The sequence below is a fragment of the Ahaetulla prasina genome, chromosome 3, assembly GCF_028640845.1.
Source record: "Ahaetulla prasina isolate Xishuangbanna chromosome 3, ASM2864084v1, whole genome shotgun sequence".
Taxonomy (NCBI): domain Eukaryota; kingdom Metazoa; phylum Chordata; class Lepidosauria; order Squamata; family Colubridae; genus Ahaetulla; species Ahaetulla prasina.
Window position 1 is genome coordinate 229,727,532 of NC_080541.1, and position 70,663 is coordinate 229,798,194.

General features: G+C 45.6%; 2 protein-coding genes across 2 annotated transcripts in view; both read left to right on the forward strand.

Annotated features, from left to right (window-relative positions):
* Window positions 1–10,003: 10,003 nt before the first annotated feature.
* On the forward strand, window positions 10,004–40,570 carry LOC131195467 (BPI fold-containing family B member 3-like). Its single transcript, XM_058177407.1, has 16 exons — window positions 10,004–10,046; window positions 14,840–14,965; window positions 17,886–18,240; window positions 19,970–20,071; window positions 21,227–21,367; window positions 22,953–23,016; window positions 25,864–25,924; window positions 27,721–27,812; window positions 29,520–29,702; window positions 31,596–31,649; window positions 33,958–34,125; window positions 35,935–36,002; window positions 38,055–38,091; window positions 39,065–39,128; window positions 39,377–39,453; window positions 40,363–40,570. The coding sequence occupies exons 2-16, from the start codon at window positions 14,854–14,856 to the stop codon at window positions 40,393–40,395; spliced, it is 1,611 nt and encodes a 536-aa protein (XP_058033390.1). The 5' UTR covers window positions 10,004–10,046; window positions 14,840–14,853; the 3' UTR covers window positions 40,396–40,570.
* Window positions 40,571–46,556: 5,986 nt separating this feature from the next.
* LOC131195097 (BPI fold-containing family B member 4-like) overlaps window positions 46,557–70,663 on the forward strand; it is a 30,980-nt gene continuing 6,873 nt past the window's right edge. Inside the window, exons 1-16 of the mRNA XM_058176725.1 lie at window positions 46,557–46,668; window positions 48,609–48,661; window positions 48,705–48,905; window positions 49,014–49,551; window positions 49,605–49,800; window positions 50,527–50,631; window positions 51,739–51,882; window positions 52,995–53,055; window positions 54,968–55,028; window positions 55,802–55,893; window positions 57,778–57,990; window positions 59,837–59,890; window positions 61,168–61,338; window positions 63,909–63,976; window positions 66,699–66,741; window positions 67,956–68,019. Of these exons, the coding sequence (XP_058032708.1) occupies window positions 46,557–46,668; window positions 48,609–48,661; window positions 48,705–48,905; window positions 49,014–49,551; window positions 49,605–49,800; window positions 50,527–50,631; window positions 51,739–51,882; window positions 52,995–53,055; window positions 54,968–55,028; window positions 55,802–55,893; window positions 57,778–57,990; window positions 59,837–59,890; window positions 61,168–61,338; window positions 63,909–63,976; window positions 66,699–66,741; window positions 67,956–68,019 (2,176 nt within the window). The remainder of the gene's footprint in view (window positions 46,669–48,608; window positions 48,662–48,704; window positions 48,906–49,013; window positions 49,552–49,604; window positions 49,801–50,526; window positions 50,632–51,738; window positions 51,883–52,994; window positions 53,056–54,967; window positions 55,029–55,801; window positions 55,894–57,777; window positions 57,991–59,836; window positions 59,891–61,167; window positions 61,339–63,908; window positions 63,977–66,698; window positions 66,742–67,955; window positions 68,020–70,663) is intronic.

The window sequence follows — 70,663 nt, forward strand, 5'->3', positions numbered from 1 at the left end:
CATACATATAAATACAGAATAAAACATCAATTAAAAAACTTATTAAATAAGACCGAATATTTAAAATAGCAATAAAAGTAATAAAACCCCAATTAAAACCAAATTCAAAATGTAAAATTCTAGTCCAGTCCTGCGCAAATAAACAGATGTGTCTTAAGCTCGCGGCGAAAGGTTCGAAGGTTAGGAAGTTGGCGAAGTCCTGGGGGAAGTTCGTTCCAGAGGGTGGGAGCCCCCACAGAAAAGGCCCTTCCCCTGGGTGTCGCCAGTCGGCACTGCCTGGCTGACAGCACCCTGAGGAGTCCTTCCCTGTGAGAGCGCACGGGTCGGTGAGAGGCAATCGGTGGCAGCAGACGGTCCCGTAAGTAACCTGGCCCTATGCCATGGAGCACTTTGAAGATAGTTACCAAAACCTTGAAGCGCACCCGGAAGGCCACAGGTAGCCAGTGCAGTCTGCGCAGGAGTGGTATCACATGGGAGCCACGAGGGGTTCCCTCTATCACCCGCGCAGCCGCATTCTGGACCAACTGGAGCCTCTGGGTGCTCCTCAAGGGGAGCCCCATGTAGAGAGCATTGCAATAATCCAGACGAGATGTCACGAGAGCGTGAGTGACCGTGCATAGGGCATCCCAGTCTAGAAAGGGGCGCAACTGGCGAACCAGGCGCACCTGGTAAAAAGCTCTCCTGGAGACGGCCGTCAAATGGTCTTCGAAGGACAGTCATCCATCCAGGAGAACACCCAGGTTGCGCACCTGATGATTTTGAAATTTCTAGTGCTGTGATGGGCACGCAGAGCTCTCTCTGTGAGCACGCACACTGTCACCAGTTGCTCTTCTGGTTTCCAGCATGCGTGTGCACGCCCGCTAGCTGGTCTTTGGGGGTGCTGGAGCTCCAGAAAATGTCCTGAAAACCAGCCTGAAAACAGCCTGAAAAACTGACTGAAAATGGCTCAAAAAACAGCCCAAAAACAGGCATGCACATGCCGGCCAGCTGGTCTTTGGGGTTCCGGTGCTCCGGCGCAAGTGAAGACCAGCTGGCGGGCGTGGATGCGTGTACCAGAAACCCAAAGACCAGCTGGCCAGCGCATGCATGTGCACCGGCCAGCTGGTCTTTGGGTTTCCAGCACTCCAATGGGCGTACATCCACGCACATCCACGCACATTCCAGTTTGGGTGCTCGGTGCCGAAAAAGATTTGCCATCACTGTTCTAGGGAGATGTTTTCAAAATGATGAAGCCAGAACAGAGTGGATTTATGAGATCATTTCTGCAATGGCATCAACATGAGCCTGTGGTGGGCTTTCACAACTCGCTTAACTAGGACAGGTAAACCCTGGTGGACGAATACACTAGATACATGCGGCCTGTTGGTTAGTTCAGGGTTTAATGTATCTTAAGAGCTGAGCTCATGAGTTAATTCAGAATTCAGGTTATCCTAAAAGTGGTTTTTTTCAAGAAGCAAATGAAGTTTCTGGCTTTTCTTTGAAGATGTTTCTCTTCTCATCCAAGAAGCTTCTTCAGCTCTGACCGGATGGTGGGGAATGGAATGTTAGGCTCTGCGCATGCGCGAGGATGGCGGTTTACTAGAGGAGCTCGGATCGGCGTGGGGTGCTTTTCCTGAAATGGGGGACTCCTGATGACTTACCAGGCTGCTCCTGTCCCTCGGTGTGCTGCATCATCTACTTGGCAGCCGCAGGAGAGGTCTTTTGGCCCTCTCGGATGTGCGGTAGCCAAGAACGGGCCGAGGGAAGAGCGGCGGACCGGTTGGTGGTGGCCATTTTTGGGGACGCGAGGGAGGCGAGGGAGGCCTGCTGCTGCCTGTGCTGATTGCAGGCCTCGATTTCGGCCCGGCTCCAGCCGATTCCAGCGGCGATGAGAATTCGGCCCGATTCCAGCTGGGGCATGGATTCCGGCCCGTTCGCCTGGTCGTGGGCCCGCCAGCTCCATCGGCGCTTTGTTGCGCCTGGCGAGGCCTTGTGGGCCGCGAGGCGCCCGTCCAGCGGCGTCCAGTGTTCCGCGGCCCCATCGGTTCCATCGGCGGGCGTGGTGAGGCCGTGGTCGGAGATGAGGCGGAGGCAAGGCTATGGTTTGGCTCCCTCTTCTGGCACTTTGGCACATTACATCGTGCTTTGTTCATCTGCCTTTGCTGTATGGCCTGCCTTCCTCCCCGGACTTTTGACCATCAAAGCTGGGTCGTCAGGTATTTATACCCACGGGTTCCTGGACTGGACTGGACTGGACTGGATTGGACTATGGACTATGAACAGACTGACGGCCATTTCTACCTTATTAAGACCTTCTGTAGAAACATTTTCCATAGGTTTACCATGGAGGCTGCCGGCCTGTTTACCTGGGCTTATCATCTTCATCTGGTTCCAGCTTTATTTGTCCTCTTTGACATCTGGACATCCGTTGGAGGATCCATCTTTTAACGTCTTACCATCTGGGATGTTACCATCTTAGCACCCTCACCGATTCGTACTTTTCTATGCGTTACGCTGCACATGAACTCTTGCGCCTGCGAGGTGCCCCCGCCTCGCAGGAATGGCCCGTCTCACTACCAAGGGCCGGCCTCAATGACGGGTCTTGGGACCCACAGAGGTGGCATGCGAAGAGGAAGAGCCTTTGGGGTTTTTTAGATAGGGCATTTTTAAGGGGTGGGAGGGTTAGGGCGGGTGTTGGGGGTAGCCCGTCGGGAGGGAAACCAGTCCCTGCGCGCGCTCGTGGCGATTATTTAGTGGGTTCGGAGGTTATGGGGGGGGAATGTGTTCCTTTTGTGAGGTGGTTCCATTTGCACGGTAAGTGGGAGGGGCAGATATGGCGGAAGGGGATCGATCGGTCTAGGGGGTCACGCGTTCGATGTCTGCAAGCGATCGCGTGCCCGATCCTCTGACTTTCCCGTTCCCGGATGGTCAAGACCCTCAGAGCCTGGGCCTTCGTCTTATGTTATGCAACGCACGGTCCGTGGCCAATAAGGCCCCTAATACGATCTTATCCAGGGGGCGCGGATCTTATAGGCGTTACGGAGACCTGGTTGGGCACTGAAGGGGCGTGCCCTGGTCGAAATGTGCCCACCGGGTTTCCGTGCATTCCATCAGCCGAGGCCCAGGGTAGGGGTGGGGGTGGCGGTTGCTATTAAAGAGAGTCTAGAGCCGAGGGAGACCACTGTACCTCAGATTGCGGGTGTGAATCCTCTTTGTGAGATGGGGTCATAGGTGTCAGATGGGCTTGCTGGTCACGTACCTGGCTCCTTGCTGCGTGACAGCTGCCCTGCCTGAGCTCCTGGAGGTGCTTGCGGGGTGGCAGTGGAGACCCCCAAACTTTTAGTCATGGGGGACTTTAACTTGCCATCTGCCGGCTCGTCATCGACAGTGGCTCGGGAGTTCATGGCTTCCATGACGGCCTTGGACCTGACTCAAGTAGTTGATGGCCCCACTCACATCGGGGGTGGCACTCTGGATCTTATTTTTATCTCTGGTCAGTGGTTGAAGGATCTGGATTTGAGAGATGTAGTCATAGAACCTTTGTCATGGTCAGATCACTCTCTCCTTCGCCTGGACTTTCTGACCGCCACTCAACACCGCAGGGAGACGGAACCACAACGTTGGTTCCGTCCCAGGCGCCTGATGGACCCGGAGAGGTTCCGGACGGAGCTTGGGCCACTTCCTGAGGGTCTGGCTCACGGCACGGCAGAGGAACTAGCCGCAGCCTGGCAGCGGGCTGCGGCTGGGGCTTTAGACCGTGTCGTGCCTCTGCGGCCTCTGACCCGGCGCAGATCCCAACCGGCTCCTTGGTTCTCCGAGGAGCTGAGGGGGATGAAACGCCGGAGAAGACGCCTAGAGAGCTCCTGGAGGTCTAGCCGTTTAGAAGCTGATCGGACACTAGTTAGGTCCTATACTAGGACCTACCTAGTGGCACTGAGGGAAGCGAGGCGTTGCTACGCCTCCTCCCTCATTGCGCCGGCAGATAACCGCCCAGCCGCCCTTTTTCGGGTGACCCGTTCCCTCCTTCACCAGGGGGAGCGGGATGACCCGTTGCAGGGACGTGCTGAGGAGTTTAACGGTTATCTATACGATAAAATCGTTCAGCTCCGAGACGGTCTAGACCAAAATTGCGGCGATTCAGATGAGGCGTCTGAGGGTGGTCTTGGTGACATTTGTTGGGATGAGTTTGACCCTGTGGCTCCCGAGGACATGGACAGGTTGTTGGGTAGGCTGAATGCCACCACGTGTTTACTGGACCCGTGCCCCTCCTGGCTGGTGCTGGCCACTCAGGAGGTGACACGAGGCTGGCTCTAGGCGATTACGAGTGCCTCCTTGTTGGAGGGAGTCTTTCCGACCGCCTTGAAAGAGGCGGTGGTGAGGCCCCTCCTCAAGAAGCCCTCCCTGGACCCGGCTGTCTTAGGTAATTATCGTCCGGTCTCCAACCTTCGCTTCGCGGCGAAGGTTGTAGAGAGTATGGTGGCATATCAGTTTCCTCTGCACCTGGATGAAACTGTCTATCTAGACCCGTTCCAGTCCGGTTTCCGGCCCGGTTACAGCACGAGGCGGCTTTGGTCGCGTTGGTGGATGATCTCTGGAGGGCCAGGGATAGGGGTTGTTCCTCTGCCCTGGTCCTATTAGACCTCTCAGCGGCTTTCGATACCATCGACCATGGTATCTTGCTGCGCGGTTGGGGGATTGGGAGTGGGAGGCACCGTTTATCGGTGGTTCTCCTCCTATCTCTCCGACCGGTCGCAGACGGTGTTGACAGGGGCAGAGGTCGGCCCCGAGGCGCCTCACTTGTGGGTGCCGCAGGGTCGATTCTCTCGCCTTCTGTTCAACATCTATATGAAGCCGCTGGGTGAGATCATCAGTGGCTTCGTGTGAGGTACCAGCTGTACGCTGATGACACCCAGCTGTACTTTTCCACACCGGCCACCCCAATGAAGCTATCGAAGTGCTGTCCCGGTGTTTGGAGGCCGACGGGTCTGGATGGGGAGAAACAGGCTCAAGCTCAATCCTCCAAGACTGAGTGGCTGTGGATGCCGGCATCCCGGTACAGTCAGCTGAGTCCTCGGCTGACTGTTGGGGCGAGTCATTGGCCCCGATGGAGAGGGTGCGCAATCTGGGCGTTCTCCTGGATGAGCGGCTGTCTTTTGAAGACCATTTGACGGCCGTCTCCAGGAGAGCTTTTCACCAGGTTCGCCTGGTGCGCCAGTTGCGCCTTTCTAGACCGGGATGCCTTATGCACGGTCACCACGCCTCGTGACGTCTCGCCTGGATTACTGCAATGCTCTCTACATGGGGCTCCCTTGAGGGGCATCCGGAGGCTTCAGTTGGTCCAGAACGCGCTGCGCTGGTGATAGAGGAGCCTCGGGCTCCCGTGTTACACCTATCCTGCGCAGACTGCACTGGCTACCTGTGGCCTTCCGGTGCGCTTCAAGGTGTTGGTGACAATCTTTAAAGCGCTCCATGGTATAGGGCCGGGCTATTTACGGGACCGCCTACTGCTTCCAAATACCTCTCACCGACCCGTGCGCTCCCACAGAGAGGGACTCCTCAGGGTGCCGTCAGCTAGGCAGTGCCGTCTGGCGACACCCAGGAAGGGCCTTCTGTGGGGGCTCCACCTCTGGAACGAACTCCCCAGGACTTCGTCAACTTCCGGACCTCCGAACCTTTCGTCATGAGCTTAAACGCACTTATTCATCTGCTGGACTGGATTAGATTTTAAAGTTATTGGTTTTAAGGGTTTTTATTATTTATATTGTTTTTAAATTAGGCAATAGAATAAGTTTTTTAATTGTTGTTTTTTAATTTGTATTTATATGTATTTTAACTGCCTGTGAACCGCCCTGAGTCCTTAGGGAGATAGGGCGGTATATAAATTTGAAAAAATAAATAAATAAATAAATAAATAAAATAAATAAGCTTCCTGGACGAGAAGAAAAACAGAAAGTCCCGTTACCTTCTGCAAAAAGCACCTTTGGGACAACCATGACCTGGATGACGGAGAATCTCCATAAAAATAGGGTGAAGTTAGATTTCTGACCTTTTTTTCTGGATACTTGATGGGCTTCACCATCTAGGATGGAGAAGACCTGGACCTCTCTTGGCCAAAAGGCCCCCCAAAATCTGCATGAGCCTCTTTCTTGCACACAATTGCAGTCTTGCATGACTGAGAATCTCCATAGACATAAACCCAGCTTAGGTTTCATGTGGATGGAGTCCAAGTACTATAAGCAAGATCCATACAGTATCATTAACTATCAAAGGACCCAAAGAAACACGTTTTCTTGAGATATCCATAATCATGTCCGCTTCCATGATGGGGAAAGCAAAGAGGATGACCCGGATTACCTTAACAAAAAAGGTGAAATTAAACTCTGTTATTTATTCTCTGCAGAAGTTCTTTCTCAGAGCCGGGTTTGTTGACTTGGGCTTCCTTCTGGTTACTTGAACTTGGCTCAGAGCAGATCCCAGATCCTGATAACACGATACAGCCTTGTGTTCGCTGTCCCTATTGGGTGTCAGAAGGCACACTGTTTGCGCACTTGCTCCCTCTGGCACCCACACCGGCCCAGCTGGTGTTGTGTGGCAGGTTGCCTTACACAGCAGGGACGAAGGCCAGGTGGAGAAGAAGACCCTGCTCAGCTGGGCACCACCTGGAAGCTTTGGTGGGTTGTCTGCAGGGGGACAGGAGGGGGTCTTCCACCCACCCTTGTGGGATCAGGCTGCTCTCAGTGCTGAGGGCACTGCGACTCGTAAGAAAAGCTTGCTGGTGAGAAAGTGGGAGCAGGACAAGAAACAATGGTTGGAAAGTAATCAAGGAGAGAAGCAACCTGGAATTTTATTTATTTATTTATTTTTCGCATTTTTATACCGCCCTATCTCCCTAGGGACTCAGGGCGGTTTACAGCCAGATAAAACATACGTATAAATACAAAATAAAACATCCGTTAAAAAACTTATTACATAAGGCCGAATATTTAAAAATAGCAATACAAATAATAAAACCCCATTAAAACCAAATTCAAAATTTAAAATTCTAGTCCAGTCCTGCGCAGATAAATAGATGTGTCTTAAGCTTGCGGCGAAAGGTTCGAAGGTCAGGAAGTTGGCGGAGTCCAATTGAGGAGAATTAAGGAGAAACTTCCTATCAGTGAGGACAATTAACCAGTGGAACAGCTTGCCACTAGAAATTGTGGGTGCTTCATCGCTGGAAGTTTTTAAGAAGAGACTGGATAGTCACTTGTCTGAAATGGTATAGGATCTCCTGCTTAAGCAGGGGGCTGGACTAGAAGACCTCCAAGGTCCCTTCCAGCTCTATTTTGATGAAAGAAGGTTACTCCCCTCCAGATGTCTGCATCTCAACTCCTAAATTGACACGTGAAGGGACTAAAGCATTTCCCTTTGTTGTCTTTTAATAATTCGCATTTTTATTGTGAAACCATATTGAGATATGACCAATATTGATTCATTCAATCATCAATATTTCAAGAAATTGCTGTTTCCAATAACCTGGGTGGCTGGTAGCAGATTTTTTTCCCTGTCTGTCTGAGAAAACTCTGAAAACAATAATTTTGAAAGGGACCTTAGAGATCTTATAGTCCAACCCCCTGCTCAAGCAGGAGACCCTCTACTCTTCCAGACAAATGGCTGTCCAGTTTCTTTTTAAAAACTTCCAGTGATGGAGCATTCACAACTTCTGAAGACAAGAATAATTGTTCTAACTGTCAGGAACTTTCTCCTTAGTCCCAGGTGGCTTCTCTCTTTGATTAGATTGGTAGATTTCAGGAGAAACCCTTCCATATTCCACCTCTCACAATAGTAGACAACACAGTATCAACAGTAGAAACCTTCAAATTTTTAGGTTCTACCATATCGCAAGATCTAAAATGGACACCCAACATCAAAAACTCATCAAAAAAGTACAACAAAGAATGTTCTTTCTGTGCCAACTCAGTAAGCTCAAACTGCCCGAGGAGCTGCTGATCCAGTTCTACAGAGGAATGATTGAGTCTGTCATCTGCACCTCTATAACTGTCCGGTTTGGTTCTGCAACCCAACAAGACAGACACAGACTTCAGAGGATCATTAGAACTGCAGAAAAAAAACAATGGCTACCAACCCGCCTTCCATTGAGGACCTGTATACTGCATGAGTCAAAAAGAGGGCTGGGAAAATATCTACAGACCCCTCACATCCAGGACATAAACTGTTTCAACTCCTACCCTCAAAAGGACACTATAGAGCACTGCACACCAGAACAACTAGACACAAGGACAGTTTTCCCCCGAACACCATCACTCTGCTAAACAACTAATTCCCTCAACACTGTCAAACTAGTTACTAAATCTGCACTACTATTAATCTTCTCATCGTTCCCATCACCCATCTCCTTCCACTTATGACTGTAACTTTGTTGCTTGTATCCTTACGATTTATACTGATATTGTTTCCTGATTGCTTATTTGTAGCCTATAACTATCATTAAGTGTTATATCATTAAGTTTTAAATTTGTACCCTATGTCTATCTTTAAGTGTTGTAAGTGTTGTACCTTGTTGAAGGTATCTTTTCTTTTATGTACACTGAGAGCATATGCACCAAGACAAATTCCTTGTGTGTCCAATCACACTTGGCCAATAAAAAATTCTATTCTATTCTATATTCTATATATGATTGCTTATTTGTACCCTATGACTATCATTAACTATTGCACCTTAGAATTCTTGATGAAGGTATCTTTTCTTTTATGTACGCTGAGAGCAGATGCACCAAGACAAATTCCTTGTGTGTCCAATCACACTTGGCCAATAGAAAAATTCATTACCCAACTATTCTATTGTAGTTGGGTAATGACACATCTGCAAGAAAATAACTAAACCAGAGAGCACCAAATACCCCATAGTCCTCCTCTCCATAAAGCCAGTCCCTTCTAACACTGATGATGTTACCTAATTTGGGTAATGAAACATCTTTCATTACCCAAATTAGTTCAGAGACCACCAAGGACCCTATACTTCTTCTTCTTCTCATTCTCCTGCTCCTCCTCCTCCTCCTCTCTAGCAAGCCCCACTAGATTCTAGCACTGATAATGTTACTTAGTTGAGTAATGAAATATTTGCAAGAAAACAACAAAGCTCAGAGAGCACTAAAGACCCCAGAGTTTTCCTCCTCCTCCTCCTCCTCCTCCTCCTCCTCCTCCTCCTCCTTCTCCTCCTCCTCCTCCTCCTCCTCCTCCTCCTCCTCCTCCTCCTCCTCCTCTTCTTCTCCACAAACCCCACTCCCTTCTAGCATTGATGCTGTTCTCTAGTTGGGTCATGTCATATCTGCAAAAAAAATAAAAATAAAAATAAAAAAATAACCAAGCTCGGAGAGACCAAGGACCCCACAGTCATACTATTTGTCCTCCTCCTCCTCCTCCACCTCCTCCTCCTCCTCCTCCTCCTCCTCCTCCTCCTCCTCCTCCTCCTCCTCCTCCTCGCAAACCCCACCACCTTCTAGCACTGATGATGTTACCCAGTTGGGTAATGAAAGAAAATAACCAAGCCCAAAAACCACTAAGGACCTCACAATACAAGCTTGTTCATATCCCTCTACACTACAACCAGAGACTGAAGCAAAATCTCCCTTCCGTGAACTTCCAGAGACAAGAGCCAAAATCTCCCCCAGGATATCTGGAGGTCACCGGCTGTGAAAGAGGATCTTGGCTTTCCTGGTTAGGTTTGGGGTGTGTGTGTGTATATGTGTGTGTGTCAAAATTGGAAATCGGCATCCCCATTCAAGTTGGATCAAATGCAGCCGCTGGGTGTGTGTGTGTGTGTTCCACACACATTGCTCAACTGACCCATTTTAAAGATTTCTAAAGGTATATTTGCCTTGGAAATAATCGCTTGCTATTTTACACCAAAGCAAATATCACCACGGCCTTTCCCCAAAGAGACTGTTTTCCTCGTTCCTGACACAGATATTTGCTATAAAAGGACCATCGTTTTTGGGTCCCCGACATTCTCCTTGGTGACGGGCAGGAACCGGGGAACATCTTGTAAACCCTCTAGTTGACATAAGGTAAGGTTTGCTCTTTCTGGATTGGCACTAAATCGAGAAGGTAAGGACGATTCTTGAGGCTCATTGTTACTTCATCTTTGAAGAGATGGTCTAGGGTCTCCTGCTTGAGCAGTGGGTTGGACTAGAACAGGGGTCTCCAACCTTGGCAACTTTAAGACTTGTGGACTTCAACTCCCAGAGTTCCTCAGCCAAGTCCACAAGTCTTAAAGTTGCCAAGGTTGGAGAGCCCTGGACTAGAAGACCTCCAAGGTCCCTTCCAGCCATATTCTGATTGATTGGTTGAAACTAGTTTTTTGATGGTTAGAACCCATAGAATTCTAGGGCTGGAAGGGACCTTGGAGATCTTCTAGTCCAACCCTTTGTCCAAGGCAGGAGTCTTTCTAGACAAATGGTTGTCCCATCTTTTCTTGAAGACCTCCAGCGATGGCATACCTACAACTTTCGGAGGTAACCATTGATTAATTGATCTCACCCTCAGGAAGTTCCTCCTTAGTTCCAGGCTGGGTCTCCTTCGGAGGAGATTCCACCCCTTCATTGAACACTTGTACAGGTAGTCCTCCCTCAATGACCAGTTGCTTAGCAACCAATTGAAGTTGCAACAGATCACCCCCAACCCCAAAATGTATTTACTACTCGATTCTGGAGTTCTGATGACAGTACACATACAAACACCATAGTCACATGACTGTAGAAGACCATAGAATCCTAGAATCCCTGAATCCTAGAAGCGTAAGGCTGGAAGACCTTGGAGGTCTTCTAGTCCTACCACCTGCTCAGGACAGGAATCCTCAGGCCATCCCAGACAGATGGTTGTCCAATCTGATCTTAAAAACCTCCAGTGATGGAGCACCCACAATTCCAGGAGGCAACTTCTGTTCCCTTGATTCATTGTTCTCACCATCAGGAAATTCCTCCTTATTTCTAGGTTGAATCACCCTCTGACCAGCCTCCACCCACTGGTTCTTCTATCCCACTGCTTTCAAAGTAGCAGAGGAATTCAGCTGACCAATCAACTTGGAGTCCTCTCTGATATGATGGATGATAACTCTAAGGCAATCCTGTTGCTTCCTAGATAGGGCCTCCACCCTACATCTACCATCTGGCCATGTTTGAGTCACACGGTTCACCAGATTCCTGTGGTGGGATTCTTGGATTAAGATTAGAGATAAAGATTAATAAGAGTGGGAAGGGATCTTGTAGGTCATCTAGTCCAACCCCCTGCCCAAGCAGGAGACCTTACATCATTTGTGACAGATGGCAGTCCAGTCTCTTCTTGAAAGCCTCCAGTGGTGAAGCTGCTACAACTTCCGAAAACAACTTTTGTTCCTTTGGTTGGTTGTTCTCACTGTCAGAAAATTTCTCCTTATTAGGTTGAATCTCTCCTTGTTCAGTTTAGATCCGTTATTCCGTGTCTGGCCTTTGGGTGCTTTGGAAAATAGCTTGACCCCCTCCTCTCTGTGGCAGCCCCTCAAATATTGGAAGATGCTCTCCTGTCTCCCCTGGTCCTTCTCTTCACCAGACTAGCCAGGCCCAGTTCCTGCAACGGTTCATCGTATGGTTTACTCTCCAGTCCCCTCATCATCCTGGTTGCTCTTCTCTGTACTCTTTCTAGAGCCTCAGCATCTTTTTTTATTTATTTATTTATTTTATTTATTTATTTTATTTGTCATAACAGCATACATAAGCATAAGCATGAAGCAACTATATAACATATAAGCATATATATGAGTATAAGCATATAATAACTATATTAATTGGTATAATGAAAGGAAAAGTAGGACAGAAACGGTAGGCACGTTTGTGCCCTTATGCATGCCCCTTATAGTCCTCTTAGGAAGGGGTGAGGTCAATAGAAGACAGTTTTTGATTAAAGATTTGGGGATTTTGAGAAGAGACCACAGACTCAGGTAGTGTGTTCCAAGCATTAACAAATCTGTTACTGAAGTCATATTTTCTGCAATCAAGATTGAAGCAGTTAACATTAAGTTTGAATCTATTGTTTGCTCTTGTATTGTTGTGATTGAAGCTGAAGTAGTCTTTAACAGGAAGGATATTGCAATAGATGATTCTGTGAGTTAAACACAGGTCCTGTCAAAAGCGGCGGAGTTCTACGTTTTCTAAACCCAGGATTTCAAGTCTGGTGGCATAAGGTATTTTGTTGTATTCAGAGGAGTGGAGAACTCTTCTTATAAAATATTTCTGGACACATTCAATTGTATTGATGTCTGAAATGTGGTATGGGTTCCAGACAGGCGAGCTGTATTCAAGAATTGGTCTAGCAAATGTTTTGTAAACTCTGGTTAGCAGTGTAGTGTTTCTGGAGAAGAAGCTACGTAAGATTAGGTTTACAACTCTTAAAGCCTTTTTTGCGATGTAGTTGCAGTGGGCTTTGGCACTTAGATCATTGGATATGAAGGTCTTTGACAGGGTGGGGGTCATCTGTAAGATAATGTCCGTCGAGTTTGTTTTTAGTGTTTAGATTCTTTTTTCCAATGTGTAAGACAGAGCATTTGTTGGTTGAGATTTGGAGTTGCCAAGTTTTTGACCATTCTGACACAAAATCAAGGTCTTTTTGAAGACTAACTGTATTGTTGGTAGTGTTAAATAGTTTGACATCGTCAGCGAAGAGAACACAATTACTTTTAATATGGTCGCAGAGATCATTAATGTATAATATGAAGAGTGTTGGTCCAAGAACTTTGCCTTGGGGAACGTCGCTATTGACAGGAACAGGATTTGATAGGGCACTGCCTACTTTGACCTATTTTTTTATTTTTTTTTATTTTGTCATAACAGTACATACAATCATCAACATAAACAATAATTCATCATGAGAGAAAAAGAATATATAAGTAAAAGTAAAAGTATGCATATAATACTATAATGAAAAGAACAATAGGACAGGAACGGTAGGCACTTTTGTGCTCTTATGCACGCCCCTTATAGTCCTCTTAGGAATGGGGTGAGGTCAATAGTAGACAGTTTTTAATTGAAGATTTTGGGATTTAGAGTAGAGACTATAGAGTCAGGTAGTGAGTTCCAAGCGTTAACAACTCTGTTACAAAAGTCATATTTTCTGCAATCAAGTTTGAAGTGGTTGACATTAAGTTTAAATCTATTGTTTGCTCTTGTATTGTTGCGATTGAAGTTGAAGTAGTCTTTTACAGGAAGGATATTACAATAGATGATTTTTATAATGTGGTGACCAAAAGTGGAGGCAGTACTCTAGGTGTGGTCTGACTAAGGCTTTATAGAGTGTTATTAGTACTTCCCTTGACCTTGGCTGTATCTCTCTGTTAATGCAGTTTAGGATTGCATTGGCTTTTTTGGCTGCCGCTGCACACTGTTAGCTCTCATATTTAACTGGTTGTCCACTAAGACTCCAAGATCCCTCTCACCGTTACTGCTATTAAGCCTGGTTTCACCCAGTCTATACGTGTGTTTTGGGTTTTTCTTTCCAGGGCAAATTTTTTTATTTTTCCATAATAATTCCCACAATTTGACCAGTGTACAATACAATCACTTATCCAACAATCGATCCTATACTCAGATTATGCTCAATCAGGGCTGCTCGACCGCCACTCCCTCCCTTAATCCTTTCTACCCTTCTCATCCTTCTTCGACTTTCCCCACCATCCTTCTCCTCGCTTTCCTACTTCCCCGCCTCTTTCCCACTTCTCACTACCATCTTTTCTAACCCTCTATCTTCTCCTCCTTCTCCTCCTCCTATCCTTTCTTCTCCCTCCCTTCTTTCCTACCTACCTACCTGCCTACCTACTTTCTTCCTTCTTTACTCCTCTTTCCTTACCCTTTCCCTTCGGGAGTGGTTACCGAGCAGTCCCGACTTTACACCATTCCAACTTGTTTATTTCTACCATTATTCTGGTACAATGGCAATCAATCAATTTATAAGCTTCCCCTTCTCTCCCCCCCCATTCCCCTCCCCGAGACTTCCCAGAACAGAATACAGGGTATTGTAACTAACAAACATAATCTAAAATATAACATAAAACATATTCCATTTCACACCATCACACTATCAATTCCCTTCTTTCTTAAACTCTAATACATGTCAATTCCTAACTTCAATCAAAAACTAATTGATATTTTTTAATCTGATACTTATTTTGAATATAATCAATCCACTTTCTCCATTCCAAAATATATTTTTCTTGTGTTTTGGGTTTTTCTTGACCCCGTTCACTATGAGGAAGAAATGAAGAGAGCCAACCAAGGTGGCAGAGGCTGTGGAGAGCAGAGACCTCCTCTCTACCTCCATTGCCAGTTCCTCTTTGTTGGTATTGCTGAAGATGGACTTCCATGGTTCAAGCAGGACTCAAAAGCATGTTGCTAAGGTTGAAAAAAAACCTGATCTAGTCCGATTTCCCCACCTGCCCACTACAAGAATTTTATTAGTATGTCATAATTAGCCCCGGGCCTTTGAGGAAACAATCCATGCTTCAGAAAGACATCTCATGGTCCTTCAATGTTCTGCTCTCTGAAGACCTGTTGATGATTTTGCATTCCTATCAGAGGTGGGTTTCAGCAGGTTCTGACCAGTTCTGGAGAACCGGTAGCAGAAATTTTGAGTAGTGTGGAGAACCGGTAGTAAAAATTCTGACTGGCCCCACCTCCATCTATTCTCTGCCAGTCCCAGCTGATTGGGAGGAAATGGAGATTTTGCAGTAACTTTCTCCTGCCACGTCCACCAACCCAACCCCACAGAACCGGTAGTAAAAAAAAAAAAGAATCCCACCACGGATTCCTATGTTATCCTGTTTTTTTTTCCCCAGGCACCAGAATCAACATGCTGAAGGCTTCGGCCCTTCTCCTCCTTTGTGGCCTCCTGCCCATCTGCCAAGGTGGAGCAGAAAACTTACTATCTGTGGCCCAGGTGGACAAGACTGTTCTGGAGAACTGTGAGTCTTATTTTCCTTCTGTGTTTGCAAACCAAAACTTTGGAAAGGAGATTCCATGGCCGTGTTCGGAAACGTTTTAACTCCTGAATGATTATTATGGAGTCCCAAAGGTGATTTTTCCAAAAGGTATGTGGACTTTCTTGGGGTTTTTTCTTCTTTGAAAACGTTTCACTTCTCATCCAAGAAGCTTCTTTAGTCCAGAACTGAAGAAACGTCTTGGGTGAGAAGTGAAACGTTTTCAAAGGGAAAAAAAAACCAAACCCAAGGAAGACCAGTTGCCTTTTGGAAAAAATGTCCTTTTGGACAACCATGACCTAGATGATTGAGAATCTCCATAGATGACTGTTGTGGAGATGTTCTGTGGGAGATGTCAGAAAATGGAAGAGTCTATTGTGTGGGGAAATCCAATTATAAGTTTGCCTCAGATTTTTATGGTAGAGCCTTCTCCAGATTGAGTGTCTTCCAGTAATGTGGATCTATGGTCCCAAGATCCACTTCAGGCAAGTGTCCAAAAACTCAAGATGATAGGGTCCTTGTTCATTTTGAACTTAATAACAGCAGCAAGACTGTTGATTGGACAATATTGGAAGAAAAAAGAATTACCCACAATAGAAGAATGGATATTGAAAGTTTCCAATTTGGCTGAGATGGCTAAAAACTCAGCCTTCTTGAAAGACAGTTCTCAAGAAAAGTATCTAAACGAATGGAAGAATTGGATTGATTATATTCAAAATAGATATCAGATTAAGAAATTTTGGATTGCCTTTGAATGAAGGACGTTGTTTTTGATTTTAATGGAAGAAGTCAGGTTATGTGCGAGAGAAGGATTATAATTGTGTTAGATTTTAGAAATTTAATGTAGGACTGTTTGTTTATTAAACTATACCTTGTGTTTGCTCCGGGAAGTCGGGGGAAGGGGTTTTGGAGGAGGGGGAGGGGGGAGGGGAGGGAAAAAATTTAATTGTTGTTGTAAAACTTTTTCAATTAAAAAAAAAAGATGATAGGGTCTTTGGTGCTCTCTGAGCTTGGTGGTTTTCTTGCAGACATCTCATTACCCAACTAGGTAACATCATCAGTGCTAGAAGGTTGGGTTGAATCTAGTTGCATAATAAAATGTCTGTAAGAAATCAGCCAAGCTCAGAGAGCACCAAGGACTACACAGTTCATCCCTGAGCTACTAATATTGTCTTCTGTAAGTCAAGATAGTGCCTAAAACAGCATGATTGAACTCCCTTCTCCTTTTTATGTGCACTCAATGTGCACTCAAAAGCACTCCAAGGTGCTTTTTCGGGAGGCAACTGGACTTTCTTTGTTTTTCCTTTTGCTTTTCATCCAAGAAACGTCTTCAGTCCAGCTCAGTTCTCAGAACTGAAGAAGCTTCTTGGAGGAGAAGTGAAATGTCTTCAAGGAAAAACAAAGAAACTCCAGTGGTGGACCGTGGTGGCTCAAGGCTATAAGAAGCCTGTTATTAAAACCAGCTGCCTGCAATTACTGCAGGTTCAAGCCCCACCAGGTCCAAGGTTGACTCAGCCTTCCATCCTTTATAAGGTAGGTAAAATGAGGACCCAGATTGTTGGGGGGGGGCAATAAGTTGACTTTGTAAATATACAAATAGAATGAGACTATTGCCTTACACACTGTAAGCCGCCCTGAGTCTTCGGAGAAGGGCGGGATATAAATGTAAACAAACAAACAAACAAAAAAAGTTGCCTCCCGAAAAAGCACCTTTGGGACAACCATGACCAGGATGGCAGAGAATCTCTAAAGACTCAACTGTCATCTTGACTATCTTGCCCCTCCATCTTCTACAACAGGGGTCTCCAACCTTGGTCCCTTTAGGACTTGTGGACTTCAACTCCCAGAGTTTGCTGGCTGAGGGACTCTGGGAGTTGAAGTCCACAAGTCTTAAAGGGACCAAGGTTGGAGACCCCTGTTCTACAACATTCTAGTCTGTTCCAAAAATTTCACAGGCAGAAGGACCTCTGCTGATTATTCAAGGTCTTCCTAATGGAGGGTCTGGGAAAGTCTACCGGGTCTCAGTGGTCAGTCGTGGTAATCTGGTTCTAAGACTAAACTGTAGGTCCATCTCTGCCCCTGTGCTGAAGAGCAGAGCAATTGGGTGGCTTTCTTTTCCTGAACTTCTCCAGAACTTCTTTCTTCATCGAAGCTGAGTTGGAAAGAGAGCATATGTACCAAGAGCATATGCACCAAGACAAATTCCTTGTGTGTCCAATCACACTAGATTCTATTGTATTCTATTCTAAAGATCTTTCGCAGGAGACCGTGCTGGTATGGGCTACCCTCAGCTATGTACCTGAGGAACATTATCTCAGAATTTAGGGGGATTCAATGTGTTTCCCCAACACATTTTCAAACTTACCTCTACATCCGTGAAGACTGATACCATTTTTAAAAGAAGTAAATGTTAACCTTTTGGGAATTATAGCAACATACATATGCTATACGGGATAGCTCAGGCAGTAGAGAAGCCTGTTATTAGAACACAGAGCCTGCAATTACTGCAGGTTCGAGCCCGGCCCAAGGTTGACTCAGCCTTCCACCCTTTATAAGGTAGGTAAAATGAGGAGCCAGATTGTTGGGGGGGGGCAATAAGTTGACTTTGTAAAAAAAATATACAAATAGAATGAGACTATTGCCTTATACATTGTAAGCCGCCCTGAGTCTTCGGAGAAGGGCGGGGTATAAATGTAAACAAAAAAAAAAATGTTCTGGCTTTGCTAATTAATAAAGGTGAGTTTGGCCAAAGACAGAGACAGGCATACAGGATGGAAGTCTAAGAAAAATCAAGAATAACTTTAATAACTCAGCTAAACTGTGCTTCAGCTGCTAATAACAACAGCCTGGAAACTGAGTTTAATTTAATTAATCTCCTGTAATAATTGCTTTCAACCCTCAACAGTACTCTCAAATGTCCTGGCCAAAGATGACCTGCTTCATGGACTTACTGGAGGAGGGAGTCAAAATGTCCTAGGAGGGTTGAATGGAGGCCAAAATGGAGGACCCCTTGATGGTGTTCTTGGAGGGCAAGATGGAGGTCTTCTTGGCGATGTCCTTGGAGGCCAAGATGGAGGTCCGTTTGGTGGTGTCCTTGGAGGCCAAGATGGAGGTCTTCTTGGTGGTGTCCTTGGAGGCCAAGATGGAGGTCTTCTTGGAGGTGTCCTTGGAGGCCAAGATGGAGGTCTTCTTGGAGGTGTCCTTGGAGGCCAAGATGGAGGTCCGCTTGGTGGTGTCCTTGGACAAGAAGGTCTCCTGGGGTGAGTTACCTACTGTCAGACTTTCTACCTAAACTTGATGTTAAGTAATAGATCTCCAGTTCTTGACTTGACTCAACGGAAGACTCCAACATGATAGAAACTTGCAGACATGTTGTAGACATGACTTAAGCCTCTAAGGCAACACCTGGTTGTCTTCTGCAGAACAATCACTTTAGATAATTACATTTCTGAGTTCTTACATCTAAATTCTGGGTTTCTTTCTTCTTCCTTCTGAATGGGTTAGCCTTGGAAAACTTCACCTGGTCATTTAAGGCTTGTTTTCATGCTTTTTTTTTTTGGTACTGCCTGCTTTACTTTGAGTAGATAGAGATGAAGGTCATTCTCCTGTCCCACACTTTGTACGCAGACACACACACAGACAGCCCATTACATACATAGTCCCCAAATGTTGATCAGCAAAACTTAAGTCCCGTGGAAAAAGTTAGATTTAACATGTCTAGGGTGATGACATTGAATCATCATCTCTTCTTAACAACCCCATAATCCCTTGCGGGGTGGAGTCTGGGCAACTGAATGGAGCTACCAGAGTGTTTTAATGGCCGGATGCCCTTCCTGTCGCCAATGCGGAGTTTTGTTCCTGTTGTGTCCTCCTCGCCTCCGTCTGAACGATGGCTTAATTAGCCGGCTCTTATTAGCTCTGGCAGCAAAAGAATCAGCGTCTGCTGAGAGCCCTCGATAGCTGCCAAGATGCTGGTGAGTCACAACCTTCAGCTCTAGTCAATCCGTGGATTTGCCTGATACAAAGAGACACACCAGCTCTCACTGCCTTTTATATCCTATGGGGTGTGGCTCCATGACTCAGCACTTCCTAGGCCTGTCCCTCCCCTGCTTCTGTTGTTCTCTCCTCTCCTGCCTATGAAACCTGGGATTGAGCCAAGCCTGATTGCTGTCAGCTGGGTCTGCAGGTGTGGCGGGGGGGGGGGGAAGAGTCAAGAGAAGGAGGCCTCGTTATCTCTTTCGCCTGGCCTGCTTCTGGCTCCTGGAGCTGATCCGTCCGAACGATGGCTTAATTAGCCGGCTCTTATCAGCTCTGGCAGCAAAAGAATCAGCGTCTGCCAAGAGCCCTCGATAGCTGCCAAGACGCTGGTGAGTCACAACCTTCAGCTCTAGTCAATCCGTGGATTTGCCTGATACAAAGAGACACACCAGCTCTCGCTGCCTTTTATATCCTATGGGGTGTGGCTCCATGACTCAGCACTTCCTAGGCCTGCCCCTCCCCTGCTTCTGTTGTTCTCTCCTCTCCTGGCTATGAAACCTGGGATTGAGCCAAGCCTGATTGCTGTCAGCTGGGTCTGCAGGCGTGGCCTGGGGGGGGAAAGAGTCAGGAGAAGGAGGCCTCGTTATCTCTTTTGCTTGGCCTGCTTCTGGCTCCTGGAGCTGATCCAGGGAGGCCAGTGCTTCCGAGGTAAGTCCTGATGGCCCTTCCCCCTCACTGTCCAAATCACTTTCTGGCAGCAGGCCCGGCTCCAAGGCACTTTCGGGCATGGGGCCAGGTTCGGGGGCGGGAGCCACAACAGTTCCGCGGATAAATTCTCATTGTGCCCAGAGAAAGAAATATCTGCCTCTACCTAGGATTGAACTCACAGCCTCCTGATTGTGAGGCGAGAGCTCCACCTCTATGCCACCACACCATTCAGGGTTATGACGCTGAATGTCCTTCATAATTTTAGCTTCTCTTCTTAACCATGAAGCTCACTTTTATCTCCAGGTTGAAGCTTGTGGATATCATCCTTCCTAAAGTCACCCTGAAGCTTTTTCCAGTTGGACTTGGATTGAACATTTACACCAAAATAGTCCTCAGGGGCAACACGTGAGTTGAGTTCCTTGGGAAATAGCAAATCTTGCTACCTTTCTTGGCTGAAATTTCCACAGGTAGCATTTCCTAGTCTCCTTCTTCCTTCCAGCTTTAGTTTTGACCATAGTCAGAGACAGAGTAGAGTAAAGTAGAATAGAGTAGAGTAGAGTAGAGTAGAGTAGAGTAGAGTAGAGTACAGTACAGTACAGTACAGTACAGTACAGTACAGTACAGTAGAGTTAGCCATTATGTAGAGAAAGAGAAACCACTGAGTTGTGGTTAGTTAAAACAATTGAGATGGCCATCACAATCCAATACCTGCCTCTTTTGTAAGTGCCTTGTTGTTGCACACAGAAAGAGACAAGACTTGGATGACAATGCTGCCGCCGCCATCTTGCCTGGTGTAGTCCCCAGGAACTGCTGCTGTCATGAGAAGCTTCCTACCATGGTTGATTCAAAAGTAAGATCTGTAGGACGTGGGACTTTCAGGAAAGGGAGGCCTTCTGGCTGTGGTGGCGCAGTGGTTAGAGTGCAGTACTGCAGGCTCCTTCTGCTGATCACCAACTGCCAGCAGTTTGGCAGATCGAATCTCACCAGGCTCAAGGTCGACTCAGCCTTCCATTTTTCCGAGGTGGGTAAAATGAGGACCCAGATTGTTGGGGGCAAGAGGCTGACTCTGTAAACTGCTTAGAGAGGGCTGTAAAACACTATGAAGAGGTATATAAGTGCTATTGCTATTCTGATTATCTGTCCTCGATTAGAAAAAACGTACTACCTTCAAATAGTAGATCAGGATTTGGTTTTGTAGGAAGAATAGTTAGGAGATATGCCTTTAAGAAGCCATAAGACATCTGTCAAGGTCCGGAAACCAAAGAAGGAAAATTACTGGTGTCATATGGGAAGAGTTGATCAGTGATCAGCGAGTTTCACCTTCAAATCCACTCTTCATTTTGGATTTTGTCACACTTTCTCTGGAGCTAGAATTGAAGAAGGAACCCTTAGTTGAATGTCCTTGAGCTCCTAGACTAAATGTTTGAGTTATTGACCTAATAAATAAATATTTGTGATGGATGGAAAAAGCCAGCACTTTCTCCATACTTGAAGATTTCTTAGGAAACTAGAGTTGATCCAATAATCAGCCTCATCTTTATTTCTTTGGGAATCTTTCAGGATTCTGGGGGGGGCATTGACTCTCCTGGTAGAAGTGAACATCACAGCCAATGCCCAGCTGGTCCAGGACAGGAGGGGATCTCCCAAGCTTCTCCTTGAGAATTGCAGAACCAATCTTGGTGGCATTCGGATTTTGTCTGGGTGAGTCCTTGAACATCACAAATAGACACTTAACGTTTGTGTGTGTGTGGGGGGGGACAACAGCTTTTGAATGGATGGGTCAGGGATGCTAAACTGTCCAATGAGGTCAGTCTATGGAGTAACCTGGGTAAAGAGGGTAAATGGGTAAAGAGACTACAAATCCTAGGCTTCCCAGCCACAGCGCCAAGATGGAAAAAACTGAATTTGGCGAATTCATAATTTCCTCTGTTGAATCAAAACGAAAGGTTCTCTTATCAAGGAAATCGTTTTCCCAGTCAAGGCTGGTCTTCAGAGAGAGATGGGGGAAAAATTCAAGATGGCAGCCTCAACGGTGTGATCCAAGCCTTGTCCCACTTTAACAGGTGTTGCAAAAAGTGGTAGGACTTGGGTCACACAGTTGTTGGAAGAAATATCCATCTGGTTCAATCCCAAGCCGGAAGAAAGGCACTGGAGACAAAATGGAGGCTGGAGGCTGATTGGAGAGAAAGGTCCATTTATTGATGAAGGAGAAGCACCCAGCACATGGGTTCTGGGGCAGCTGGCCAATTGGTTTGTTGAGTACATGGATTTGTCTGAATGCAATGTCTGAAACGCCCTTACGAGATTGTGCAATGTAGACACTTCTGTGCCTTCTGCTAAATGGTAGTGGGTTAATCCTATTGTATCCTGAAGGGTGATTCATTCAACTGTTGAAAAAATGGTCGTAAAATGAGGGTTAAAACTCACTTAACAACCAACAACAATTTTGGGCTCAGTTGTGATCATAAGTTGAGGACTGTGAGATTGGAGGTAAGAAACTCCGCCACCTTTGACATGACCCTAGTTTCACTCATAGAATCATCTGTTACAACGTCCTTCCTGTTGAAGACTACTTCAGCTTCAGTTGCAACAATACACGAGCACACAATAGATTTAAATGTGAACCGCTCCAATCTGGATTGCAGAAAATATGACTTTTGTAACAGAGTTGTTAATGCCTGGAATGTGCTACCTGACTCTGTGGTCTCTTCTCAAACTCCCCAAAGCTTTAACCAAAGACTATCTACTATTGACCTCACCCCATTCCTAAGAGGTCTGTAAGGGGCGTGCATAAGAGCACTAGTGTTCCTACCATTCCTGTCCTAATGTTCCCTTTGGTTGTATCCAATTCATATAGTTATTTCATGCTTATGCTTATATATATATGCTTATAAATTGTATAGTTATTTCTTGCTTATACTTATATATACTGTTGTGACATAAATAAACAAACAAACAAACAAACAAACAAACAAACAAATAAATAAATAAATAAATAAAATAAAGCTGTGAGATTGGTCCTACTGTTGTCCTAGGTCAGAGGTCTGCAAACTTGGCTCCTTTAAGACTTGTGGACTACAACTCCTAGAGTTCCTCAGCCAGCTTTGCTGGCTGAGGAACTCTGGGAGTTGAAGTCCACAAGTCTTAAAAGAGCCAAGTTTGCAGACCTCTGACCTAGGATGAAGCTTGATTGTAGACCAACAGAATTTATGTGTCAAAGAATGATAGAGCGGAAAGATTATTAACTTTTTCATAATTTTTAATAATTCCACTCATTTTTTTTCAGGCTCCTTCCATTGTCCTTGGACAACGTTCTGAGTGTTCTTTTGAATGAAGTTGTCCCTGGTCTGGTGAGTCTTCTTACTTCCTAATTATAGCCTGTCCCCCCCCCACCCCTCCTCCCCCCACCCCGTAGCTTCAATGAACAGAAATTCACAATCTGGGCCACACCACAGTAGCCTTGCAGGGTCAAGAAATGCGTTAGATTCTGCTGGACCCAGGGGAGCCCACCAGATCAACTGACTGGAGTGAGATGAGATGATTCCAGGGCCTGACTGGATAGAAAGAATAACAAGAATAGTGAATAACTAGGTTGGAAGGGACCTTGGAGGTCCTCCAGTCCAGCCCCTAGCTCAAACAGGAGAACTTATATCATTTGAGACAGATAGCTATCCAGTCTCTTCTTAAAAACCTCCAGTGATGGAGCATCCCGCAATGTCTGAAGGCAAGCTGTTCCACTGACTAACAGAATAACAGATTTGGAAGGGACCTTGGAGGTCTTCCAGTCCACCCCCTTGCTCAAGCAGGAGACCCTATACCCAGGGGCGGGTTTCAAAACCCGTTGCTACCAGTTCACTCGTGGGTGCTCGCACGCTCGCATGACGCTTCTGCACGTGTGCAGAAGCTTCTGCGCATGTGCAGAAGCTTCTGCGCATGTGCAGAAACATCCAGGTGGGTGGGCAGAGCCTTCCGCTGCTGCTATCAGTTCACCTGATCCCGGGTGAACCGATAGCAACCCACCACTGCTTATACCATTTCAGACAAGTGGTTGTCCAATCTCTTCTTAAATACTTCCGGTGATGGAGTGTCCACAATTTCTAGTGGCAAGCTGTTCCACTGGTTAATTGTCCTCACTGTTAGGAAGTTTCTCCTTAAATCCAGATTGCTTCTCTCCTTGATAAGATTCTATCCGTTGTTTATTTTTCTTGCTTTCTGGTGCTTTGGAGAATAATTTGATCCCCCCCTTCTTTGTGGCAGCCCCTCAAATTTTGGAATACTGCTAGAATCCAACAATCATACTACGAACCTTTGGAAGGTGTCGATAAGGGAGGGAGGGAGGGAGGGATATCAGTAAGAGAACTTCCAATGTAATTTGAGTCCTAACCGAGATATCTTGGTGTTCCCAAGCAACGTTGGTGATGCCATCAGGGAAATATGCAGTCTGTTATTAACAGCAGCTACTTGCAATTACTTCAGGTTCTAGTCCCACCAGGCCCCAGGTTGACTCAGCCTTCCATCCTTTATATAAGGTAGGTAAAATGAGGACCCAGATTGTTGGGGGCAATAAAAGTTGACTTTGTATATAATATACAAAATGGATGAAGACTATTGCTAACATAGTATAAGCCGCCCTGAGTCTTCGGAGAAGGGCGGGATATAAATGCAAATATATATATATATATATATATGTAGGTCTTTGGTTGTTCGGGTTTTCTCCCGTGTAAAATTGGAAATGTCTTGGCAACGTTTCGACGAAGTCTCATTCGTCATCTTCAGGCTTCAGCTTCGTGCTTCTGGGAGCAATGTGTGATCGCAGCTGTTTCTTCCTTTTAACTGCTAGTGGGGGTTTGAACTGATTGGGTGGGAGCTTGGCTGTGCTCTTGACATTGGCTCGTTGCCAAGACATTTCCAATTTTACACGGGAGAAAACCCGAACAACCAAAGACTACATATAACACTCAGAAAACCTCAGAAAACATATATATATATATATATATTTTCTGAGGTTTATATATATATGTAGGTCTTTGGTTGTTCGGGTTTTCTCCCGTGTAAAATTGGAAATGTCTTGGCAACGTTTCGACGAAGTCTCATTCGTCATCTTCAGGCTTCAGCTTCGTGCTTCTGGGAGCAATGTGTGATCGCAAAAGGAAGAAACAGCTGCGATCACACATTGCTCCCAGAAGCACGGTTGAAGCCTGAAGATGACGAATGAGACTTCGTCAAACGCCGCCAAGACACTTCCAATTTTACACGGAGAAAACCCGAACAACCAAAGACCTATATATATATATATATATATATATATATATATATATTTGTTTTCTGAGGTTTATATATATTTTCTGAGGTTTATATATATATACCTGAGGTTCAGCTTTGAAATGGATTTTGAAGATTCAGAAGAAGGTTCAATGGCCTCTTCAGGCGTATTCTGAAGCCATGAAGCATCAACAGTAGTCCTCTTGGAGAAGACTATAATCAGTGGAACAGCCTTCCTCCAGACCTTCTCCTCATGTACTGGAATTCTGCTATCATGTTGCCCCTCATTCTTCTTTTCTCGATGATGGGATTCAACCGGTTCGCACCATTTCGGCAGAACCAGTTGTTAAATTACTGGCTGGCCCCTCCCCTCCCCTGGGGCCCGTTTTTGCTCCCAGGGGGGTGCAGGAGGCCAAGTGCTGCCTGTCACACCCCCTGGCCACGCCCACCATGGCCACGCCCACCCCAGCTGGTCATTAGGGCAGAGAACTGGTTGTTAAATGATTTGAATCCCACCACTGAGACTGGCCAAACCCATTCTTCATATGTTTTAGTCTCCACCGCTTTCATCATCTTAGTTGGTCTTCTCTGTACTTTTTCCAAAGTCTCAACATCTTTTTTTGCACTATAGAATAGAATAGAATAGAATATAATTTTTTATTGGCCAAGTGTGATTGGACACACAAGGAATTTGTCTTGGTGCATATGCTCTCAGTGTACATAAAAGAAAAGATACGTTCATCAAGGTACAACATTTACAACACAATTGATGATCAATATATCAATATAAATCATAAGGATTGCCAGCAACAAGTTATAGTGACCAAAGCTGGATGCAGGATTCCAGGTGTGGCCTTACTAGGGCTTTACAAAGCGGTACTAACACTTCACCTGATTTTGATTCTATGTCTCTGCTTTCTTCTCTGAATCTACAGCTGTGTCCAGTTGTTGATGTTGTCCTGAACCTTCTCAACGCTCTTCTTGGCACAGTCAACAGTAAGGATTTTTCTTGTGGTCGGGATGTATTCTGCCTTGGTTATTTATTTATTTTTATTTTTTCAGGAGCCACCTACCTGATGTTCGACCATCAGGGAAGTAGCTTAGATGCCTCCATTAAATTCGTCATCTTTTCAGTGTGCAAACTTGCTCTGGTACTGTACAGTACTGTAATTGCAAAGCTTTACACACACCCCAAAAAAATCCCTTGAACACAGAACATCGTAGAAAACAGAGTTGGAAGGGACCTTGGAAGTCTCTTAGTCCAGGGGTCTCCAACCTGGGCAACTTTAAGCCTGGAGGACTTCAACTCCCAGAATCGTCCACAACCACAACTCCCATCATCCTTAAAGAGCCAAAAGGCGGGCTGCCCAGCCCAGCTGGAGGGCACCTGCTTTGGAGAGGAGAGCCTCCTGCCCCAAAGGCTCTTCACACCAGGGTTCTCCAACCTTGGCCACTTTAAGCTTAAACCCCTGGAGTAGTCCAACCTCCCACCCAATCACGAGACCCTACACCATTTCAGACGAACAGTACAGGGTCTCCAAAGTTGAGGTGCACCAACATCAGGGAAAGAACATGAGGAAGTAAAAACTTACAGATAGTCCCCCTGTATCGATAACCTTGTCTTTCAGAAACATAACCATATGCTAATTAACATCTTTAAGTCTGGTGGCCCTTGTGGCAGACAGTGTCATTGAGAAGTTTTTCCCTTCTGAATCTCCATCGAATGAATGCATCGGGTTCTAACTTTGAGCAGCCATTAATAGAATTAATAGCCATTAATAGAATGGCTGCTCAAAGTACCTTGATGAACGTATCTTTTCTTTTATGTACACTGAGAGCATATGCACCAAGACAAATTCCTTGTGTGTCCAATCACACTTGGCCAATAAAATAGAATAGAATTTATTGGCCAAATCTGATTGGACACACAAGGAACTTGTCCTTGGTGCCTATGCTCTCAGTGTACATAAAGAAAAATGCATTCATCAAGAATTGTAAGATACAACACTTAGTGATAGTCATAGGATACCAAATAAGGAATCAAATCATACTAGGAAACTAAATAAAACAATATAATCATAAAGATACAAGCAACAGGGTTATAGTCATAAGTGGCAGAAGATAGGTAATAGGAAGGATGAGAAGAAGAATAGTACTACAGTCTTAGTAAATAGTTTGACAATGTTGAGGGAATTAGTTGTTTAGCAGAGTGATGGATGGGTGGAAAAACTTATAATGTCTAGTTGTTCTGGTGTGCAGTGCTCTGTAGCGTCGTTTTGAGGGTAGGAGTTGAAACAGTTTATGTCCTGGATGTGAGGGATCTGTAAATATTTTCACGGCCCTCTTCTTGATTCGTGCAGTATACAGGTCCTCAATGGAAGGCAGGTTGGTAGCCATTGTTTTTTCTGCAGTTCTAATGATCCTCTGAAGTCTGTGTCTTTCTTGTTGGGTTGCAGAACTGAACCAGACAGTTATAGAGGTGCAAATGACAGACTCAATAATTCCTCTGTAGAATTGGATCAGCAGCTCCTTGGGCAGTTTGAGCTTCCTGAGTTGGCGCAGAAAGAACATTCTTTGCTGTCCTTTTTTGATGATGTTTTTGATGTTAGCTGTCCATTTTAGGTTATAAGATATGGTAGAACCTAGAAACTTAAAGATTGGTCGGACTTTGAGGACTAGCCGTATCCTCATAGTTGGTGCATGTGCAGCACTGGCCCATTAAGAGACTTCCTACAGCCCTGGCGGGTGTGGTTTTTTCCCCTCTCAGTCCCTTTTTGCTTCACCCCTGACAGGTGTGTGTCCGTTTGGCATTCTTGGACGTCTGCATTACACTCTGGCTGGCTTGCCGCTGTTCAAGGGTCAACACATCATTCTGAATCTCAATGTAAGGCCTGTTTCCACTTATCTCTAACGTCTGAGCTGCTTCTTCTTCTTCTTCTCCTCCTCCTCCTCTTCCTCCTCTTCCTTCTCTTTCTCTCCCACCATCCTCCTCCTCCTCCTTTATTTTGAAAATATTTATTTGAACTTATTTAACTCATCAATTACCCCATAATCCTCCTCCTCCTCTCCATAAACCTATTCCCTTCTAGCACTGATGATGTTCCTTAGTTGGGTCTTGAGACATTGACAGCTCAGAAAGCACCAGGACAATCCTCCTCCTCCACCACCTCCTCCTCCTCCTCCTCCTCTTCTTCCTTTATTTTGCAAATAAATAAGTTTAAATTAACTCATTTATTTCCAAACTGTCTATGTCCAGGAATCTTCTCAACAAACAGTTGGCCTTTGTTCGGAATTAGATAAGGGTCCATGGAACTCAAGGAAGAGATTTAGATTTGGCTTTAGATTGCTTGTGACTACGGAGGGATTCTAGCCTGATGCCTCTTTTGATGCCGCCTGCAATCTCTGCCACTCCTTCTCCGACAATTTTCCTGAAAATAAAAATCCCTCCCTTTTTGGTGGACATGTTTAAGATTGCACTGTTGAGCATGCCTTAACCCATGTAATTAAGCCCAGACAGTCAGTTCATTGGGGGTTAATTAATCCAACAGCCCTGGAGTTAATGGAACCAATCTAACTTCCCCAGTCAATCATGTTTTGTGAGCTACTTGCAAGTAGGATTATTTGTCTCTTCCCAGCTTGGAGATGGAGACGAATTTATAGAGGGAATAATAAACATGTTAAAAATGGGTGTGTGTACTTTCCTCCTTTTGCCTCTGGGATACAGAAGGAGCTTTTCAGGTAGACCAGGCAGGAAAGACAACCAGATATAGGTAGCTTTGACATACAACCATAATTGAGCTTGCCCATTACGGTCGTATGTTGTGACAGATCTAATTTGAGTTGGTCATATGACTGTCCTGATTTTACAATATTTTTAGGAGCTCATTAAGTGAATGCGGTGTTCTTCAAACAAAAGTGACAGTCATTAAATGAAATCCACGGTTGTTAAGTGAATCCACTGATCATTAAGCAGCGGTTTTACTGAAAACCAGAAGTAACTTCCGGTTTGTTGTCTTAAACATACAGTCACCTGACCAGGGGACACTGCAAACAGCCGTAACTGCAGCCGTGTTGCTGATGTGTGAGGTGCAGCCACGTGACCAGGGAGTGACCATTGGAACTGGGTCACAACTTCCTTTTTCCAGTGGGCCGTAACTTTGAATAGCTGCTACACAACCCAGTTCTAAGTCAAGGACTACCTGTAAATGAATTATCCCTTGACTGTAAAGCTACAATAACAGGATTTTGAAAACCTGAAAGTATAAATCTCTCACCGTCTCCTTTACAGCCTGAGAAACTAGGGAGGGTCCCTTCTGAGCCTCCTCCCCACCCCCCTGACCCACCATTGTGCAACTATGGGCTGTGACCTTTTTTTCTGACTGTTCCCTAAAGCTCCATTACCAGAATCTTGCATCTCTGAAAGAACAAATCTCCCACGGTCTCCTTTACAGCCTGAGAAACTAGGGAGGGTCCCTTCTGAGCCTCTTTTTCCACCCACCCGTTATGCATGTATGCGCTGTGCAGTCTCTTATCTGACGGTCGGTTTTGTGCTCTCCAATAAATTCTCTCTTGACCTTTGATCCTTTTCCAGCTTATGATGACCAACCACAACGGCCAACCTGTGGATTTTCCTGGAGCCCAAAACACCTCTTTGCCTCTGCCTCCCGCGATGGACCACACGTCTCAGCTGATGCTTCCCCGCGACCTCCTTTCCTCGGTGTTCCAGATGCTCGTATCAAAAGGAGGGTTCAACGCGGACCTCACCGAACTGGCGGTGAGCCATCTTGACACGAAATTAAGCTATTTCTGACCTCTATTTGTGGACCATAGATATGATCGGAATGGTAGCTCGTGGGGAAGACTCTCGCCTCCCACCTGGAAGTTGAGAATTCAATCCTTGGTAGAGGCAGATGTTTCTCTATCAGGGTACAAAGAGAATATATCTGCTGTGAACCCTGTGTGGGCATCAGGAAGGGCATCCGGCCAGTAAATGCTCAGCTCCATCCAGTTGCCCCAACTCTACCCTAAATTGAGGGATTACAGGGTCATAAAAAGGGAATTTATTCGCGGGGCAGAGATCTCTGGGTTATTCTATTTTGTCAGCTCCTTTGCTTTCACCAAGAAAAAAAAATCCTTGGAAACATCTCAATTGCATCATTGCATCATTCTCTCTCTCTCTCTCTTTCCTTCCTTCCTTCCTCCCTTTCCCTTCCTTCCTTCTTCCTTCTTCCTTTCTCTTTCTTTCTTTCTTTCCTTCCTTCCTTTCTTTTCTTTCCTTCCTTCCTTCCTCCCTCCCTCCCTCCCTTTCCCTTCCTTCCTTTCTCTTTCTTTCTCTTTCTCTCTCCTTCCTTCCTTCCTTCCTTCCTTCCTTCCTTCCTTCCTTCCTTCCTTCCTTCCTTTCTTTTCCTTCCTTCCTTCCTTCCTCCCTCCCTCCCACCCTCCCTCCCTTCCTTCCTTCCTTTCTCTTTCTTTCTTCCTTCCTCTTCCTTCCTTCCTTCCTTCGTTCCTTCCTTCCTTCCTTCCTTCCTTCCTTCCTTCCTCCCTTCCTTCCTTCCTTCTTCTTCTTCCTTTCTCTTTCTTTCTTCTTTCTTTCCTTCCTTCCTTTCTTTCTTCCTTCCTTCCTTCCTCCTCCCTCCTCCTTCCTTCCTTCCTTCTTCTCTTTCTTCTCTCTCCTTCCTTCCTTCCTTCCTTCCTTCCTTCCTTCCTTCCTTCCTTCCCTTCCTTCCTTCCTTCCTTCTTTCCCTTCCTTCCTTCCTCCCTCCCTCCCTCCCTCCCTCCCTTTCCTTCCTTCCTTTCTCTTCCTTTCTCTCTCTCTCTCCTCCTCCTTCTCTTTCTTCCTTCTTCCTTCTTCCTTTCTTTCCTTCCTTCCTTCCTTCCTTCCTTCCTTCCTTCCTTCCTTCCTTCCTTCCTCTCTCTCTCTCTTTCTTTCTCTCTCTCCTCCCTCCCTCCCTCCCTCCCTCTTTCTTTCTTTTTTCTTTCTTTCTCTCTCTCTCTCTCTCTCTCTCTCTTTCTCTCTCCCTCTCCCTCTCTCTCTCTCCCCCCCCTCTCTCTTTCTTTCTTTTTCTGGAGGCAACTTCTGTTTCACTGGTTAGTTGTCCTCACTGTTAGGACAACAGTGTTAATTCTCCTTAATTCTAGGTTGTTTCTCTCCTTGTTTAGTTTCCAACCATTGTTTCTTGTCCTGCCTTCAGGTGCTTTGGAGAATAATTTGACCCCCCTCTTCTCTGTGGCAGCCCCTCAAATACTGGAATTCTGCTATCAGGTCCCTCCTAGTCCTTCTTTTCTCTAGACTAGTCAGAGCCAAATCCTACAACTTGTTCTTCATATGTTTTAATCTCCAGGCCTTTGATCCTCTTAGTTGCTCTCCTCTGCACTTTTTCCAAAGTCTAAACCTCTTTTTTGCAGTATGGCGACCAAAATTGGTTGCAGTATTCCAGATACGGTCTTCTGTTCATGCGTTTGTTTTGTGCCTCTGTTTTCTTGCTTAACATGTAATTTCTTCCTGTGGAAATGAATGAAAATGATTAGTCCTTTGTGGCGACAGTCGGAAGCCAATGCAATCCAAAGAAATCACCACACCGGCTAGAAAAAACTTGGCTCAGCTGCAAATGAGACATTTCGGGAGTTGTGTTGTCTGACTAGCCTGTGTCGTTGTTGTTCCTTCTAGCTTCGTGGCTCTGTTCCAATGACAACATCGGCTCTGCAGTCTGTGCTACCTGAGGTAAAATCTTTCTACAACAGGTCTCATCATCATAACTGGCTTTTTCCCCCTCTAAGCTCTGGGATAAGATCAGGTGACGGGTATCAAAAGTTTGACTTGGTGCCAGGTTTTTTTTGCTGCTTATACAAGTATTCCTCGACTTACGACCACAATTGAGCCCAAACTTTCTGTTGCTGAGCGAGTCAGTTGTTAAGTGAGTATTGCACCATTTTACGGCCTTTCTTGCCCCACTTGTAAAGTGAATCACTGCAAATGTTAAGTCACTAAGTTACATGGTTTTTAAGTAAATTTGGCTTCCTTATTAACTTTGCTCGTCAGAAAGTCACATGACTCCAGGACACTTTGACCTCGTCGTAAATACGAGTCAGTTGCCAAGTCTCTGAATTTTGATCACATGATCGTGGAGATGCTGCAACGGTCATAAGTGTGAAAAATGGTCATAAGTCACATGTGTTTTGGTTTACAGTTATGGTTTTAATGCTTTTTTAACTTTTGGTTAGGAGCTGCCCAGGGCTAGTTAGAAAATGGGCACCTATATAAATGTTTTAAATAAATAAATTTTATTTAAATAAATCAATAAATCAATAAATAATTCACCAAGAATAGAATTCACAAATAGAATTCACTTTCTATGGAAAGTCTCCACCATGGCTGTCTCAAAGGAGCTTTTTCCAAAAGGCAACTGGACTTTCTTGGTTATTATTTTATTTATTTTATTTATTTATTTTATTTGATTTTTATACCGCCCTTCTCCCGAAGGACTCAGGGCGGTGTACAGGCATAATAAAACCGACAATACAATATACAGGTTTAAAATACGATTTAAAAAACTTATTAAATTAGCCCAGCAATTAAAATTTACCATACTAAAAAACCCCGTTTAAAATTAATAAATTCAACATTTAAAAACCCAATTTAAGCCAGCCCCGCGCGAATAAAAAGATGAGTCTTGAGTTCGCGACGAAATGTCCGAAGGTCAGGTATTTGGCGTAAACCCGGGGGAAGCTCGTTCCAGAGTGTGGGGGCCCCCACAGAGAAGGACCTTCCCCTGGGGGCCGCCAGCCGACATTGTTTGGCGGACGGCACCCTGAGAAGTCCCTCTCTATGGGAGCGTACGGGTCGGTGGGAGGCGTGTGGTAACAGCAGGCGGTCCCGTAAGTACCCAGGTCCTAAGCCATGGAGCGCTTTAAAGGTCATAACCAACACCTTAAAGTGCACCCGGAAGGCCACAGGCAGCCAGTGCAGTCTGCGCAGGAGCGGTGTTACATGGGAGCTACGCGTAGCTCCCTCTATAACCCGCGCAGCTGCATTCTGGACTAACTGAAGCCTCCGAGCGCACTTCAAGGGGAGCCCCATGTAGAGAGCATTACAGTAATCCAAGCGAGAGGTAACGAGCGCATGTGTGACATTTTGAAAATGTTTTGCTCCAAGAACTGAAGAAGCTTCTTGGATGAGGGGGGAAAAAATTGTGTTCAAGGAAAAAAAATATTTTTATTTTTTATTTATTTATTTTGTCATACTGTATATTGAAGATGATTAGGGGACTGGGGGCTAAAACATATGAGGAACGGTTGCTGGAACTGGGTATGTCTAGTTTGATGAAAAGAAGGACTTGGGGAGACATGATAGCAGTGCTCCAATATCTCAGGGGCTGCCACAAAGAAGAGGGAGTCAAACTATTCTCCAAAGCACCTGAGGGTAGAACAAGAAGCAATGGGTGGAAACTGATCAAGGAAAGAAGCAACTTAGAACTAAGGAGGAATTTCCTGGCAGAACAATTAATAAGTGGAACGACTTGCCTCCAGAAGTTGTGAATGCTCCAACACTGGAAATTTTTAAGAAAATGTTGGATAACCATCTGTCTGAGATGGTGTAGGGTTTCCTGCCTGGGCAGGGGGTTGGACTAGAAGGCCTCCAAGGTCCCTTCCAACTCTGATATTATTATTATTATTATATAAGCATAAGCATGAAATAACTATACAATATATAAGCATATATATATATAAGTATGAGTATGCAATAACTATATTAATTGGATATAACGAAAGGAAACAATAGGACAGGAATGGTAGGCACTCTTGTGCTCTTATGCATTCCCCTTACAGTCCTCTTAGGAATGGGGTGATGTCAATAGTAGATAGTTTTTGGTTGAAGCTTTGGGGATTTTGGGAAGAAAATCCAGTTGCCCTTTGTGGGGTGGGGGAATGGGGTGGGGGATGGAGAAGCAGCTTTGGGATAATGGCCGGGGAAGTTTTCTGCCCCTCCTGCTGAGTCCTCCTAAGCACTTCTTCTGCCTGATTGTCCACAGTTGTCTCAGCTTGGGGCAGAAGATCTGCCCTTGGTGGTCAAGATCGGAGTCCGTGCCCTTCCGGTGGTATCTTTACAAAACGGGAAGGTCCAGATCCTGCTGGGTGCTGACCTCCAAGTGCTCTCCCATTCAAATTCTAGTCTCACCCCGCTCTTTACTGTGAACATGGTGAGTAAGAAGAGAAGTACCAAAGTTCTTGACGCTAGTTGGGTGATCCTTGACCTGGAAGGGCCACCAGATGAATCTGCAAGTCTCAACCCCTGAAACTCCTGTTTCTAATCTCTCAACTTCCTTGTCCCTAATTACTACCAGCTTTAATTCGGTTGATCCCTGATAAGAGTAGCTGTTGCAGCCAGTGGGTCTTGGAGGCTTCTAAACCCTGCCACCTTATCAGAAGTAGGTCTTCTGGTCCTTGGCAAGCTCTCTCCAAGCACAATGGGGCTTTCACAGAGTGCCAGCATGGAAGGCCCTGCTCAGGTGTTCCGTCTCCAAGGGGAACCATTCACTGGAGCAGCAAAGATGCGGTTTTCTCTATTACCCCAATGGCTTCCTTCCTGTTGAGCTGGGTTGTGGATGGCAGAGAAATGAAGCTTTCTACTCTCTGAGTAGATGACGTTGGGGAGTTAGTGAGCTGGGTAGGCACTAATTGAGTAGATATTGGAAGGGATCGCCAAATACAAAGGGGTAAGCCAAGGTCTCTGAATAAGGGCGTGGGATCTACAAAAGGCAGACAGTGGCGGCAGTAAGTTTTAGGGACAAGGAAGTTGTACGGAAGAGAAACAGTTTGGTCTACTGGTGAGAGCACCAGGCTAGAAAGAAAGAGACTGAGAGTTCTAGTCCTGCCTTAGGCATGAAAGCCGGTTGGTGAATTTGGATCAATCCCCAGGAGATGGTGAGTTCTAGTCTTGGCTTAGGCACAAAACCCAGCTAGGTGACTTTGGGCCAATCACCAGGAGACGGTGAGTTCTAGTCAGCTGGATATTTATTCTTAGCACGATCTTATCCATGACAAATTAAGTATTCAGGAGGTGTGGCTTTTACATTTTAATGAGTTTACAATTGATTAAACTTCAACGTCCTTGTCTCTAGCGAGTCTGAGCTGGGTCTTCTCAGAATTTCACATTCTTGAATGTTGCTTCAAAGAAACTAGAAACATTAACCAAAAGTTCTCCTTGTTACTAAAGACATTACTCAGAGAGGCCATATTCTCTTCCTCTAATCAAAACCTGGAGTTAATATACAGAATAGAATAGAATAGAATAGAATAGAATAGAATAGAATAGAATAGAATAGAATAGAATAGAATAGAATAGAATAGAATTCAATTCTTTATTGGCCAAGTGTGATTGGACACACAAGGAATTTGTCTTTGGTGCATAGGCTCTCAGTGTACATAAAAGAAAAGATACCTTCATTAAGGTACAACACTTACAACACTTAATGATAGTCATAGGCAATAAGCAATCAATAAGCAATCAATAGTCAATAAGCAATCAGGAAACAATATCAGTATAAATCGTAAGGATACAAGCAACAAAGTTACAGTCATAAGTGGAAGGAGATGGGTGATGGGAACGATGAGAAGATTAATAGTAGTGCAGATTTAGTAAATAGTTTGATAGTGTTGAGGGAATTATTTGTTTAGCAGAGTGATGGCCTTCGGGGAAAAACTGTTCTTGTGTCTAGTTGTTCTGGTGTGCAGTGCTCTATAGCGTCCTTTTGAGGGTAGGAGTTGAAACAGTTTATGTCCAGGATGTGAGGGGTCTGTAAATATTTTCACAGCCCGCTTTTTGACTCGTGTAGTATACAGGTCCTCCATGGAAGGCAGGTTGGTAGCCATTGGTTTTTTCTGCAGTTCTAATTATCCTCTGAAGTCTTTGTATCTACTATCTACTTTGTAGCTACTATCAGCCTTATCCTTTATGATGTTAGTTACTACTAGGGACCAAAGTCATGCAGATGATGTTATGATTACAGAATATCAACCTGAGTGGAAGTTTCAGTGTTACACGAACCAAACTGGGCATCTCTCTGGCCTTAGAAAGGTAAGCAAACTCCCAATCACCTATGGGATTGTAACCTTTGGACTAACAGGGCCTCTTGTTTATAGTTGTGTGTTGCTCATTTGAGGATGATGTGCCCTTCATCCCAATTCAGAACAACAGAAGTTGGAAGGGACCTCGGAGGTCTTCTAGTCCGCTCAGGCAGGAGACCCTATTTTTCAGCCTGCCCCAGATCAGTGTTTGAGAAAATAAAGACCCAACTCCATCATGTTGAAGAAATTGGTAATTTATACCAAACAAGTCTGGATGCAGTACAAGCTAAGCTGGAACTGGAAGTAAATCAAAACCACACATTCTCTCCTGAACCCTCCCCCTACTAGAGGTCATACAGTAATAATCCAATGTCTTCTTCCTCCTCGGCCACGTGTAGTTTCACTTCTGATATTCTCCCTCTGTCAATCTTCTGGATGGAATGTGGAGCCAGCAACTGCCGTTACATTCACACGCCAAAACAATTCAAACATCTATTTTAAAAAGGCTATTTCCCTCTCCCACACATGCAATGTCAGCCGAACGCTGGAAACAGTGAAAACCTCCCCCCTCCTCCATAAATCATGTAAGACACTCAGTCGAGCAAACTTTTTTTTTAAGGCAAATTTTTTTTATTTTCCATAATAGTTCCCACAATTTAACCAGTGTACAATACAATCACTTATACAGCAATCGATCCTATACTCAAATTATGCTCAATCCGGGCTGCTCGACCGCCACTCCCTCCCTTAATCCTTTCTACCCTTCTCATCCTTCTTCAATTTTCCCCATCATCCTTCTCCTCACTTTCCTTCTTCCCCTCCTCTTCCCCACTTCTCACTACCATCCTTTCTAACCCTCTAACTTCTCCTCCTTCTTCTCCTCCTATCCTTTCTTCTCCCTCCCTTCTTTCCTACCTACCTACCTACCTTCCTACCTACTTTCTTCCTTCTTTACTCTTCTTTCCTTACCCTTTCCCTTCGAGCAAACTTTTAACAAGGTAATAAAACAGTCAGATAATCTAGTAGGAGTAATACACTTAACTAAAGCGGAGGCTGACACTATTACCATTTCAGACAAATGGTTGTCCAATCTCTTCTTAAGAACCTCCAGTGTTGGAGCACCTACAACTTATTCAGCTTGGATAGGAGAATTTACAACTGGTAGTGCCCTGTTCCTAGCATAACCATCCTGGAAGGATACCTGATCTTGCTTTTGAGACCTCCTTGGACTAAATTGAGAAGATGCACCAGCTAGTTAGGGAAATGGAGATGAAATTTATGAAGAACGGTTGCAGGAATTGGGTATGTCTATAAGGAAAATGAGAACTATGGATGACATGATAGCATCTTCCAATATTTGAGGGGCTGCCATCCAGTTTTGGTCACCACAGTATAAAAAAGAGGTTGAGACTCTAGAAAGAGTGCAGAGAAGAACAACCAAGAGGATTAGGGGACTGGAGGCTCAAACATATGATGAACGGTTGCAGGAACTAGGTCTGGCTAGTCTGGGGAAGAGATGGACCAGGGGAGATATGATAGCAGCCTTCTAATATTTGAGGGGCTGCCACAGAAAGGAGGGGGTCAAACTATTTTTCCAAGGCATCCAAAAGCCAGACAAGGAATAATGGATGGAAACTGGACAAGGAGAGATTCAACCTGGAAATGAGGAATTTTTTGACAGTGAGAACAATCAACCAATGGAACAGAAATTGCCTTTGGAAGTTGTGGGAGCTTCATCACCTGAGACTTTCAAGAAGAGACCTGACTGCCATCTGTCAGAAATGGTGTAGGGTCTCCTCCTTGGGCAGGCGGTTGGACTAGATGACCTCCAATGTCCCTTCTAACTCGGTTAATCTGTTAATCTGTCACAAAGAAGAGTGGCCTGGAGTCCAAATGTCTTAAATTTGTCATGTTTGGAGACCCCTGACCAGGATATAGCAGACAGAAGAGGCCTGAAATGTTCTGGTCAAATGCTTCTGATCCCCATATTGGACCTCTGTGGCCTGTTCAGACATATCAGATGTTTCTACAAATGTCTTCATTTTCATATTTCTTTTCACAGCGTCTCACTCAGTGTCTCCAACGTGGGTTCCTTTGATGTAAGTCTATGTCCTAGTTTGCATCTGCAACACATGCAGAAGATAAAATTTCATTGATCAGGTGAATTAGAAATTGCTGGGAGGATGCTTCAGGCTCTTATTAGAGAGAGTGAGTTCGAGTCCTGCCTTAGGCATGAAGGCCACCCGGGTGACTTTGGGCCAATCCCTCCCTCTCAGCCCAACCCACCTCACAGGGTTGTTGTTCTGGAGAAAATAGGATGAGGAAAGTGTGTTTGTGCCTTGAGTTATTTATAAAGTAATAAAGACAGAATATAAAATAACTCACTTTTTTCAGTGCTGCTGTGACTTCAAACAGTCACTAATTGAATGGTCGTAAGTCGAGGACTCCCTCTATGTGAATTAATAAGTTTCCCTTGCAGGGAATCGGACCATTTCATTGGCTAATTATGACTTTCCAGGATCTGCAGAGATGGGGCAGCTCTCTACGGGGGTTTTATTTTATTTTATTTTATTTTATTTTATTTTATTTTATTTTATTTTATTTTATTTTATTTTATTTTATTTTATTATTTTATTTTATTTTATTTTATTTTATTATTTTATTTTATTTTATTTTATTAAAATTTTATTTTATTTTATTTTTTCTTTTGTTTTCTTTTATATTTTATTGTTTTATTTTATTTTCTATATTCTATTCTTTTATTTTTTTTATTCTATTCCATTTTATTATTTTATTATTCTAGTCTATTCTACTCTATTTTATGTTATATTTTATTTTATGTGTGCATGCATTAAATGTACTGGCTGTCCATCCTGCCACAGGGTAACTGTGCCACTTACAATATTAAAAAGATAAAACTATGCAAATAAAATACTTACTATGCGAGTAAAATACCCAGCCCTGGCTGTGGGTCAGCAGCTAAAAAACGTGAAATGCGGCATATGTGCTACTAATTGCAAAAGCCTGTTGCAAAGGATAGGAATAATTCTTTCTCACCTTTTTTGTTTGCAGGAAAATGCCCTTAAGACTTGGATCACAAACATCCTTCAGATCGGATACCTGCCTCTGATTAACGGTAGGGTCTCCTGGTTGCTGTTCCTGTAGAGAAGCTGAATTGCATTGCGACAAACTTTGTGTCATGAGCAGGGCCTTTGTCAGGGAAGGCGGCCACATACGTGATGCACTTGATACAGCAGTGGCATTGTGCAAATGACACACACATGAAGTAGTTTGCAAAAAAGTACAGTAAGTGACATCAAGTTCGCTTTGAACAAACACCTGTGATTTGGGACCTAATTCTGTGGTTTCATTGCTTTTCTTTAGTTCGCCTGGACATCGGAATTCCACTCCCGAATATTTTCAACCTGAATTTTGCTGACGGTGTGGTGAAAACCTTTGATGTAAGAGCCTGATTGTACATTTCCTAAACAAAACATTCCTTCAAAGCTGCTGGCCACTGCATTCAAGACATTAGTCAGAAGTTGCTGGGAACTCCTAAGGAAGGAATTCAATGTTTTTATCTCCACATCCAAGAGGAAACTCATCTTCTCTTTACAAAGTCCAGGATTGCAAGGAAGGAAGGAAGGAAGGAAGGAAGGAAGGAAGGAAGGAAGGAAGGAAGGAAGGAAGGAAGGAAGGAAGGAAGGAGGGAGGGAAGGAAGGAAGGAAGATGTTAAAAAGAAGGCAGGGAGGGAGGGAGGGAGGGAAAGAAGGTAGGAAGGAAGATGGATGGCGGAAGGAAGGAAGGAAGGAAGGAAGATGGATGGTGAAGGAAGGAAGGAAAGAAAGAAGGAAGAAGGAAGGGAAAGGAAAGGAGGGAGGGAGGGAGGGAAGGAAGGAAGGAAGGAAGGAAGGAAGGAAGGAAGGAAGGAAGGAAGGAAGGAAGGAAGGAAGGAAGGAAGATGGCTGGTAAAAAGAAGGAAGGAAGGAAGGAAGGAACAGGAAAGGAGGGAGGGAGGGAAGGAAGATGGATGGTGAAAGGAAAGAAGGAAAGAAGGAAGGAAAGGAAAGGAAAGGAAAGGGAAAGAAAGAAAGAAAGAAAGAAAGAAAGAAAGAAGAGTATTATTTGACTCAGATCAAGGCCCATGCTAGCCAGACCTGTCTTCACCCTGTGGTCCATCCAATATTCTAGATTCAGAATGAAGTCATGGAGGTGGACCATAGGATCCCCCTACTTGAAGTCCTGGAGATCACAATAATCCCACAAAAGTTGCCATCATAGCTAGTCGCTGTCGCCCTCCATGAATCTGTAGTTTAGGCCCCTTTGTCTGGCTGACCACTTCTGAGGGCACCTCTTTTCTGCTTTCCAGGAGATGGTGGTGATCAATAAGACCCCTAAATAAGACCCCGAAGGAAGAAGACTACATGGCAGAAGAATGACCTCCCTTCCCTCGACCCCTTGCCCTAACTTCCTCCTCCGCTGCTTCAGTACCATTCAGATTCCACTTTCCTTTGTCCGCCATGGACAACCTTATTACCTAAAATTGTAGACCTCTACCGTCTTCTCTGAGAATTCATGATTTTCTTGCCCAATAAAGGTGTTTATAATGTATATGCCTGCCTGTGGTTTCCTCTCTCGTACCGAGTACTTTAAATAGGGGGCTGAAACATTTATTTTATTTTATTTTATTTATTTAGTTTGTCAAGCATGTATGAGAAACATACATGAACCAGGGGTGAAATCCAGCAGGTTCTGACCGGTTCTGGAGAACCGGTAGCGGAAATTTTGAGTAGTTCGGAGAACCGGCAAATACCACCTCTGGTTGGCCCCTGAGTGGAGTGGGATTGGGGATTTTGCAGTATCCTTCCCCTGCCACGCCCACCAAGCCACGCCTACCAAGCCAGGCCACGCCCACCAAGCCACACCCACAGAACCGGTAGTAAAAAAATTTGGAAACCCACCACTGGGATGGTGGCTATCTTGAAAGACGTCACGATGACAAGAAGTTGCATTTGGATTCCTGCCTAAATTTTAAGACTTTCAGGCTCAGAACTGAGGCCAATGTCGCTGATTATTCCCCCAGTGTTATACACAGAGTCCTCTACTTATAACGGTTCATTTAGTGACCGTTTGAAGTTACAACAGCAAATGAAGAAAATGACTTCTGACCAGTTTTCACACGACCGTCGCTGCCTCCCCAGGGTTACGTGATCAAAACTCACTTACTTGGCAATGGGGGCCTCTGTGGCTCAGACTGCTAAGACAGTCTGTTATTAACAGCAGCTGCTTGCAATTACTGCAGGTTCAAGCCCCACCAGGCCCAAGGTTGACTCAGCCTTCCATCCTTTATAAGGTAGGTAAAATGAGGACCCAGATTGTTGGGGGCAATAAGTTGACTTTGTATATAATATACAAATGGATGAAGACTATTGCTTGACATAGTGTAAGCCGCCCTGAGTCTTCGGAGAAGGGCGGGATATAAATGCAAATAAAATTTTTTTTTTAAAAGAAAAGGACTCATATTTATGACGGTTGCCGTGTCCCGGGGTCATGTGATCCCCTTTTGCGACCTCCATAAAAGCAAAGCGCACAGGGAAGCCGGATTCAACTTAACCACCGCATGACCATCTGAACCATTCAGTGATTCACTCAACAACTGCGGCTAGAAAGGTTATAAAAGGGGTCAAAACTTACTTAACAGCTTAGCAACGGAAATGTTGGGGCGTTAGTTGTGGTCGTGAGTCGAGGACTACCTCAACCTAATGCGATTTTGCGGGAAAGAGATTACATGTTTTTCGGGGTTTAATCTGGAAAGTGAGCTAATGAGCTTTGAGATTGCTTTTGGTTTTAATCCCCCTTCTTACGCAAAGACGGAAGCATTCAGAAGTTTTATCTCGCCCGAGGTCTTAACTGTTCGGTTTAGAAGGACAAAGATGCCTTTTGTGGCACCGAGTGATTTGAATGAGAAACTGACGTGAATCCCAAGAGTCTGGCATCTCTAGGAGAAACCCAACGGTGTCCAAAACCAGCCCTCCATTAACTCAGTATCACCTGGGAGGGCCACCAACGCATTTCTCAAAATAATGCTTACATTAAGCGATAGGAAATCTGGGCTAAATCAGACTTTGTGGTGCCTAGAATGGACCGCCCTTTCTAAAGAAAACTTCGATTGACTTCAGATCGAGACCATATTTTGAAATCCACAAGTCACCTCAATCGATCAGTGGAGCAGAAGTTGGCTCCAGAAGGTCGGGGTGCTCCATCGCTGGAGGTTTTTAAGAAGATCCTGGACAGCCATTTGTCTGAAAAGATATAGGGGGTTGGATTAAAACAGGGGTCTCCAACCTTAGTAACTTTAAGGTTTGTGGATTTCAACTCCCAGAGCTTTGCTGGCTGAGGAACTCTGGGAGTTGAAGTCCAGAAGCCTTAAAGTTACTAAGGTTGGAGACCCCTGGACTAGAAGACTCCCAAGGTCCCTTCCAATTCTGTTATTCTGTTATTCAGTGGAATGACTTGCCTCCAGAAGTTGTGGGTTCTCCATCGCTGGAGGTTATTAAGAAGAGAATGGCGAACCATAATGGTATAGAATCTTCTGCTTGAGCAGCGGGTTGGACTAGAAGACCTTCAAGGTCACTTCAGAATAACGCTGTTATTCTGTTATAACCAGAAATGGACACAGTATTATACATATGAAGAACGGTTACAGGAATTGGGTATGCTTGGTCTAATGAAAAGAAGGACTAAGGGAGACATGATAGCCCTGTTCCAATATTTGAGGGGCTTCTACAAAGATGAGAGGGTCAAACTATTTTCCAAAGCACCAAAAGCCAAGATGTGAAACGATGGATGGAAACTAACCAAGGAGAAAAGCAATCCTGAACTAAGGACAAATTTCCTAGCGGTGAGAGCAATCCACCAATGGAACAACTTGCCTTCAGAGGTTGTGGGAGCTCCATCGCTGGAGGCTTTCAAGAAGAGAGTGGACAATCATTTATCCGAAATGGTATAGGATCTCCTGCTCAAGCAGGGGATTGAATTAGAAGACCTCCAAGGTCCCTTCCTATTCTATCATTCTGTGTTCTATGTTCCAAGTGTGGTCTCACCAACGTAGTATAATGCAGTACTAGAACTTCACATGATCTTGAGTCTATCCCTCTGTTGTTGCAGCCTAGGATTGCATTGGCTTTTTTGGCAGCTGCAACACACGGCTGGCTCATGTTTAAGTGATTGTCCACTAGGACTCCTGCATAGCTACGTAGCTACACGGCATAGCTGCAGGGGTGAAATCCAGCAGGTTCTGAAAGGTTCTGGAGAACCGGTAGCGGAAATTTTGAGCAGTTCAGAGCACCGGCAAATACCACCTCTGGCTGGCCCCAGAGTGGGGAAGGAATGGAGATTTTGCAAAATCCTTCCCCCAGGAATAGGGAGGGAATGGAGATTTTGCGGTATCCTTCCCCTGCCTTAGTAAGACCACACCTAGAACACTGCATCCAGTTTTGGTATAGAAAAAATGTCGAGACTCTAGAAAGAGTGCAGAGAAGAGCAACCAGGATGATGAGGGGACTGGAGGCTAAAACATACCATGAACAGTTGCAGGAATTGGGCCTGGCTGGTCTAGTGAAGAGAAGGACCAGGGGAGACAGGATAGCATCTTCCAATATTTGAGGGGCTGCCACAGAGAGGAAGAGGGGGTCAAGCTATTTTCCAACTGAAGACCAGACAATGAATAATGGATGGAAACTGACCAAGGAGAGATTCAACCTGGAAATAAGGAGGACTTTTCTGACAGTGAGAACAATCAATCAATGGAACAGAAGTTGCCTTTGGAAGTTGTGGGAGCTTCATCCCTGGAAGCTTTCAAGAAGAGACTGGACTGCCATCTGTCAGAAATGCTGTAGGGTCTCCTGCTTGGGTGGGGGGTTGGACTAGATGACCTAAAAGGTCCCTTCCAACTCTCTTAATTTTTATCTTCCAAATTTTTGTAAGTGTGAAAAAACCAACCCTTCCTTCCCTCCTGTTAGAGACAATGCATTTCCGATTGTGGAACCGGCTGGGCATTTGATACCTCTGGCTTAATACTCCGTTCCAGAATTACAACTCATTACAAAGACTGAACTTTGAGAAATCAGATAAAAAGAGAAGGCTGAGCTTATTATCAACATATCCCTGGCACCCGCCCATCACCACTCACCGCCTGCCATTGATATAAATGGTGGTGCCACTTCTATAGTTCTAGAACCTGGAGGAGGAGGAGGAGGAGGAGGTGAGGTGGCTATGAACAGCCTAGAAACCGACTGAAAATTAGCAGGTCAAAAGCCAAGAATCTCCATTCTCATTTAGTCTGAGTAGTAAAAACCAAGGTAAAGGAGGGCAGGGTGGCTGGTTGGGTGAAGTTCTTTGGTTTTATTTCTTTGAATTGTTAATTACATTTTTCTACTGCCCTTCTAAAGGGACGCGGTGGCTCAGGGGCTAGGACGCTGAGCTTGTTGATCGAAAGGTCGGCAGCTCAGCGGTTCGAATCCCTAGTGCTGCCGTGTAACGGGGTGAGCTCCCATTACTTGTCCCAGCTTCTGCCAACCTAGCAGTTTCGAAAGCACGTAAAAATGAAAGTAGAAAAAATAGGGACCACCTTTGGTGGAAAGGAAACAGTGTTCCGTGAGCCTTTGGCGTTGAGTCATGCTGGCCACATGATCACGGAGACGTCTTCGGACAGCGCTGGCTCTTCGGCTTTGAAACGGAGATGAGCACCGCCCCCTAGAGTCGGCAACGACTAGCACGTATGTGCGAGGGGAACCTTTACCTTTAGCTTTTACTGCCCTTCTCCTTGGTAAATTGACTTTGAGCAGCTCCTGGATCAATCAATCAGAATAGAGCTGGAAGGGACCTCAGAGGTCTTCTAGTCCAACCCCCTGCTATACCATTCCAGACAAGTGGCTGTCCATAAATTCCACTTCATCATAAAAAGATGAAGAGAAAAAGAGTAGAAACTTTTAAACTATGTAAGTTAAAACGTTTTTAAACTATGCAGACAAATCAGGAACCAAGAGACGGACAGTAACAGATTTAATAGGTTAACCGAGTTGGAAGGGACCTTGGAGATCATCTAGTCCAACAGGAGACTCTACACCATTTCTGACAAATGGATGAGGTCTTTTTACCCTGTCAATCACCATTTCATCAAATTATAATTTCCTATTCGAGCGAAGGAATTATTGCACCCACGTGCAGAAATCTTAATAACACAATGTACTTAGCTCAGGGATCATCCGGGACCCAGAGTTCAGAATTATAGAGTAACAGACTTGGAAAGTACCTTGGAGGCCTTCTAGTCCAACCCCCTGCTTAGACAGGAGACCCTATGCCGTTCCAGACAAACAACTGTCCTGTCTCATCTTGAAAACCTCCAGTGTTGGAGCAACCACAACGTCTGGAATTCAACCCTAAGCAACAAATATTCTGTTGGTAGAATGTACTTGAATTCAAATTGTATCTAAATGACAACCAATCATTTGTGGGTTTTGTCTCTGACTTGCATTTTTCGGGGGATGCAAATGCTCCAGATGTGTTGGAACAAGGCTAGCTAGGCCCCAGATTGGTGCCATCTGTATCTCTGAGGAATGATGTCTGGAGAATACGCTAGCTGAGCCTTCTTTTTGTTCAGGGTTGATAAATTTTAGGAGTTGATACAGTCCGTCTAACAATCTTATCTCCTTTTCTCAATTCCTACTGAGAAAGTATATGGTACCGAAAGGTTGATCTACTACCAATTAGAATAGAATAGAATAACAGAGTAGGAAGGGACCTTGGAGGTCTTCTAGTCCAACCCCCTGCTTCTCTCCTTGATTAGTTTCTACCCATTGCTTCTTGTCCTGCCTTCAGGGGCTTTGGAGAATAGCTTGACTCCCTCTTCTTTGGGGCAGCCCCTGAGATATTATTATAATTATAAATATAACTCAGTTTCAGGAAAAGGCTCTTAATGGAGTTATAAAAAATTATCAGAGGACTTTTCACCAATGGATCTGATGTTCTTGGCCACAGCAGTGAGGTGGCCAAGGAGTGCTCAGGTGGCCAAGTGTCTTATCTTTTAATGCACAATTTGTTATGTGTCTATGGATGTTCTCCATCATCCAAAAGGCAACTTGACTTTCTTGTGGGGAGGGTGTTTCCCCTTGAAAATCCTTCACTTCTCATCCAAGAACCTTCTTCAGTTCTGAAGTTCTTCAGTTCTTGGATGAGAAGTGAAAAGTTTTCAAGGAAAAACAAAAACAAGGAAGTCCACTTGCCTTATGGAAAAAGCACCTTTTGGCACGATTTGCTATGGTTTGCCACCTCTGGAGACTTCCGGTCTTCCATTCAATCCCCAGCGAAGATCTCAAGAAGAAGTTCTCCTGGTAGCCTTTTTCAGAAATATCTCCTTCTTTTCTGGAGCTCTTCAAAATTGGTTGGCCAGGTTCCCCTTCAGAGAAATCTTCCACTCGGTTTCTCTCCCCGCTAATTAGAAATTTTGAGAGGACGTCTGTACTCAGCTCCAGTTGCATCTCAGCAGGTCCCACTTGACCAAAGATGTTAGCGGCCTGGGGCTTTCTCGTGGTCTGTGCTTTGCTGACCCCCTCCCAAAGTCAACTCCTTCCAACTGACGCGGTCATCCGAATCAACTCAGGCGTCTTGCATAATGGTAAGTCCAAGAAAGCCAGCAAGGAACAAGGAGTTCAAATAAATTTGTTTAGCAGGGGCCCCTCAGCTTTAGAACTGACCTCCTCAGGCAAATGACAGAGAATAGATGTTGACTTGGTGATCATTAGATGCATAGATGTTTCCATCATTTAATTCCAGCTAAAAATAAATTAGGACCTTTGGTAGTAGATCCTCCTCTTTGGGGAGTACGCTACCCCTAGAGGTGCACATGGTCTTGAGTATCCTGACATTCCAGAAGACACTTAAATCTTTGCAGGGTCCTTGTTGCTCTCTGAGCTTGGCTGTTTTCTTGCAAACATTTCATGACCCACCTAGGTAACAACATCAGTGCTAGGAGGGAGTGGGATTTATGGAGAGGCAGAGGAGGAGGAAGAGGAGGAGGATTGTGGAGGCCTTGGTGCTCTCTGAGCTGGGCTGTGTCAGGGTTCTGATAGATGCCCTAATTAAATCATGAGCCTCGAGCCAAGCTTCAAAAGAAATCCAGTTATTTATTAGGAGCTTCATGTCGGCATGTTCACAAATGAAGCCAACTCTGACCCCACATAATTTACAGCCCCAATCATGACCCTGTTTTCCCCCTACCCCAGGGTATGTCATCAATCACATTCACCAACGGAGCAATTTCACTGGTTGTAGAGATCACTCCCCTCCGGCCAGTGTGAGTAACCCTGGGAGACAGCCTTGAGAAAGATATGTCTGGAATGTGCTCCTGTCTTTGGCTGCCATGCTGTTTTGCTGGTTTCCCATCCCCCTTGCCTATGGTCACTCGAGAGCAGACCAGGGATACTTTGCGAGTTGACAGGCTGTTTGCTTGCAGACATTTCATGACCCAACTAGGTAACATCATCAGTGCAAACCCTCCTCCCTTCTAATACTGATGATGTTACTTAGTTGTGTCATGAAACGTCTGCAAGAAAACCACCAACTCAGGGAGCACCAAGGACCCATCATTTCAACCCTGAGCTATAAATATGTTACTTTATTGGTATTTAAGACTATCTTTCTTCAGGATTGCTAAGGGATGGAGATCTGAGTGGACATCCAACTGTTTAGCGACCACCTCCTATGATTTTCATTGTTTCCTGTACTTGTCTATTGCTCAGGGTCTGACTAAGACAAGCCAGAACTATGCCAAAACAAATTCAAATAAATTAAATTAAAATTAATAAATTAAAATCATCTCCCGACAACATGACCATGGAACACGAGTGTTTCTGACATTCCAGAAGACACTTAAAGAATGTTTTTCTTCAGGAATGGTCAGGCTTTGAGTGGACGTCCAGTTTTTAATGTTCTCATGATTTTAAGTGGTTCCTAGACTTGTCTACTGGCTCAGGAACTGAGGACAAACCATAAATATGCTTAAAAAAATTGCTCCAGAAGACTGTCTTTCTTCAGAGATGGTCAGGGATGATGGTTTGAGTGGACATCCAGCTTTTTCATGGACGGTTTCCACATTTTTAATGGTTTCTTTTATGTTGTTTACTTCCCACTACCAAACACTGGATGTTCAACTGCATCAAACCGTTGTTCCATCTAGTACTGTCTACTCTGCTTTACCTAACACCCATTGATGCAAGCTGGTGGACTGTCAATGGTCTTCAGGAGTAGAGAAGGTCCCTATTTGGAAATGCTGGGGGTTGAACCTGGGATCTTTGCATGTAAAGCAAGTGCTCAACCTCAAAATCACTCTGGTTGGACTGTCCATCAAGGACATCCTTCTATTCCTGATCTTTGGGGCAAGAAAGGAAAGAGACAGATAGCAATGGAAGGTGTTCCACTGCTCTTGAAATAAAAACTAGGTCTTATTTATAAAAGGGCACCTCAGATGTGGAACCTGCTAATCCCCAAAGAGCCAAGAAGGATTGTCTTGTCCGTCCCTGTTGTTATGTGCAACCTCCTTCTTCTTTTGTTTTCCAGCTGTCAGCAACTCGATGGCCCAAAGCAACGCCCTTCAAGGCGCCATGAGAGAAGTGCCCCTTGGCAATGGAGGTGGTGGCGACGGTGGTCTACTAGGAGGCCTCCTGGGGGGCGGCGGGGGTGGAGGCCTCTTGGGAGGCTTACTCGGAGGAGGTGGTGGTGGAGGAGGACTTCTTGGAGGTGTGCTTGGTGGTGGAGGAGGAGGGGGACTTCTTGGAGGTCTGCTTGGTGGTGGTGGAGAAGGAGGTGGTGGAGGACTTCTTGGAGGTCTGCTTGGTGGTGGTGGAAGAGGAGGAGGTGGAGGAGTAGGTAGACTTCCTGGAGGTGTGTTTGGTGGTGGTGGAGGAGAAGGAGGTGGTGGTGGTGGAGGAGGAGGACTTACTGGAGGTGTGCTTGGTGGTGGAGGAGAAGGAGGTAGTGGAGGACTTCTTGGAGGTGTGCTTGGTGGTGGTGGAAGAGGAGGAGGTGGAGGAGGAGGTAGACTTCCTGGAGGTGTGTTTGGTGGTGGTGGAGGGGAAGGAGGTGATGGTGGTGGAGGAGGAGGACTTCCTGGAGGTGTCCTTGGTGGTGGAGGAGAAGGAGGTGGTGGAGGACTTCTTGGAGGTGTGCTTGGTGGTGGTGGAAGAGGAGGAGGAGGAGGTAGTAGAGGAGAAGGACTTCTTGGAGGTGTGCTTGGTGGTGGTGCTGCAGGAGGAGATGGTGGAGGACTTCTTGGAGGTATGCTTGGTGGTGGCGGAGGAGAAGGAAGTGGTGGACTTCTTGGAGGTGTGCTTGGTGGTGGTGGAGGAGAAGGAGGTGGTGGTAGACGAAGGCTTTCTAGAAGTGTGCTTGGTGGTGGCAGAGCAAGAGGAGGTGGAAGAGGAGAAGGACTTCCTGGAGGTGTGCTTGGTGGTGGTGGTGGAGCAGGACAAAGGGTACCTCTTGGTGGGATCCCTGGAGGCTTGTTTAGAGGGAGGAGCATCAATGCTGCTGCGGGTGGCAACCGTGGAGGTCCAGGTGCCGGAGGTCTGCTGGGTCAAGGAGGCTTGCTGGGTGATGGAGGTCTGCTTGGCACTGCAGGAATTCTTGGTGGCGGTGGGGGCCTCCTCGGCAATGGAGGCCTGCTGGGCAACGGAGGCCTACTTGGTGGAGGTGGAGTCCTCGGCATCCTTGGGGAAGGAGGTCTTCTCAGCACAGTCCAAGGGCTGACGGGGTAAGAACGTCTTGTTGATTTATTCTCTTCCTAGGGACCCCAGCTATAGAAATTGTATCCTTGGGCAAGTAAAAGAATGATCTGCTGGTGACATGCTTCTCAGGCTGGTGATCATTGGATGCGTTGCAAGGCATCTAATGTGTTGCAGCTTCCAAAATTTAACTCAAATTAAGAGTACTAGAACTTTTTCTAGCAGACTTCCTCACTGTCTGTCCCCGGAGGTACACTTGGTCCAAAGTGTTCCAACGTTCCAGAACAGGGTTCTCCAACCTTGGTCCCTTTAAGACTTGTGGACTTCAACTCCCAGAGTCCCTCAGCCAGCTTTGCTGGCTGAGGAACTCTGGGAGTTGAAGTCCACAAGTCTTAAAGGGACCAAGGTTGGAGAACCCTGTTCCAGAAGATACTTAAGACTACCTTCTTCATCGGTTTTGGTCAAAGATGAAGGTTTTGAGTGGACAGTCACCATTTTATGGACTGTTGTCTTGATTTTAATTGTTTCCTATCCTGGTCTCTTGTTTGGGATTTGAATAATTGGGACAAGCTATAAATATGATAAAACAAACATATAAATTAAAATTATCTAATTGTAACATGAAACATAATTTGGGATTGGACGGTGGACATCAAACCTGATGTGCATTTAGCTAGGAGCCTTTCTGATTTCCAGCCTAAACTGGCTCCTCTACAGTCGATGGCTATTGACTCTGTCACTGCTTCTATTTGCAGATTGCGAATTGTGGAACTGACCCTTCCCAAGATCAACCTGAGGCTTCTACCTGGCATTGGGGTTCACTTGGATTTGTACACCAGAGTGGCACTTAATGGGAAGAGGTAAGCAGAATGTATGGTGAACGGTTGAGAGAGCTACATTAACATGTGCTAGAAGGAAGTGCAGAGAAGAGCAACAAAGAGGATTAGGGGACTGGAGGCTAAAACATATGAAGAACGGTTGCAGGAACTCGGTAGGTCTAGTTTAATGAAAAGAAGGACTAGGGGAGACATGATAGCAGTCTCAGGGGTTGCCACAAAGAAGAGGGAGTCAAGCTATTCTCCAAAGCACCTGAGGGTAGAACAAGAAGCAATGGGTGGAAACTGATCAAGGAGAGAAGCAACTTAGAACTAAGGAGAAATTTCCTGACAGTTAGAACAATTAATAAATGGAACGACTTGCCTGCAGAAGTTGTAAATGCTCCAACACTGGAAATTTTTAAGAAAATGTTGGATAACCATCTGTCTGAGATGGGGTAGGGTTTCCTGCCTGGGCAGGGGGTTGGACTAGAAGACCTCCAAGGTCCCTTCCAACTCTGTTGTTGTTGTTGTTGAAGTAGGGTTTGTGGAGAGGAGGAGGAGGAAGGTAGGAAGGAAGGAAGGAAGGAAGGAAGGAAGGAAGGAAGGAAGGAAGGAAGGAAGGAAGGAAGGAAGGAAGGAAGGAAGGAAGGAAGAGAGGGAGAGGAGGGAGGGAGGGAGGAGGAGGAGGAGGAGGAGGAGGGACTGTGGGGCCCTTTGTGTTGAGCTTGGTTGTTTCATGACCCAAACTAGATAACATCATCAATGCTAGAACAGACTGGGATTTGTGGATAGGAAGAGGAGGAGGAGGAGGAGGAGGAGGAAGAGGAGGAGGAGGAGGAGGAGGTGGAGGAGGGGGCGGATTGTCCTTGGTGCTTTCTGAGCTGAGTTGTTTTCTTGCAGATGTTTCATGACCCAACTAGGGAATATCATCAGTGCTAGAAGAGCGTGGGATTTGGGAAGATGAAGAGGAGGAAGGGGTTTGTGAGGTCCTTGGGGCTTTATGAGCTGGGTTGTTTTCTTGCAGATGTTCCACATGTTGTTCATGAAACATCTGTAAGAAAACCACCAAACTCAGAGAGCACCCAGGACCCCACAAACCAAACCCTGGGTGATGACCTGGACAGTGTTTTCTTTTCCCTTCTGTTTCAGCCTCCTTGGTTTGCTTGACATTGCCGTGGAAGTGAACATCACAGCCATCGTCCGTCTGACAATGGACAGCATTGGCTACCCTACGTTGGTGATTGATCACTGTGACACGCTCCTGGGAGGCATTAAAATTAGGCTTCTTAGAGGGTGAGCATCATCAGTCCCTCCTGTGCCCTCACCTTCCTGACCACCTTCACGTTTTCATTTGTAACATTTGTTCGTGCTTATTATAGCTTGTGATCTAAATACAGGTAGACCTCACAACAACCACTCATTCAGCAATCATTCAAAATAGCAACAGTGCTGAATGAGTGCGATTTGTGTCTGACGCTTCATAGTTGCGGTTGCCGCAGTGTCCCTGTGGTCACCAGATCACAATTTATGCACTCTTTGACCAGCTTGCAATTATGACATTGCGGCATTCCATACTCATGTGATTTCCATTGCGACCTTTCCTGCCGGCTTCCCACATGCAGAGTCACTGGGGAAGCCGGCAGGAAATTGCAAGTAACAGATCCTCACTTAACAGCCCTTGGTGATGCGCTTAACAAAAATAACTGGGATTGCTGGAACTGCCTTTGCAGTTGTGTGAAGTCACCCTTAATGACCACATTGTTTAACGGTAGAGTTTTCAGTCCCAGTTACCATCGTTAAATAAGGACTACCTATGAGGACAATTGTGTTTATTTTAGCCAACTCGAAGGCCAACATTTAGGTTTCCCCTTTAATTATGCCCACTAATTCTGTAAAAAATCGCATGTGTGCCAACAATAACTCTTTCTACTGACTTCCTTACCCATCAACACACAATTAAAAGTGGGTTTGAATTTTTAGCAACCTTTTGTGTGTTTTCACAGCTTCGTAAGGTGGCATAAAATTAGGCAAAGATTATCTGAAGCGCTCAGTTGGAGAAGGTCTTCTTGGACCATACATGGATAGCTCCCATGTGCCCCTGGAACTCTTGCCTCCTCCAAGAAGAGCTGAAGGCCATCCTCAAGGCTATCTCTCTTGGTCTTTTGAACATCAGGTCCACCATAACTTAGAGGAGGGAGATCAAGAGCCTGGACACACTTTTCAATTTGATGTTTCTTTCTTGGCGAGAAACCTTGAAGGTTTGTGGGAGCTAAAATGAGAAGATCTGACTCAATCAGAGCCAGCAGCTGTGCTAAGGGAGATACCACTTTGTTCCCCAAAAGTTCTTCTGCCAATTTGTTAAACCGGAGATGTTTCTCACGTCCTTGTTTCATTCTTCTCTGCAGCCTTCTTCCAATTGTGGACAACTTATTAGCCCGTGTCCTTAACAGGCTCCTTCCTGATCTGGTAAGTGAGGAGATCGGACTGGACAGGCAAGTAGCTCAGAACCATAAACCCAACAAGACTTGCTTATTTATTTATTTATTATTTGCATTTATATCCCGCCCTTCTCCGAAGACTCAGGGCGGCTTACACTATGTTAGCAATAGTCTTCATCTTATTTGTATATTTATATACAAAGTCAACTTATTGCCCCCAACAATCTGGGTCCTCATTTTACCTACCTTATAAAGGATGGAAGGCCGAGTCAACCTTGGGCCTGGTGGGACTAGAACCTGCAGTAATTGCAGGCATCTGTGTTAATAACAGACTGTCTTACCAGTCTGAGCCACAGAGGCCCAGGTGGTGGGGCCTTTGTGTGGTGACAAAGGCCCCACCAGGACTCAAAGGCTCCCAATCACAAAACTTAATGTCTATGGAGATTCTCAGCCATCCAGGTCATGGTTGTCCCAAAGGTGCTTTTTCAAGAAGCAACCCGACTTTCTTGTTTTTCTTCGAAGACAGATCTTACATTGGGGAAACAAAACAACCACTTCACAAATCCATGGCACAACATAGCAGAACAAACCCATCAGGATTAGATTCAGCAGTCCATCTTCATTTAAAAGATAAGGGCCACTCTTCTGAAGACAGTAAAGTCCATATTTTGGGCAGAGAGGACCGCTAGTTTGAAAGAGGGGTCAAAGGGGCTGTTGTGTCTTGTCCGCTCTCACCGCAGCCGGGGTCTGCTTATCTGCTCCCGAACACGGAGGAATGTATGCCTCCTGGCCCCAGTCCTGGCTCCATGCCCAGACAAGCTGCAGAGGAGGGGGCACCTCCTGGTCCCAGCCCTGGCTCCATGCCCAAGCAGGCTGCAGAGGAGGGAGCATCCCCCGGCTCCAGCCCTGGCTCCATGCCCAGGCAAACGGAGCAGCTAGACCCCTCCCCCTCCTCCACAGCATGTGAGCCTGAGGAAAGTTTACTTCCAACAGCTGATTGGAGTGACCATCGCATCAGAAGACTGGATAGGCGGAGGCAACAGAAGGAAGGGAGGGGCAGGCCTTAATGAGTGCTGAGTCATGGAGCCACACCCCATGGCCTATATAAAGGATCTGCTTTCTGGCAGTCTCTGAGTCAGGCAAAGTCAAACTTATCTTGCTGAAGTCACTTTCTGGTCTCCTGCCTGCTCTGAGGACTTTGCTAGGACTTTGGGCAGAGCTGCAGAGGCACGCCTGATTCGGATTTCCCTGACCCGGCCGTCAGCGGAGGAGTGGGACACGACAGGGGCCATCTGTGTCCAAACTGAACAGCCCCTCTCTCGACAGAGGGGGAGGGATACGACATCATCTACCTCCAATCTACAACACAGTCCTTTCAGTAGTTCCAAGAAGGCGCCACACCCATTTGCACCGCTCAGGTGACCCTTAAAGCACAGACAAACCCCACAAGTGGCCTCAACGACCCTCTAAAACAGGGGTCTCGAACCTTGGCAACTTTAAGCCTGGAGGACTTCAACTCCCGTTAATTCCCCAGCCAGCAAAGTATTCTGGGAGTTGAAGTCCTCCAGGCTTAAAGTTGTCAAGGTTGGAGACCCCTGCTCTAAAAGGATGCAAATGACCAGCTGTCTGCAAGGAGTAGAAATCCTTCCATTCCCCACCATCCAGCAAGAGCTGAAGAAGCTTCTGGGATGAGAAGCGAAACGTCTTCAGAGAAAAACCAGAAAGTCCAGTTGCCTCTTGAAAAAAAGCACCTTTGGGACAATCACAAAACTTGTCCAGGTGCGCCTGTGACCTTGACTGTCTTCTTCCATACAATGAAGAAACTAGCAAGGACGGAAGAGGTGGAGATAATCATGGATAGCATAGTTTCTTTATCTCTTTTGCTAATTTGTCTCCTGACATTTGTTGCAAGGAAGTCACATACATTTTAAATTTTCCAGCTTTGTCCCGTCCTTGATGTTGTCCTGGGCCTTGTTAATGACCAGCTTGGACTTGTGAATTGTGAGTTTTGTGCTTTCTTCTTCCCATAAATTTGAAAACTCTTCTTCATGGTAGAGAGAATGAAAACCAGGGGTGGGTTCTACTTATCTTTACTACCGGTTCGCAACGGGACCACGCGCGCGCTTGCTTCGCTCGCTTGCGTGAACACTTCTGCGCACGCACAGAAGCTTTCTGATGACATCCTGGTCGGTGGGCGGAGCCTCCTGCTGGTTTTACTACCAGTTCTTGCGAACCGGTCTGAACTGGGGGCAATCCACCACTGGTGGAAATAGACCAGGAACCAACGTTTTTTCTCAGTTCTATATCATTGAAAGATTGGATTCTTCTTCTTCTTCTTCTTCTTCTTCTCCTCCTCCTCCTCTTCTCCTTCTCCTTCTCTTCTCCTTCTCTTTCCTCCTCCTTCTTTTGTTCTTCTCCTTTTCCCCTCCTCCTCCTCCTCCTCCTCTTCTTCTCCTTCTGATTTTCTCCTTTTCTTTCTTCTTTCCTTCTTCTCTTCTTCTCCTTCCTCCCTCCTTCTCCTCTTCTTTCTCCTCCTCTTCCCCTTCTCCTTCTTCTCTCCACTTCTTCTTTCTCCTCCTTTCCTCCTCATTCTTCTCCTTCCCCTCTCTCCTCCTCTTTCTCATCTTCAGAAGAGAAATGTAGCTGAAGATGGCATCTAGAAAGCCCAGACCATGTTGTTCTAAGGATAAGCAACTTGATAATGCCAATATAGGGCGCTGTCAAGTGATGGCACCCGTTCCATGGTATCTCTTGACCTTCTCGTTTTTCTACAGCTCTGGTTCCTCTGGGCATACTGGGAAGCGTCCAGTATACGGTCTCCAGCCTGCCATTGGTCACTGGACATTTCCTGGAGATTGATTTAAATGTAAGTCTTCAATGGGAGTTTGCTCTGCTGCATTGCTTCACTTGCCTTCTGGTGCCACCAACTGGTCTTGCGAATTATAGAATCAACTCTCATCGTAGTTTCAGAGATATTGGGGTCTGCATTTTGGACTCATTAGGTAGCACTTCCAACCAGTGGTGAAATTCAAATTTTTTTACTACTGGTTCTGTGGGTGTGGCTTGGTGGACGTGGCTCGGGCATGGCTTGGTGGGTGTCGCAGGGGAAAGATACTGCAAAATCCCCATTCCCTCCCCAATCCTGGGGGAAGGATATTGCAAAATCTCCATTCCTACCCTATTCTGGGACCAGCCAGAGGTGGTATTTGCTGGTTCTCCGAACTACTCAGAATTTCCGCTACCGGTTTTCCGAATTACTCAAAATTTCCGCTACAGGTTCTCCAGAACCTGTCAGAACCTACTGGATTTCACCCCTGCTTCCAATGGAGAAAATGGAATGATGGTAATTCTAGTTCCAATAAAATTAGACCAGTAGTAGTTCTCTTAGTAATTCCAGTTCTTTACAACACAGCAAATCATAAAAGCAACTAACCAAGACTCATCTTCATTTAACGACCCCATAATCCCTTGCAGGTTGGAGTCTCGGCAACTGAATGTAGCTAGCAGAGTGTTTAATGGCCGGATGCCTTTCCTGTTGCCAATGTGGAATTTTGTTCAGGAGATATATATATTTATTTATTTGTCGTAACAATATATACAAGTATTACATAAAGGATTATATAATATATAAACATATATATGAGGAGAAACAAGGTACTATAAACACACATATATATATAGGGGAAGAAACAATAGGACAGGAACGGTAGGCACGTTTGTGCTCTTATGCACGCCCCTTAGAGTCCTCTTAGGAAAGTGGTGAGGTCAACTGTGGATAGATTTAGAGTAAAACTTTTGGGGTTATGAGAAGAAACCACAGAGTCAGGTAATGCATTCCAAGCATATATAATTCTGTTACAGAAATCGTGTTTTCTGCAATCTAAACTGGAGCGGTTGACATTGAGTTTAAATCTGTTGGTAGCTCTTCTGATATTGTTATTGAAACTAAAAAAGTCATTGACAGGAAGGACATTACAACGGATGATTTTATGAGCTAAACCCAGGTCCTGTCGAAGGCGACGAAGTTCCAAGTTTTCTAGACCCAGGATATCAAGGATATATTCTCAATGTGCCCAGAGAGAGATATATCTGCCATTCATTCATTCATTTGAATTTGTCAAACAAAAATGAGAACAAGAATAAGAGAATAAAATACAATGATGATAGGCACGTTAGTGCACTTATACCTAGTATTGAACTCACAGCCGCCTGATTGTGAGGTGAGAGCTCCAACTCTAGGCCACCACACAACTGGTCAGAAGCAACTAACCAAGACTGATACTAACAAAGTAACAAATTGTATGACTGCAATTATGCTCTTAGGTCCTTGACTTATGACCACAATTGAGCCCAAAATTTCTGTTGCAAAGCGAGACATTTCTTAAATGAATTTTGCCCCTTTCAAGACCTTCCTTTCTTGCTACCATTGTTAAGTGAGTCACAGCAATTGTTAAGTGAGTCACACGGTCGTTAAGTGAACCCGGCTCCCCCATGGACTTTGATGGTCAGAAGGTCACAAAAGGGGATCACGTGACCCCGGAACCGTCATAAAAATGAGTCAGTTGCCAAGTGTCTGAATTTTGATCGCGTGACCTTGAGGAGGCTGCAACGGTCACAAGTGTGAAAAACGGTCAGAAGGCACATTTTTCAGTGCCGTTGTAACTTTGGTCACTGAATGAACGGTTGTAAATCGAGGACTACCTGTAACATGAAAATCCTTCTCCATCATTGTTTTATCTCTTCCTCCTAGACTGTGGTTGGGAACGCCGTTGGCCCCATCATCGACTACCCCCTGGGCAAGCCAGAATCTCCCCCTATGCCACCCAGGGTGCCCATGCCACCTCTACCACCCATGGAAGATACAACCAACTCTCAGCTGGGACTGTCGGTCAACTTCCTCAGCTCCGTGTTGGGCGTTTTGCAGAAACAAGGGGTCTTGAACCTTGACCTCTCCGATGGGATGGTGAGTTCGATTGGTTCTCAACGTAATTTCAAGACTTGATAGGGCAGCCTTTATCAACACTGTTGGCCAGGAAGTCCAAGATCTTGGTAGCCTTCAAGTTGGTCACAGAAGAAGGTGGCTCCTCGGCGCATTGAGAAATCTAGAACTTCAGACAACTGAATCCTTGAGTCCTAAAGAGGGGATTTCTATGGAGCTTCTCAGTCATCCAGGTCATGGTTGTCCCAAAGGCAACTAGACATTCTGGTTTTTTCTTTGAAGACGTTTCGTTTCTCAGCCAAGAAGCTTCTTCAGCTTTTCTTCAGCTGAAGAAGCTTCTTGGATGAAAAGCGAAACATCTTCAGAGAAAAACCAGAACGTCCAGCTGCCTCTTGAAAAAACACCCTTAGGACTAAAAAGGGGTTCTTCTGACCTCTGAATCCTGTAATCTGGATCCTACTTTGCTTAGCTCCATCTAGTTGGGTATGTCTAGTCTAAAAATTAAGGATTAAGGGTGACAGGACAGGGGTCAAGAAGAGGGGGGTCAACCTATTTTCCAAAGCACCGGAAGGCAGAACAAGGTGCACCAGATGGAAACTAACTAAGGAGAGAAGCAACCTGGAACTAAGGAGAAACTTTCTAACAGTGAGGACAATTAACCAGAGGAACTGCTTGCCACCAGAAATCGTGAGTGCTCCACATTGGAGGTTTTTAAGAGGAGACAGTCCTCTTGATAGTCATTTGTTTAAAACAATCATTTGTCTAAAATGGTATAGGGTCTTCTGCTTGAACAGTTGGAGGGCAGCTGGAAGGGACCTCCAAGGTTCCTTCTAGCTCCTATTATATTCTAAAAGTTGAAAAAAACAACACAATGTCTTTAATTCCATTATTCCGTTATTCAGTGGAACAACACAGTGATAGCTGTGTTCCAATATCTCAGGGGTTGCCACGAAGAAGAGGGAGTCGGGCTGTTCTCCAAAGCACCTGAAGGCAGGACAAGAAGCAATGGGTGGAAACTGATCAAAGAAAGAAGCAACTTAGAACTAAGGAGAAATTTCCTGACAGTTAGAACAATTAATAAGTGGAACGACTTGCCTGCAGAAGTTGTGAATGCTCCAACACTAGAAATTTTTAAGAAAATGTTGGATAACCATCTGACTGAGATGGTGTAGGGTTTCCTGCCTGGGCAGGGGGTTGGACTAGAAGGCCTCCAAGGTCCCTTCCAACTCTGTTGTTATGTTATGTTATGTTATGACTTGCCTTCAGAAGTTGTGGACACTCCATCACTGGAGGCTTTGAAGAAGAGATTGGACTGCTAATTGTCTGGAATGTTATTGGGTCTCCTGCTAGAGCGGGGGGTTGGACTAGAAGACCTCTACGGTCCCTTCCAACCCAATGACCCTATGATTCTACCTCTGGTAGAGAACGTTCCTCAGAGAAAAATGGAGTTAATTCTAAAATATTACACCCCTCACTCTTCTGTCCCTAAATTAAAAGGCTGGTAATTAAATACGCAAAACATTCTAGCTAATTTATGAGCAACAAGATAAGGGAGATTTGTCCTGAACCTACCCCTGGTCTGGTTGAGTTCCTGGATGAGGCTATCTGGTAATCTTCCTGGAATTGTAGGGAAGGATGTGAGTCCCAAAGGAAAAACATTTAAAAGCAAAATGAAGAGTATTTTTGTTTCTTTACCGAAATGATGGTTCTTTGGCTAAAACGAGCTCTGCCAGCCTTACAAGCCTTATCAGAGGGAATGGGCTAAATTCTGGATCCCTTGGAAGGAGACCGAAGCCCTTGTAGCGAGAAATAAATAACACATCACAATTATTTATTTACACTTATGGCTTATTGTGTTTCCTTCTCCTAGTACCCTGAGCTTCCTCCCCTGGTAACCTCGACTCTTGGGGCACTGATTCCAGCGGTAAGTCTCCTCGGCTTTGGAAAATAAATAAATACAACGATGCCTTTCAGAACTCGGCTGAGCATTGATGTGCATGAATAGCCTGCACCCAGTGTGTCCTTCCTGTTGTATCTCTGGCTCGGCAGTCGCGCCTGGGAGGGGGATGGAGGTGTCCTATGCACAAGGGGCTTGCACTCTCTGTATTGGTGGGTGGGTGGGTGGGTGTGCTTGGTATTGGGCACTTGGATGTATAAACAGAGAGTAGATCCTTTCTCTTCTAGGACGACTGATGTTACTGAGTTGGGTCATGAAGCGTCTGTGAGAAAACAACGAAGCTCCTCCTCCTCCCAACCCACCTGCCCTTCTTGCAGGAAAACCACCAAGCACTGAAGACGCACAGTCATCCTCCTCCTCCTCTTCTTCCTCCTCCTCTTCTTCCTCCTCTTCTCCACAACCCCAATACCCTGCTAGCACTGATGATGTTCCCTAGTTGGGCATTGAAATGTAAGCAAGGAAACCCCAAAATCCTTCTCCTCCTCCTCCCTTCCTTCCTTCATTCTCCTCCTCCTCTTCCTCTTCCTCTTCCTCCTCCACCCCAGCCCCTCCCTTTCCTTCTCCTTCTCCTTCTCTGTAACTCTGCCTCTCTTCTAGCACTGATGATGTTCCCTAGTTGGGTCATGAAACATCTGGAAGAAATCCACCAAGCTTAGAAGGCACCAAGGATCCCAAAATCCTTCTCCTCTTCCTCCTCTTCCTCCTCCGCCCCTCCTCCCCTTCTCCTTCTCCACAACCCCTCATTCCTTCTAGCATTGATGATGTTCCCTAATTGGGCATTGAAATGTAAGCAAGAAAACCCCAAAATCCTTCTCTTCCTCCTCCCTTCCTCCTCTTTCTCCTCCTCCTCCTCTGCCCCAGCCCCTCCCTTTCCTTCTCCTTTTCCTTCTCTGCAACCCCGCCTCCCTTTTAGCACTGATGATGTTCCCTAGTTGGGTCATGAAACATCTGCAAGAAAACCACCAAGTTCAGAGGGCACCAAGGACCCCAAAATCCTTCTCCTCTTCCTCTTCCTTCCCCTTCTCCTCCCTTCCTCCTTGTCCTCTTCCTCCTCTGCCCCTCCTCCACTTCTCCTTCTCCACAACCCGCCATTCCTTCTAGCACTGATGATGTTCCCTAGCTGGGTCATGAAACATCTGCAAGAAACCCACCAAGCTCAGAGAGCACCCAGGACCCCAGATTAAATCCCAAGCTGCGAAGATCCTCTCCTAATCTTGTATCTTTTCTCTGTGGGGGATCCCCAGATCTTCCAGAAATTCCCTGAGCCTCGGCCCCTCCTGCTGAAGGTCTCGGTCCCCGAGGCTCCCACCGTGAAGCTGCAGAAAGGCATGGGCTTGATCCAACTTCAAGCCACTGCAGAAATCTTGGCCATAGACTCTGGTGACGAGGAGAAATCTCTCTGCACTGTGAACATTGTGAGTATGAAACGATGACGGGGAGATTCTCTAAACAGTTTTTTCGGACCGTTCCTTTTCCTCGGTAACGTGGGAGCAAGAGTGACAGGCAGAGATTTCATCCGGACTCATAACAAGTTGACTTTCAATCGTCTGAGTCACGTTCCAGGTAGTCCTCAACTTATGATGCTCCGCTTAGTGACCGCTCGAAGTTCCAATGGATCTACTTGGGGAATGCTTATGACCGAGGCCCCTCTCCCACGTAGCCATGTGACCGTAATTTGGGCACTGCATTTATGTCTGGAGTCAGGTGACCGCATTTTATGACATATTCTTTATAAAATGTGTCCAGCAGTGTGCAGCAGCTGCCAAAAAAGCCAATACAGTTCTGGGCTGCATAAACAGAGGGATCACGTGAAGTGTTAGTGCCACTTTATAATGCCTTGGTAAGGCCACACTTGGAATATTGCATCCAGTTTTGGTTGCCTCGATGTAAAAAGGATGTTGAGACTCTAGAAAGAGCGCAGAGAAGAGCAATAAAGAGGATTAGGGGACTGGAGGCTAAAACATATGAAGAACAGTTGCAGGAACGGGGTATGTCTAGTTTAATGAAAAGAAGGACTAGGGGAGACATGATAGCTGTGTTCCAATATCTCAGGGCTGCCACAGAGAAGAGGGAGTCGGGCTGTTCTCCAAAGCACCTGAGGGTAGAACAAGAAGCAATGGGTGGAAACTAATCAAGGAGAGAAGCAACTTAGAACTAAGGAGAAATTTCCTGACAGTGAGAACAATTAATAAGTGGAACGACTTGCCTGCAGAAGTTGTGAATGCTCCAACACTGGAAATTTTTAAGAAAATGTTGGATAACCATCTGTCTGAGATGGGGTAGGGTTTCCTGCCTGGGCAGGGGGTTGGACTAGAAGGCCTCCAAGGTCCCTTCCAACTCGTTGTTATTGTTATTGTTATTGTTATAAAATCAATTTTTTTATCAAATTTATTGGCTGCCCACCTTAGCCCCCGATTCATAGAATATTATTCAGGTTTTTTTGCTGAAAACAAAACTTAAAGACCTCAGCACTTGTTTAAAGGATTGCTACAAAAAATTAAAATTTATGAGCATCATGAGTTATGACCACAATGGGCAGGCTCCATTATAGCCATAACATGAGGACTAGTACAGCATTCTGGTCTGCCTAAATTTGACGCTAGCCCGATCATCATCCAAAGCCTCGCTTCTATGTATAACTGGCCCTCGACTTTTCTTTTTTTTTTGCATTTATATCCCGCCCTTCTCCGAAGACTCAGGGCGGCTTACATTGTGTAAGGCAATAGTCTCATCCTATTTGTATATTATATACAAAGTCAACTTATTGCCCCCAACAATCTGGGTCCTCATTTTACCTGCCTTATAAAGGATGGAAGGCTGAGTCAACCTTGGGCCTGGTGGGACTAGAACCTGCAGTAATTGCAGGCAGCTGTGTTAATAACAGACTGTTTTAGCAGTCTGAGCCACAGAGGCCCCTTATGACTAGAATCGAGCCCAAAATCTCAGTGGCTAAGTTACTTTAGTAAGTTTAGTACGAGACAGTTACTAAACAAGTTTTGCCCTGCTTTATGACTTTTCTCACCACCGTTGTTAAGTGAATTGCTATGGTGGTTAAGTTAGTCACATGGTCATTAAGTGAATCTGGCTTCCCCCATTGACGCAGAAGGTCGCAAAAGGGGATCATGTGACCCCAAGTCCTAAATACAAGTTGGTTGCTAAGCATCTCAATTTTGATCACATGACCATGGGGACACTGCAATGGTCATTAAGTGTGGTGCTGTAACTTTGAATGGTCTCTAAACGAAGCACACGTCCTGTGTATCTTATTCCTGCACACTTAGGCCAACATTGCAGATTTTAGAATAGAATAGAATAGAATTTTTATTGGCCAAGTGTGATTGGACACACAAGGAATTTGTCTTGGTGCAGATGCTCTCAGTGTACATAAAAGAAAAGATACGTTCATCAAGGTACAACATTTACAACACAATTGATGATCAATATATCAATATAAATCATAAGATTGCCAGCAACAAGTTATAGTCATACAGTCATAAGTGGAAAGAGATTGGTGATGGGAACTATGAGAAGATTAATAGTAGTGCAGATTCAGTAAATAGTCTGACAGTGTTGAGGGAATTATTTGTTTAGCAGAGTGATGGCCTTCGGGAAAAAACTGTTCTTGTGTCTAGTTGTTCTGGTGTGCAGTGCTCTATAGCGTCGTTTTGAGGGTAGGAGTTGAAACAGTTTATGTCCAGGATGCAAGTGATCTGCAAATATTTTCCCGGCCCTCTTCTTGATTCGTGCAGTATACAGGTCCTCAATGGAAGGCGGGTTGGTAGCAATTATTTTTTCTGCAGTTCTAATTATCCTCTGAAGTCTGTGTTTTTCTTGTTGGGTTGCAGAACCGAACCAGACGGTTATAGAGGTGCAAATAACAGACTCAATAATTCCTCTTTAGGGGGGAAAAACAAAATAAAGGTGGTTTTTGGGGAAAAAGCACCTTTGCGATATTGATAAAATGCATCTGTTTCTGTCCTTCTAGGATGCTTCTTTGCTGGCCAAATTTTCTGTCGAAGACAACAAGCTCAAAATCAGCGCTCAGCTAGACAAGTAAGTTGAGGCCCTTATTATTTCCCTTTCTCGATGCCTTTTTAAAGAAAATTTTTCAGTGGTTTTAATTGGATTTTCTCTGGCAGCTGTCTTAACCGCAATCTTTTTTTATAAAGTAGTGGCCCTTCTGAGGATGACTTTGGGGTAGGGGGTCCAGCTTCTCCCCTTCCCCGTTACTTCTAGGTTGGAGAGAAGCAAGCTAGAACTAAGGAGAAACTTCCTAACAGTGAGGACAATTAACCAGTGGAACAGCTTGCCACCAGAAGTTGTGGGTGCTCCATCAATGGAGGTTTTTAAGAAAAGATCGGACAACCATTTGTCTGGAAATAGTTTAGGGTTTCCTGCCTGAGCAGAGGGTTGGACTAGAAGACCTCGAAGGTCCCTTTCAGCCCTATGATTCTATTATAACCAATGGAACAGCTTGCCACCAGAAGTTGTGGGTGCTCCATCCCTGGAGGTTTTCAAGAAGAGACTGGACAGCCATTTATTCAGAATAGTAGAGAGTTTCCTACTTGGGCAGGGGTTGGACTAGAAGACCTCCAAGGTCCCTTCCAACTCTGTTATTGTGTTCTGGTATATAAAAGTACTTAAGAATGCAATAACGTAGTCCTCGACTTACAACCGTTCATTTAGTGACTGTTCAAACTTACAATGACACTGAAAAAAAATGACTTACGACCCTTTTTCACACTTACGACCGTGGCAGCATCCCATGGTCACGTGATCAAAATTCAGCCGCTTGGTAACTGACTCACATTTATGACGGGGGCAGCGTCCCGGGGTCACGTGATCCCCTTTTGCCACCTTCTGACAAGTGAAGTCCACGGGGAAGCCAGATTCACTTAACAACCATCTTAGTAACTCAAGAACTGCAGGGATTCACTTAACAACATGGCAGGAAAGGTCCTAAAACGGGGTCAAAACTCACTTAACCGGTGTCTGGCTTTCTGGGCTCACTTTGTGGTCGTAAGTCGAGGACTGCCTGTATTCAGAGATGGATCTGCCACGAAAGAAGCTCCGGTCAAAGATGAGGAGTGGATCACGCAAAATGTTTCGTGGCCTTTCGTGGGATGTCATCCGCTGCTCTGTGACAAGTTTTATGTCATGAAAGGTTTCATAAAATCTGCCAGTTTGCCTACTCCATGGGAGAGACCTGGGCCACCGATTTTATGCGCTTTTTGTAAGTTGGCCCATTGGGGGTATTTTGGTTGAAAAAGTGCTGCCCTAAAATGCACCATTTTGTCCAGTTAAAGATTACACACAAACAGTAGCATTTTATTGATATATAAGTGCACATACAAGACTTAATTTGTCCATACCTTCCTTCTCGGCCTCCTTGCCTCTGTCTCTCCCTTCACCTTATTTTTTCCCTCCTTCCCTCCATGTTATTTCCTTCCTTCCTTCCTTCCTTCCTTCCTTCCTTCCTTCCTCCCTCCTCCTCCTCCTCCTCCTTCCTCCTTCCTCCTCCTCCCTCTTTCCTTCCTTCCTTCCTTCCTCCCTTCCTTCCTTCCCTCCTTCCTTTCCTCTCTATCCTGCCTGCTCCCTCCCTCCCTCCCTCCCTCTCTTCCTTCCTTTCTTTCTTTATTTCTTCCTCCTCCCTCCTCCCTCCATTCCTTCCTTCCTCCCTCCTCCTTCCTTCCTCCTCCTCCCTCCTCCTCCATTCCTTCCTTCCTCCTCCTTCCTTCCTTCCTCCTTCCTTCCTCCCTCCTCCTCCTCCTTCCTTCCTTCCTTCCTCCTCCTTCCTTCCTCCCTCCTCCCTCCTTCCTTCCTCCCTCCTTCCTCCCTCCTCCTTCCTCCCTCCTCTCTTCCTTCCTCCTTCCTTCCTCTCTATCCTGCCTGCTCCATCCCTTCCTCCTCCTCCCTCCTCCTCCTCCTTCCTCCTCCCTCCTTCCTCCTTCCTTTCCTCTCTATTCTGCCTGCTCCCTCCCTCCCTCCCTCCCTCTCTTCCTTCCTTCCTTTCTTTATTTCTGCCTTCCTTCCTTCCTTCCTTCCTCCCTCCCTCCCTTCCTACTATCTACTTACCATCCTTCCTTTCCTCTTTATCCTCCCTCCTGTTCTGACCGAGGCTTCTCTAAAAAGCAGGAAGCAGAGTCTTGGTCACAACACAATCCCTTTTATTTACCCGACTGTGAATTCCTCTCATTCGCAGTCAGCAAGGCCTGGCAAACAGTCTTTCAGAGGAATATTTATCAACACCAACCTTATCTCGCTTGGAAAGCTGCCAGATAACTAGTTTCCAAACTCAGAGGAAGGCAAACCTGTCACAAAGTCTCTGGGATTCACAGACAGATCTTCCCACTCTTGAAACGACCAACCAACCGAATTGTTTCCTGCAAAAGCCCCCTCCCCATTCGCTCCCCTTTTGTTTCCTATGGGAGGGGCCAATCTTCTCCAAGGTGTGGCTTTACTCCTGAGTCGACCCTGCTTTCTGAGTTGTTCTTGTCTTCTGGCAGCTCTGCATGTGGAAACAGGCTCCAGCTGTTCCTCTGCCTCACTGCTGTCTAGCTCCCTCTCTGCCTCCGATGCAGAGCCCACGTCTGAGCTTTTCCCAGCCCCCAGGACTGGCCCAAGTTCCTCCCCAACCTCCTCACTGTCTAACTCTGCTGCCAGCTCCACCGGCTGCTGGTGGGCCACAACACCTCCTTCCCTCCAGCCCAACCATCTCAAAGATTCCCTGTAGATCTCTCCGTCTTCTCATCCCACTTTCCTTTTTTTCCTGCAGGTCCCATGTTACACTGGTTTCCTCCAACGTTGGGAAATTTGACGTAAGGATAAATTTTGGCTCATTGTCGGGGTGTGGGGAAGGCAGTGCCTCTTTCGGGGAGAAGTAGGATGGAAGAGGCCAACTCAACCTGCATCCTTGATGATTTGAAGGACAGCTCTGGAGACCTGACCAGTGGTTGCCCTCTGCTGGGTCTTGAGGTCAGGTCTTTTGTCCTCTGGGCCTTTTGCCAGGGCTCAGCCGAAGGGCTCTCCAACTGTCCTTGAGTTGGCAGAAAGCCCAAGCTGGCACAACAGGCTCTGCTGCCCCATTGCCAGTTTAATAACCATTAAAAACTCAACGGGGAAGCCATGTTAACTTAATGGCCATTTGTAAAGGAAGACCAATCAATCATCCAGGCCAAAAATATCTAAAAAGACTTTCTGACTCTCGGCCTAACTAAAATGTTGACTTTGACCCAGTGGTGAAATTCAATATTTTTTATTACCGGTTTGGTGGGCGTGGTGTGACTTGATGGGCGTGGCAGGGGAAGGATACCGCAAAATCCCCATTTTCTTCATGGCTCCATCTTTTTTGTTTTGTTTCTTCCTTTCAATTTGATCTATTACAATTTTTCCACCAATACAATATTCTAATTATACCATGTTCTTACATAACTATCAATTGCTTATCTGTATCTTTTTTCTAACCATTTGTAAAATTGATCCCATATCTTAAAATATTCTGAATCCTCTCTTTCTTTAATCATCAAAGTTAACCTATTCATTTCTGCACAATCTAAAAAAAAATTAATAACTTCTCCTTCCAGGGGTATTTTCTCTGTTTCCCAGTTTTGTGCAAAAACAATTCGTGCTGCTGTTATTACATGTATAATCAAATAAATATTTTCTTTACTGGTTTTCTCTGGGAAAAACCACTTGTGGACTTCAACTCCCACAATTCTCCAGCCAGCTGGCTGAGGATTTCTGGGAGTTGAAGTTCAGAAGTCTTAAAAGTTACCAAGGGTTGAACATCTCTAACTTAAATCATGCCTCAAAGACCCAACATGGACATGCAAGAGTGGAGTGTGACTTAGCAACAGTTTTATTTAAACATCTTTTTTCTTAAAAGTTATGAAGGTAAATTTAGGATTTTAGGAATGTTTGCTCTCAACCATGAGAAGGTGGGCTCATAACCGTAAATCAAGGAGCACCCCAATTGTCTCCATCCCCCCTTGGATGAGTTGGGGGCATTAAAATGTTTTTCCTCTGGACACAGGTCTCCCTGATGGAGGGACTGGTGAGCAAGATCTTTGAAGTGGCCTTCCTCCCTTCCATGAATGGTAAGAGAATTCCAGAACTTCTTGGAGAGACTTCAACTCAGCGTTTCTCAACCTGGACAACTGGCAGAGGTGTGGACTTCAACTTCCAGAATTCTCTGCGACAGCAAATGTGGCTAGGGAATTCTGGGAGAAGAAATCCACACCTCTGGAAGCTACCCAGGTTGACCAAGAGGGTTCTGGATACTTTGTGGACAATGGAGGGATAATAGTCTAGTGAAGAGAAGCACCGGGGAGACAGGATAGCAGTCATCCAATATTTGAGGGGCTGCCACAGAGAGGAGGTGGTCAAGCTATTTTCCAAAGCACCTGAAGGCCAGACAAGGAATAATGGATGGAAACTGATCAAGGAGAGATTCAGCCTGGAAATAAGGAGAACTTTTCTGACAGTGAGAACAAACTAATGGAATAGAAGTTGCCTTCAGAACTTGTGGGAGCTTCATCGCTGGAAGCTTTCAAGGAGAGACTGGACTGCCATAGGTCAGAAATGGTGTAGGGCCATGATGGCGAACCTATGGCATGTGTGCCAAAGCTGGCATACAGAGCCCTCTCGGCGGGCACGCGAGTTGTCACCCAGCTAATCTCCACTGCGCACGCGCACCTTCCACCAGCTGACTTTTGGGATGCACAGGGGGTGGGATGCATGTGGGAGATGTGTGTGTGTGTACGCGGGGTCATGTGTGTGTGGGGGGGTGAGGGGTCGGCACAAATGCACATGGGCGGGAGCATGGGGGTGCAGCGCCTACCCCATAGCATATTTATGGGCCAAGGAGGTACCTCAGGCTGGTAAGAAGCCTGTTATTAAAACACAGCTGCTTGCAATTACTGCAGGTTCTAGTCCCACCAGGCCCAAGGTTGACTCAGCCTTCCATCCTTTATAAGGTAGGTAAAATGAGGACCCAGATTGTTGCAATGGACTTTGTAAATATACAAATAGAATGAGACTATTGCCTTACACACTGTAAGCCGCCCTGAGTCTTCAGAGAAGGGCGGGATATAAATGTAAAAAAAACAAAAAAAAACGTGTGTGTGTGTGTGTGTGTGTGTCACCAGTTCGGACCAGTTCGGGCGAACCGGAAAATAATATTACATCTGGTTTACTGAACTGGTAGTTGCAAGGACTGGCTGGCCCCTCCCACCCTGCCCCACCCCTCCCAGAAGTCTCCATGCAGTCTGTTTTGGATGCGAGGTAAGTGCAGGGCCTGCACGGAGGCTCTGGGAGGGCAAAAAACGGGCCTCCTGGAAGTTCCGGAAGTCCAGAAACAGGCCTGTCTCTAGAGGGCCTCCGGAGCCAGGGGGAGGCCGTTTTTGTTCTCCCAGAGGCTCAAGGAAAGCCTCTGGAGCCTGGGGAGTCCTACTGGAAGTCCAGAAACAGGCTTATTTCCGGCCTCCGGAGGGCCTCTGGAGCCTGGGGAGGCTGTTTTCGCCCTCCCGGAATCTCCAGTTAAGCCGCCGGAGCCTAGGGAGAGTGAATCCCGCCCCCTGTGGTGCAGGAGGCCAAGTAGGCCATGCCCACCATGACCACACCCACCCAGCAACTGGGCAGAGAACTGGTTGCTAAAAATTTTAATGCACAGGGTGGGGAGCATAGGGGTCATGTGCGCATGCGTGCGGATCGTACATGCATGCGCCGGGAGTGCGCTTTGCATAATGGGTGCCAGCGCACTTTTGGCACAGAAAGAGAAAAAGGTTAGTCATCACTGGTGTAGGGTCTCCTGCTTGGGTGGGGCATTGGACTAGATGACCTGCAAGGTGTTGTGTCTGCACACCCCCGAGCCGGGGCCCCTGCCAGAAAGTGACTCGGAAAGTGAGGGGGAAGGGCCGTCAGGACTTACCTCGGGAGCACCGGCTTCCCGGGCTCAGCTCCAGGAGCCAGAAGCAGGCCAGGTGGAAGAGAATAGAATAGAATAGAATAGAATAGAATAGAATAGAATTGAATTGAATTGAATAGAATTGAATAGAATTGAATTTTTTATTGGCCAAGTGTGATTGGACGCACAAGGAATTTGTCTTGGTGCATAGGCTCTCAGTGTACATAAAAGAAAAGATACCTTCATCAAGGTACAACATTTACAACACAAATGATGGTCAATATATCAATATAAATCATAAGGATTGCCAGCAACAAGTTATAGTCATACAGTCATAAATGGAAAGAGATTGGTAATGGGAACGATGAGAAGATTAATAGTAGTGCAGATTCGGTAAATAGTTTGACAGTGTTGAGGGAATTATTTGTTTAGTAGAGTGATGGCCTTCGGGAAAAAACTGTTCTTGTGTCTAGTTGTTCTGGTGTGCAGTGCTCTATAGCGTTGTTTTGAGGGTAGGAGTTGAAACAGTTTATGTCCAGGATGTAAGGGGTCTGTAGATATTTTCATGGCCCTCTTCTTGATTCGTGCAGTATACAGGTCCTCAGTGGAAGGCAGGTTGGTAGCCATTATTTTTTCTGCAGTTCTAATTATCCTCTGAAGTCTGTGTCTGTCTTGTTGGGTTGCAGAACAACAAGATAATGAGGCCTCCGTCCCCTGATTCTTCCCCCCCCAGGCCACGCCTCCAGACCCGGCTGATGGCAATCAGGCCTGGCTGGACCCTAGGTTTCGTAGGCAGGAGAGGCGGGAACAACAGAAGCAGGGATGGGGCAGGCCTA

Coding starts and splice junctions, on each gene's coding strand:
- LOC131195467 (XM_058177407.1), top strand. CDS start 14,854: ATGCTGAAGGCTTCGGCCCTTCTCCTCCTTTGTGGCCTCCTGCCCATC. Junction 39,129..39,376: donor ATACCTGCCTCTGATTAACG/GTAGGGTCTCCT, acceptor GCTTTTCTTTAG/TTCGCCTGGACATCGGAATT. Junction 39,454..40,362: donor GTGTGGTGAAAACCTTTGAT/GTAAGAGCCTGA, acceptor TCTGCTTTCCAG/GAGATGGTGGTGATCAATAA.